The sequence below is a fragment of the Primulina tabacum genome, chromosome 9 (assembly GCF_025594145.1).
Source record: "Primulina tabacum isolate GXHZ01 chromosome 9, ASM2559414v2, whole genome shotgun sequence".
Lineage (NCBI taxonomy): Eukaryota > Viridiplantae > Streptophyta > Magnoliopsida > Lamiales > Gesneriaceae > Primulina > Primulina tabacum.
The window spans coordinates 1,012,720-1,084,808 of NC_134558.1; the positions used below are offsets into that span (position 1 = coordinate 1,012,720).

The following is a 72,089-nucleotide window of genomic DNA, read 5'->3' on the forward strand; positions in this document are numbered from 1 at the left end:
AAAGACTCATCACACCTGTAACGTCATAACAAATACATATACATAGCACGCAGCAATAAAAAGTACCGGAATAAAAATATGTTTCATGATCTTAAAAAGATGTAAGAGTAACCATGCACTGTCAAAGAAAAAACATTTTCATAACATATCTCATCATATCAACATATACGTATTCTTTTTCTTAATTTGCATTCCGTTCATTAGTTGTGACTTTCGTATCATCATATTAGGCGATGGATCTATCTACGTATAACCGCGGTACTCGGCGATGGGGACATCAGCAACGGTATTACCCATCCACTGAACCTTGGCCTTACATGTCATCGTATTATCCTATCATCCTATTAGTCACAATCAACTCTCATCCTCTAAAATATGTCATCATATTCATCACTTAATGAAATCATGCATATACGTAAATTTTTCTTAAAATCAAGCATGCAACGTAGTTTTCATATTTACATAAAAATCCATGTGTGTGATAGCATAAGCATTTAAAACATGTCAAATCGTGTTTAGGGGGCTGGCAGGACTAAAAACTCGACCCGGATGCAAAATGACTATTTTGCCCCTGGAAACCCTAATTGACCATTTTACCCCTGGACCTCTAAATTTCGACCCGAAGTCAACCAAACACCTCAAAACATATTTATAAGCAATTCTTAGACATAAATTCGAGCCCGTTTCAAAACTTATACGATTCATTTTAAAACTTGGACCGGGGTCCCGGTTTTAACCCGAATCGACCCGAAACTTAACCAAATTTTTTCCAACTCAAACCGTGACTTGAACCTAAACTACCAGCCCCTAAAACACTCATTTCAGAACCCTTAGGACCTACAAACCAAGCCCAAAAGTTGCTGGAAATTTCTAGCGCGTTACAACCTACAAACCGTTATGCATTAAACCTTCAAACTTTCAACTCTAGGCCCTACCAACCCGAACCAGCCTTGAACCAACCTTTCCTAGCCTACCTTTGGACCCTACTGGACATACCTAACCCCAGCTCACAGCCCCATGCACACTGCAAGACGCAAACACTCGCTAGCCACCAATTTCGCTCCAACCGAGACCAACCTCTACATCCCACGCTCGATCGGCCTCCTCACTATGTCCAGCCATGTTCGAGCCATCCTAGGCCACGGTTCAGACCCACCAGGGTCAGTACAAGGCTAGGAACGACCCTTGCACAGCCAACGCACCACAAACCTTCGATCTATTCATGTAGCCGCTAGGTTTCTTTACCCAAACCGTTCAGCCCTCACCTAGACCGAATAAGCCTCGACTCCAGCACTTAATCCTCATCATTCACGACGTTAATCAGCTCCCTAGCAACCCAAGTCGGCAGCCCCTTTACACAAGGACAACAAGGACTTCCTGAGCTTCACAATGTACTTCATGTTAGGAACTTAATTCAAAATTAATAAGCATCAGTCAATTGTGTGATGATGTCTTGTTTTTTAAGTTTGATAAAAATATTATGAAGCTTTTGATAAGGCTAACATGTTTGTCATGACAGGTATAAGATCTACAGATAATTGTTATCAATTAGGAGAAGAACTTACATGCGAACATACAAAAATGAGTGAACTTGATCTATAACATCAAAAGTTGGGACATGCAAACTTCAAGACATTGAAGAACATTAGTAATTATGATGTTGTACGAGGTATGTCCAATTTATCCTCAGGTGTACCATATGTTTGCATAGCTTGTCAAAAGCGTAAGCAAACTCGGGTGTGTGAAAATCGAATGAATTACATGGTCATTATATTAATTTCAAAATTTCAAAAAGTGAGAAAGGATAATCAGTTAAATGGCATGGTAAATGCACCATTAAGGAAGAATTACAGTCATTTGACACCAATAATAGCCACTAATTTCCCTTAAAAACGAGAATAACACCCATTAAATCTAAAGAATTGTAACAGCTCAATGGGAGAAAAAGATGAGTAAACGACCTTGACCGTTCAGCTGAACCAAACTCCATATAAACACACACTAAGTTGATGAGGAAATCACACCACAAACTGATCGCAAGAGCTCATAATTGTCAAGTTTAGGTGCTGCCCAAAAATCTCGAAAATTCATCCTAATCCCTGCACTGTTTTGAACTTCATTTCTGTCCATATTCGAATCCCTACACTAACCAATCTTCTCTCCAAAAATTGAGCCATTGCAACGTCCTTTCGAGGTGGATTTCTATCTGATTTTTGAAGCTCCAATAGTGGTATTTCAAAGTTTGAATTCTGATAATTTCCTTCTGTTTCGAACTCGATTACGGTCTTAAGTCTCGAGAGTTCAAGCAGCATTTTGAAGCCTTGCAGCAACTATTTTTGAGAGCATTACAACAGCATTTCGAAACCATTCTTAGGTGAACCCAAGAATGAGAATGATGTTGAAAATATACCCGATTTTCTGTAACCATGTGTTTCCTCCACCACCTCGTGTCCGCCGTTCAAAGCGACAAGGATATAATCCTGATTTCACTCCACCCAAGAAATTTATTCACAAGGGCAAATCATCTAGGAGACTATCATTGGCTGACCTAGAATAAACGCCTGGTGATTATTCAAACGATGTTGATTATGAGTTGGTGGCCTGCAAGAAGTTCACACAAACTACTGAAAGAAGTTCTTCGGGTGATGAACACCATGTTCCTAAAACTACTATTGCACAGTCTGGTTCCAAGGAACCAACTTTTCTAATAAGGACGAGGTCTTTCTTGCACAATTTCTAAAAATTTGAAGAAAGACAAGGGCACTGCCTCTGTATCTGCTCTTGAAGACTCCGAAGATGAACCTGATGCAGAGATGCAACAGGAATTTGTAGAAAATAGGCCTGAGCCGTCCAGCAGTTCATCTTCCACATCTACGGATGAAGATTTTGATGATAGTGTTGATAATGAAGCTGACAATGACGATGTTGCAGCTGATTTTGATGACATTCTGGACAAAGACTATTTGAGCAAAGCCTTCTCAACTAAGTCCTACACTAAAAAATCTCTGGCTCAAGGGTCTGTGTATGCCAACAAAGAGTTCCTAGATGAGAAGAACGTGGATAAAGATGCCTATTCTAAGCAGAATTTGGTGGCTTTTCTCAAACTCTGCAGATTATTCTTGGCCGTTTTTACAATGGTGTCATACTGGTGTAAGCGTGTTCTTGAGTTCTACACCAATATTTCACCCGGTGTAGGTCATGAAAGGTCAGGTGTAAATTTTGTAACATTTTTATTCGAGATAGAGTACGATTTCAGTCCCGGATCATTAACAAACTCGACCATATTCCTGCTGATACAGAAGAAGTTCTCCAACTGACATTCATGAGGTTACTTCAGTATTAACCTGGGTTTGATCAATCGATTTTGATCACATCCAAACCGTCTGTCTGCTGTGAATTTGACATCGTTTTACTATGTTCTTCACAAAATTGCAATATGCAATTGGACTCTTTTAACAAACTCTACAGTGGTGACAAGACCACAAGTCTTGGTTCAATTTTCCACTGGTACTCAAGGTACCTTTAATTTTGAGAAATTGTTCTTCAAAGCAATGCTTCAATTTGCTAAGAGAGGATTCAAATATTCAAAACTACATTCTCCCTCGTTGATTTATAGGATTCTTGAGTCTCAAGGATTTATTAGAGACATTGATAAACAATTGTCCGGTCAATAAAAGTTCTAGAGAGGTGAGACGAGCGAGATACGATAGATTTTTTTGAAGAACTCGCAAAGACTAAGTATCTTTGTTTTACTGTGTTATCATGACATGTTGGAGACATTTGAAGACAACATCCGTACATAGTGTTTATTGGATAATTGGTTTGTTGCTCTGAATTTTGACTACACAGATTTGCATTCTTTTGTTTTTGTTATTTTTGTTATTGATATTTTAGGACACAATTTACTTCATTGACTTGTTAAGGAAGACAATTTTTCGTTTCTTCACTAGTAAGTTTTGTAAACTTAATTTCTTTTCTATTGATTATTTTTACCTGAGACATTGAACAAGTGTGTTAACTTGTTTATAAAATCTCTGTATTACTTTAATTATTTGTGTGTTATATTATTCCGCTACTTGTTTTCACAAGGTGCTACAATATTCGAGACAATATTTATCTGATATGCACAATCCTTACTATTATATTAAACAAAACACTTTCAATATTATCAATCGAACAAGATATTTTTTTCGTCATATGGTTGAAATGTGAAATTTTGTAATTTTAGTCATGTAAGTGGCTTTGGCTATTATAATCTTCCCAACCATGATTTTGACATGTTTTAATTTTTAGTCTTGTAATTTGTTCAAATTTGGTTTTTATCCACTAACATGAATTTTTTTGGTCCTTTTTTGCCGAATATTATTTATTTGAGATCGATCATCTTCTATATGGTTTATGTAGCAATAATAAACATATGTAATGTAGATTAAAATTAATCTAAGTATTAAAATAAAAGAAAAATAAAGCAAAATGTCACTCATTATTTCAAAATGTGAGGAAAAAATTTGTCATTATTTTTGCTTAGCTAGATTTTAATGAGTATACTATAGAATTAATTCTTACCAAATAAACTAAGTAGCAGATCGTCAGTGTCAAATAAATAATATTCAATGGATTTAATTGTTTCGGGCGACAAAGGGTCGAAACTAACAAAATCCAAGTTAGTTGATGAAATCAAACTTGGACAAATTATAAAACTAAAATCCATAACTAAATCACAAATTTTCTTTAAAATGCGTATTAAATTATGGATGAAGAAAAACATTTGACGTAATTTAATTTATTTTACTGTAGCGCAAACGCATGAACTCTTTTGACAAAGAGCATCTCGAAGTTAAGAATGTTAATTATCTTAGAGATAGTGATATTGATGACAGATATACATACAGAATTTGCATTTTCAGACAATCTTTTAACTTTGTTATCTATCATTTCCATATAACAAGAACCAAATGCATTACATAAATTAATTTAAAAATAAGTTTCATAATAGATTATCAAATAAATCTATAATCAAAATATTTATTACTTTTTTTTTAAGTGATGACTTGGTGGAGTATATGCAAAGTGTTCTTCATTTGATCCACATGTGAATGGAAAGTTTCAAATTTTTGTGCCTGCAGACATCACATGCTATATCGTGCGAACCACAAACATGCACCAATTCCTGTCATCCTTAAATTCATAATCATATAAGTTAACATAATGGACGCCAAAGTCAACAATAAAGACAATTGACCGATAGTGGAGAGACTATGGTTAAATGGAAAGAAAAATCATCCCAATCCCAGTTTTAAAACTCACTACAAACAACACGTGCTTAAATTAAATAATTATGCTCCGACAACAACCATATGTATGCTTCACATTAATATTTTATGGGATCTGCACATGTGAATTTACGTGATTTTCTTGCTAAAATTATAGGGGAAATATGAGCTATTAGTTCGCAAGTGTGACCTTATTTTTTCTCATTCGCTATTAAGCAGATAAGTTAAAGTGGTAGCGTGTGCTTATTTGCAGTGTTTTAAAAAGCCCGCTTAAGCTTGAAGCTCGATAAAAACACACCGCAGAGAAAAGCAGAAAAAAAAGTGGTTAAATTGTAGTTTGACCGAATTAAGCGTAATTAATGCGTTTAATTAAATGTGCTTAAGTACAAATAATCACATCTATTTATTTTTAAATTTTTTATTTTGAAGGTATGTCTTTTTATTTTAAAATAATAAATTAGTTTATAATTTAGATGTTTATTTTTTTAATTTAATTATGATTAAGCATGTCTGATAATGATTTGACAAATATTTAGCATTTTTTAAAGTGGTCTAGTTGCAAAAACAAATAAAGATTATAATTTTGAGATTTTTATGCTTTTATAAATATGAGAACTAATGCACCAGACTTAAATTTATCATATTTATGCATTATTTTATCTATTTATTGGTTTGAGATAATTACAATTATACTAAAAAAACGTTATTTCACGCTTAATCCACGCTTCGGGACGCTTCACGCTTTTTAGAACCTTGTTTATTTGTGAGGAGTGTTGAAAAGATTTTGTGATTCCACAATAACATGCAAACACTTGCTATTAATTATTATCATGTTAAAAAGCTTTTTAGACCGATAGTATATAAATCATGCTGAGAAAAAAATTATATATCTCGTTTTGTATCAATAGCCTTAATGCTATGTTTTGTCATTGTATTGAAAACGAGACGTGGTTTCTGGAGAATGAAAGCAAAACATTAGTAGTAGTAGTCATCGTCGTCGGACTGGGATCTTGATAAATTTGGTCGAGTCCCAAGCTACGAGACGTTTTGCTCCAGTCAAATTATTTGTAGCACAGCAGCGGGACCGATCAAATTTTCACTTCATATCACAAACGCAAACCAGAAGCATACATAGTTTTATCCACTACAAAAACATAAAATGAATGATTCTTCTCGCCTTGTCATCATCATATCTTTATCGGTCTCGAAACAACAATTATAAGACATCCTACAGATAATGATCTTATTTTATGTATTGAGATACCCATTTAAAGCCGTCACCATACCCCATTTTGCGCACGATACTGCACATGAAAACTTCCAATGGCCTCACATTAGAATCCGCAAGATTTACCTTCCCTTTTCCTGTGGTTATGCCAGTGAGGCCAAGGTGATATCGCAGCTCATCTTCCGAGGCAGCGTATGGTATGTCGATCTTGTTCCCCAAAATGAGAAAAGGGACACTGGCAAGGGACTCATCAGAGAGAAGAGCGTCTAATTCCTTTTTGGATTCTGCAAAACGTTCCTTGTCATAAGCATCCACCAGATACACTACAGCATCAACCTGTTATAGTAATCAAGGAAAGAATTTCAATATTTCAAAATGCTCCCGGTGACAAAGACATGGGGAAATTTGCTAGAAACTTCAATGGTAGCATATGTTTGAAGCCAAACAAATTTTTCGCATTCAACAATATTAGTGGACCTCAGGTTTCTATCTCATACCATGAGTCACCTCATTGACATTCATACACCAGAGACACATTTATTGAAAAGCACTCGTACATATATACAGGAAAGTGTTGGATCATAACTCAGGGAAAAAGAATTGATGGTTGCAAGAGTTGGCTAATCCAAAACTATGTGGTCGTACAAGTTAATAAGCATTTGGATGTGACGCTTGCTGTCACCAAAAACAAGTCACGGTGCATAGATAAAATGAAAAATATCACACATATGCAGCCAAACAAGAAAATCACAATTGCAGAACAGTTCAAGCATACAATAATATTTGCTGGAATACAAACAGATGAGAGAATAAATGCGACCAATTCCAGGAGCTATATCACCTTACATCTTTCAGCCAAAAATGCTAACACTACAACTACAGGTCTAAAAAAAAAAGAATACCCAACACTCAAACCTATGAAGTAAAAATAGTAAAATACCACTCCACAAACGATTACCAACCAATTGTGCACCACGGAATCACATAGATCACTGGAAACATTAGCTAAAGCTGGAGATAGCCAAACGCAAGGCAGGGACAAACACAAATGCAGGAGTATGAGAGTCACCAAAAATACACAGTCGCTACACCTCATCTTCCCTCGCCTCCCTTCCAAGTTAAATTTCTAGTTCTTCCCCTGCCTAGATCAATTCATCTATATATACACTTAAATTCAAGGCTTCCCCTAAAAGTCACAATTTCATTAAACTTCACAAGCGCAAAAAATGAAATCACCACAAAACTACAGCATACAACAAATTTGACCTACCTTGGCATAGTAATCCTTCCAAACTCTGCGGGCGATCTGATGCCCTCCCAAATCAAAAGCCTTGAACTTTATCTTCCCAATACTCAGCTCTTCCGATGTCGGATATTGGGTCGGCTGATGCTGAACTAATCTCTGCATCGACCAATCACCGAATCCAATTACTAAGCATAAAGAAACAAGATAAAGTAAATAATAATTGTAATCTTAACAGAGATACCTCGTCCTTGAGCATGTGGAGAAGGGTGGTTTTGCCGGCATTATCGAGGCCAAGAAACAAGATCTTGGCCTCCTTTTGCAATAATCCTAGGGATGCCAACACGCCGTAAAACCAGTCCAACAGGAACATTTCGCCAGATCGCGATTCCTACAGATCTGGACTGGATTTTCCCCTTCTGTGGAGAGCTTGAATTCGAGAAGCGACTTTTTCAAGATTTGATACGCTATCATTCTTCAGCGCTTTTCGAACGGGTTTTTATATTATATTATATTATTTAATTACTGTAAATTTACCAAAACCAATATTATATATATAAATACTTTTTCGGTAATAAGATGGATCGTGTCTCGGGATGGCATAAGGTGAAGTAGTCTCGTCCCTGAATCTATAAAACCCGTCCTATCTCCTCCCCCGTCGTAATTGAGGATTCCTCGTCCCCGTTTTTTAAATATTTAAAGATTTAAATATCTTTTTAATTACCATTTTTCCCTATTTACTATATTTTTCAAATCTTAATACGTGGCGTTGTTACAGCTATCGAGTCTGCCCAAAAGCATAGAACTATGCAAGGTTTTCCGCTTATATACCATTGATCTAATTTTTTTTTACTTGCTCATCATATTTTCATAAAATAAATTAAACCTTTTATCTCTTAGACCGGAATGTCATCGGCTGCATACATCAGATTTTACAGACAGCTCCTTACAGTCTAACCACATAGTCACAACATATGGTTTCTGACGTAGATCTCTTCAACGGTACTTAGCACAACCATGTATTGTTCGTAACTCAGTGTGTATAGTACATGGATTCAATTTGAAAATAATACATGAGAGATGCTAAATGTCTTGATAATTTTATTCAAATATACAAAATATTATTACATAATAATTAACATCATAAAGGGAAGAGAAACTTGTTTAGCTACTGAAATCGAAGCATACATAAATTGAAACTATTGCAAGTTTTATTTTGAAAGAAAATGAAGAGGGTACTGTCATCTTTCTTTTGCTTTAATACATATAGAGACATCGGTGGATCAATTCCGAACTTCAGACTTGAATTATTTCTTCACATTATTGCAATTTGTGGCTGACGGCATCTTGTGGTAGGTGTATCGTCAAACACTAATCTAGTGGTTCGTCTTTTTGTGCTGGCTGAGTGATCCATGTTCCATCATTAGAGTTGTTGAATCACATGTCTTCTTTATTTTTGTCAGAAAATCTTTTCTTTTGTATGCTCCCCAAAGAAAACATGACTTGTGTGGACATGTATCATTTGTACTTATCTCTGTTGTATGTTTTCGTTCAGATATTGGCCGGAAACCTTTCCCGAATTCTAGCTCTTTCTGGTTCAAGCATTATGAGCAGATTCTTTTTGACCATCTTCCCATATGATTCATATTATCGAATTTTTGGCGAGTTTTTTTACTCATCGCCAGCTTACTATTCACTGAAGATTTTTTTCTTTTCAATTATTTTTTCTACAAAACTAGTAGTTTTTCATGTCACGGTATTTAAAAAAGATTCATTTATAGAATTTTTGATAAAAAATTTAATAGAAACTTGAATTTGTCTATCTCTGTAAGACAATACCATAATTCTCATGCTCGTCTAGTGGAAATGTCGTCTTCAGTGAGTGATGAAACAAAGGTGTTTCATTTTCTGGTGAATATTTGATGAACTTTTGAATGTTCATGTTTGGTCTCCTTAGCTTGATGAAATGAAATACTTCGTGTGATCCCTTTCCATTGGTTCTAGCGTTACACTAAAAAAATAAAGCTCCAAAATATCTCTCATGTATAAATAATCATTGTTTGCCCATATTTCATTAACAGCTTCCTGAATCAACTTAGATAGTGTGAAATTTTCTGGGAAGCTATTTGATGTAGTATAAACCGGGGCAATCACCCCAAATTCATATCATGTCTTGACCTCCTTAGGATAAGAATTTGTTTCATCCATATCCTTAGAAACTTTCTTGCTATATCAACCCAGATTATGGTTGGTTTGATACATACTCATGTTTTAAATGTCTCCCAGATATGTTGATATTCTTGAAATTGAGAAAATAAAGGTTCGTTAGTACCAACTTTAGATTTTTCATTCTCGTTCTGAAGTCTAAGGTTTTTGAAGCTTCAATTTTTACTTGGGCCGACTCAATTAAAGATGATCCCGACTTAGCACTTGTACAATAGCAATTAAATCCCCTGCTCTATGTGTAGAGCCTTGTTCTCGAAAGCTCTTCTTTTGGGAAGCCACTGATTTCTCAATATCCTGGAAGATAGGCTTTTGAAATAAAGCTATAACTGAGTATAAGCATATAAACAACCTGTAATTCGATTAGAGACAATGCTCTAATCAACTTATTGTAGCTTGCCCGCAACGTTTTCATTTAGGGAACTTGTTGTACTTGTTTTGAAACATTTCAAGGTGTTTTCCTCAAATACCTCTGTATTTTAATGATGGCATCCACATCAGCGTTGTCTATCTCATGTTAAAAAATCTGCAAAAATATTTTCATGTGATTTAATAATAGCAATATAAAAAATATAATTTTGACATAAGTCTGGCATCTTAATAATCTAGCATTCTCGGGTTTAGATTAAATTCTATTTTTTGAGAAAGTTTTTACAAGAATATTATCAATTTTTAAGATAAATTTCTTTGCAAGTAAAAATAATGATCATTTTTTAAAAGTTTTTTTACTACATAAAATTCATGTTTGTTGATATGCAATCGTATGGCTTCTGCCTCTGAGAATATACTTCTTCGATACATGCATGGTTATTCTCCATCCGATGTGAGCTTTATAAAAACCGCATACCCACCAATGATCACTGACATCTATATATAATATTAGATCATCTTTATCTTGAGCAATAGTTATTTTTGGAAGATTTTTACAAATTTATTTTAGTTGACTAAGTCCCTTAATGTGTTCTTCTTTTATATGTATCTTGCATCTTTCTTTAATAATAGACTAAATATTTTCCTATATTTTTTTAGGTTCTTAACGAACATTCCAGCAAAGTTAACAACTCCTAAAAATTTTGAAATTGTTTATTTTCTTTTAGTTCATGTGAAAAATTCTGCATATTTTTTCACTATATGTTCTTGCAGTTTATTCACGAATCATCGAATTCTACTCCAAGGAATTCAATCTTCCTTGTATATATGATTGTAATCTTTTCAGATAGGATTAGTCATTCTTTTTTACAAACTTCAGATAAAAAATAGCTCGAATAGCTATTTAAGGTAATTTTTTCTCCAATTCATTTGGAAAAATTCTTTTTTTCATTGTATATATTTCAGATTCTGAATCAATAAAAGTAGCAAAATATTTCACCTTATATCGCTCATATAACATTATTACTGGATGTGTATCAAGAATAGACTCGTGGTCATTGAATTTTTCACAACCTATCTTCTGCCATGAATTTCATTCCATTTTCTAGATGTTTCCAAATTTTTGTTACTCGAGAAACTTTAGTCCAAGAACCAATTGATCCAATTATTTTCCTGGAATTCTTTTTATATGAACATCCAGATCTTCAATGTTTATCATTCCATTGTATGTTCCTATCAAAATTTTTTCCAAATAGTGTATGGTATTACAAAAAAATTTATTTCTTTATCTTGTAATATCAATATTATTTTGACTTTTGTCCATCCTTCTAAACATCTAAGTTTTCCTAATGTTGAAAATCTTTTTGGTACCAGTTGGGTTTCTTGGACATGTATTTTTCTCCACATATGGGTTGTGATCTTATCTCCTTGAAAAGATATTTTATTTGATTTCAGTCTAAGATTTTGATTCCTTTGCAGTATCAATTTGTCATATATCTTGATATGTGTTTCTTGTATTAAAGGAAACACAATTCTTTTTGGATAAATTACTTGAGCAACTTTTTGAATATTTCTGAAATTTCTATAAATTCATTTTTGATATTAAAAAAAATCAAAATAATCTGTATTAGAAATAGTATATGAAATATGATAGGTAATAGAATATGTCTATTACCTTCTTTCGCCAAAATTTTTTCCTTGAATTTTGATGCAACATCAAGACTCGGCCAAAATATCGATATGTCGGGTTGTAGGAAATTCTTAGGTAGATTATTCATACTATCTTACCTACATAAAGATTCCCTGAGATAGTTCTCAGTATTGAATCTTGAAGATTATCCATCTATTTATAGCATATTGCAATATCAGTAGGTGAATATATTTCATCTTTAAAAGTAGCTTTTATCATTATCTAAACCGCTCTAATATGAATCCAAGACATAGTTCTTGCTACTTCTGATTTGAGCTTCTGTAATTCCTCTTTTAGTTCTTCACAATGAATTAACTGCATCTCCATCTGGTTTCCTTTAAGTTCAACTGGTATTGTCATTTCTCTTCTGAAAACTTTATGGATTAGATAATGCTTTATATTTCTTAGGCTAAGACTTCCTAAGAGATTTTGTACCTATCTTATCGAAAATTCTTGATGTCTCTATAGGCTACGTTTTTTTCATTATCATTTGAACTATGTTATGATATATAGTTGTCTGCTAAAAAATCCAAACAAATCTTTATATGTTTCATGTCGAAACACTTTGTCTTCATTTGGATTCTGATTCTGACTCTTTATCAGAACATTATTGACTCAAGACTTCTTCTTCTTCATATATACTCTCGTATGATGGAATATCCTCAAACTTGTATACTTGAACTAGATCTTGATAATAGAAATTTTCCTCAATCTAGAGTTGAATCAAAGCATCATTATTCTTTTTCTATCATTTTCTGAATAGTTGGTCGAAATATGAACTCTTGCTCCACACCTCCAGCAATTAGAATATTTAAAAATGTCATTAGCTTTAGTGTGAGCTCTTAAAAAAAAATTCTTTGTTGGTGTCCGTCTTGTGCTTCGAGATGAGTTTGATTCTTGGGATGACATAATACTCTTTTATGGTCCACTTATTTGTTTAGATTTATAAGACATGTGTTTCTGTCTAGACCATAGTGTTCTTGTTTTCCAAGAACTTCTACCAATTCTTTCACTTCTGTCAAAAGGAAGAGATATAAAGTTCTTCTCTCTTTTTCTTTTTTGCTTTTTTGCCTTTTTGGCTTATTTCTAATGATTGTTAGAAGATTATTATTTTTCAACATGACAGCGCTTATTAATAAATCTTAATCATTTGTAATTATTTTGTAATGTTTCATATAGAACCATTCTGAAATTTCTTTTATGAAAAGAGGCTCGTATGGCCTGAGTATTTGGATTTCTAAGGATATATCCCCTTATTAACATTTGTCTCCAAAGACTTGGCATTTTGATGAAGAAAAGTTGAGTTGCTATTCTTTGACTCCTCAATTTCATCTATATTTAGTTAATAACATAATATGTTCATCCACTAAACAGATGTCATGTAATTCAAGGCTAAATAGAGCTTGAGTGTGTTTCATTTTCTTTCATGTGTCTTGACTGTTAAAATAGTTTACCTCTATAAACTGTGTTTTAAATAGGGTAGTCATTCTTTCGGCTATCTCTCATTAAGAAATTCTTCGTCTAACACTGAAATTTTTTGGTTTTCACCGAAATCATGTCCTAGGAGATTTTGATTCATCCCATCAGACTCATTTCTAAAAGCTTAACGAATCTTTCCTTAATGAGATCAAGTGTTCCTACTGCGATTCTCATAGCCGATTTCCAATCATCTATGAAATTTTCTCTGGTTTTGAATTCCCGTACATCAAGGTTGTAAAATCCAAGATTTTTATTTAATCGTGATAGTATTTTGTAACTAGGATTTTTCGCAATCGTCAGGTATCTATCTCATTATAAGATGTAATATTTGCAAGATTATCTAAGTTGAGTGGATAATTTTATCGTATACAATATTTTGAGCTCAAGATTTAAAATATTATTGTGTGTACATTTTCGAACTTACGAACAGATAAAGATCCAAGATTTGAGATGATTTTGAGTTAAGAAGATAAAGATCTAAGATTTGAGATGATATTGAGATAATAAGATAAAGATTTAATATTTGAGTTGATACTTGAGATACCGGGATAAAGATCAAGCAAAGGATAATGTGATCCACTAGATTTTGAATTCATGGGTATTTTTAGTGTATAGTTTCGAAATAATCAAGATCTTGGATAAAAGATTTATAATTATCCTAGATTTAACTTTGATTCCAAATTCAAGCGCGAGGATGATACACGATCAGGATAGCAGTCAACCGCTATAAATAGGAGGGCCCTGTAACTCGAAATTCACGCCTCAACTTCACTCAATATTATCGAGTTTCTCTCTAGTCTCCTTAGGAAATTTTCGAGATTTTGCTCTCGTGGTTCTGCCGAGTATCGAAGCGCTGCTGCAGTCCAAGCCAAGGAAGGAAATTCGAAATTTCCAGTGCAAAAAACCCCCACTCTTTTTCACCTTTTCATCAAGAATCAAGGTAAGTGGGCTTGTTTTAAAGATTAACATTTGTTATGCATGTTTCTTTGTTTTTATGAAAATAAGGTCGAGTACACCTTCTTCTTCTACTCCGTTCTTGTGTTGGTTGTCATGTGGTTTTGGGCACTGTGAGAATTCGACTATATATAGGTGGGAATCTCAACCATGATATGATCCTTACACGGTGGGGATATAACCGATATATGGCCTCGTCCCCTTAGAGGAGTAAAAATTAGGGACTAATATCAGTAAACCATAGAAAGTTGAGGAATCTCAGTATCTGGTCAATGTTATGCATGTGATATGAATGATGGTATGCAAGTGAAATTTTATGCATGTTGTTATATTGTGCTCGAGCGGCCCCCAGCCGCTGAGTATTTCCCAAAATACTCACCCCTTACTCTCCCCTCCCCAGATTTATCTGAAGAACAGGTTGAGGATGAGGAGTCCGAACAATTTTGGGGCTGGTGATTCACGGGATTTATTAATAGCTGTGTTATTTTTGTTATTTTCGAATTTCGTATTTCTAATTCCATTTAAGACGTTTCCGCATTAGTTATTTGAGTTATAAACACATTGGTATTTTTTTTAATAATTTATGAAATAAGCTGGTTTCGGTTTATACTGTACTACGAGGCTAGGTTGTTTTTCGATTGTGTGATTGATGAACAACGCCGATATCGACTAACCCCGGTCGCAGTGCGTGACAAAGGTTAAGAATAACTCCGTAAGGATGTATTGTTTCTAAAACAGTATTCATATATGGTGTTTGGTGCAAAGGGATTTGATTCCTCCTTGATCATGTTCCCACTGGCTGCGATTCTCCACCAGTTTGGAAATCTGTTCGTGATCCTCCCATATTTGTGTCGTAGAATCCTAAACTTTCTCTTGGGGGTTCTTGTAGAGGTATGCTATTTAATAAAAGAATTTTCACCCCCGTCATGTTCATCTTTAGATCTACTACCTCTAGGTTTGCAAAAAACTCTGCAAGATCTTGTAGATCATCAAGACCAATCATCTCTATCATCGTCTTCGGATTATTTTCTTTTCTGAGATATTTTTTATTAGAATGCTCATTTTCTCGTCGTTTGTTAAAGGTTTTTCCATTACTCTAGTCTTCTCTTTTTTATGTACGGTTCGATGCCAAAGGATGACGATAACCTTCCTTCTAATATCCTTTTATTAAAACTTGGCTGTTGTTCTAGAGTTTGAATTTTTGTTTGATTATCCTTTCAAGTTTCAAGAATTATTTCTTGTTTCTCAAAGATTTCTTCAATTTAGGTAGTACATAGTATAGCTTACTGTCATTGTTTTGTATTGTCTTTTCGATTTCTCTAAGATCTCCAGATAATTTAGAGACATATGGAAATATTTCTAGGACACTAGTATTTTGAATAATACATGAGTTCTTTGATTCGTTCCTAGTTCCTCTTGATATCTAACCCCAGTTAGATCTTCTTGTTTTAAATATTCCAAAATAGTTTAATAAAACATGAAAATAATAAATCTCGAACATATGTTCAGATCCATAATTTGATAAAATCTCATCCTCGAACATTTAATGACACAATAATAATATTCTATGTTTGAACTATTTTACGTCAGATCTGATACTATTTTCATGACGATGTATAAATTGAGAATTTTTAAGAATTATGAAGGTTTTTTATTTCCATTTTAATGGCGTAGTATAAATTTGAAATTTTTAATAATTATGGAGGTTATTTAGTAATTTTAAAAAAGCTAGGGGTTTAAACAAAAAATTTATGTCTATCATATATTTAGAACAAAAAAGTTTTGACTAAGTACTGATATTTAACTTGTATTTGGATTTATGGATTTTAGGGTAATTTAATCTTACTATAAAAATTTTTTTTTTCGATTTTAAAAAAAATGTTGATTATTTAATTTGCATCCTGATTGGGATGTAAGCTCCAATTTCCACTGCTCTCGTGATTTTTCATAATGGGAACATGTCACGCCCCGGGATGGGGGTTGATCGACACCGGCGTTGCTCTCAAATTTACATTCGAAAACAACAAGCCTCAGAAGTAAATTCAGAAACCAGTCTTTTTATTCATAAATACTGAATATCTCAAAGTCTGATACAAACTCAAATGTATTAGCAGCAGAAATTTAAAACAGAACATAATATTGTCTTAACAGATGCAGTGGAATCTAATTACATAAATCAGAACTGAGAAAAATAACAGTCTTCTTCACCAGCCCCAGAACTGATGATGTTCTTCTTCTTCTAACAATTCTTCCTCGCTCTTACCTGAGATGGATTTGGTGGGTGAGTGATATGGTTGTCACTCAGTAAGCGGGGGCGGAAATAACTCCCAGTTTTCGAAATCATTTTCATACAGAAATAGTAATATGAATAATATACAGAGATTCTTATTTTCATAACAGAAATAAGTATTCAGTATTCCGAAATAAGTAATCAGTATTCAGTAATTAGTAACCAGAAATTTAACAAGTAAGCACTGAGCACGTTCGTGAATTTCATGGCTAAACTGATATCAATCTCCTATATGTTCTCTCCTCTAAGGGGTGAGGCCGGTAATCAGTAATCAGTAATGTTCAGAATATATATTCCTACCATTAGTTCACTAAGTTCCAGTGCTTCAAAAATCAGAGATCAGAAATACTTAAACATGAATTATCAAATCGATTTCAAGATATTTATACATAGCCCACTTACCGTAATTTGCTAGAGTTTCGGTTGAAGTCTACTGGAAATCTGGTTGCTCTCGTTACTGGATTTTACAGCTCGAACAAGGCACTCTCTTAGCTCGAAAATTTAAGTAATAATCTCAAGATTTGTGTAACATCAATTCAGAGACTTGAGGGTGTTATTTATAGGTCCAAAATCTGACTGTTAGACTCCCTATTAATGGCCATAATCTGCATTTAACAGCCTTTATTCCATTTTAAATGCTTCAGTTACAAGTCATGAGTTGAATTAATAACTTGTCTGCTGGAATCTCGTTCTTCTGCTGCTGGATTCTATCTGCTGGAAAATATCAACTTCTGAAATATTAGCTGATGCTGGAATTGTTAGCTTCTGCTGAAATTTTCCTTTGCTACTGAATATTGCTAGCTGCTGGAAATATTAACTTCTTCTGGAGTTTTGCATTGCAGCTGAAATGCTGGAAATTTGGGTTCTCACATCCCTCCCTCCTTACGAGAAGTTTCGTCCTAGAAACTTGGCTATACATGATCCTTAAAGAGATAAGAGTATTGTGCTCGCATCTTTTCTTCCAACTCCCAAGTAGCTTCTCTTTCGGCGTGATTGGACCATTGTACTTTGATAATGGAATAGTTCGTCGCCTCAGTACTTGGTCTTTGTTATCCACAATCCGAATCGGAATTTCTTCATACTTCAGTTCTTCATTTAAATTGCCCTCAACCAACAGTGGTTCAACGTCAAGAATATGAATTGGATCAGAAATATATCTTTTTAATTGTGACACGTGGAAAACATTATGGATCTTTGACATATCAGGGGGAAGTGCTAATCTGTAAGCAAGTGTTTCCACTTTCTCAAGAATTTCAAATGGTCCGACGTATCTGGGATTCAGTTTCCCAGCCTTATTGAATCGGATTACACCCTTCATGGGTGACACTTTCACATATGCCTTTTCTCCAACTTGAAATTCCACGGGTCGTCTTTTCTGATCAGCCCAAGCTTTTCTGTCGATCTTGTGCAGCTTTTAATCTCTCCTTGATCAAAGCGACTTTATCCACTGTTTCTTGGATCATTTCGGGTCCAACAATTGCTTTTTCCCCTACCTCATTCCAATACAGTGGTGATCGACACTTTCGTCCATACAGAGCTTCGTATGGTGCCATTTCAATACTGCTGTGGTAACTATTATTGTAAGCGAACTCGATTAAGGGCAGATGTTCGCTCCAATTACCACTGAAGTCTAGAGCACATGCTCTCAGCATATCTTCTAGAGTTTATATTGTCCTCTCTGTTTGGCCATCGGTCTGAGGGTGATATGCCGTACTAAGAGTAACTTTTGTCCCCATAGCTTGTTGAAAGCTCTTCCAAAATCGAGATGTAAATCTAGGATCTCGGTCAGATAGTATGCTAGCTGGAACTCCATGTAATCGTACGATCTCATTCATGTACAATGTGGCTAGCTTGTCCAAATTATAGTTCATGCGGACAGGTAAGAAGTGTGCAGATTTTGTGAGTCTATCTACGATTACCCAGATGCCGTCATGACTTTGTCTAGACTTTGGTAACCCGACAACAAAGTCCATGGAGAAATGTTCCCATTTTCATTCTGGAATTTCTAGAGGTTGCAGAAGTCCTCCAGGTCTCTGGTGTTCTGCTTTGACTTGTTGGCACACGTGACATTTAGAAACAAACATTGCCACGTCCTTCTTCATTCCATTCCACCAGAAATTTTTCTTCAAATCTCTGTACATCTTGGTACTGCCAGGATGGACTGAAAATTTCGACTTATGTGCCTCAGACATTACTTTTTGTCGAAGGTTATCGATGTCTGGTACGCACAATCGTCCTCTCATCCACAAGATTCCTTTGTTATCCGTCTCGAAATCTGGTGATTTCCCTTCTTTTGCTTGCTCTTTTAGTTTCACCAAAGTGGAATCTCTATCTTGAATTATCTTGATTGTCTCTCGAAGACATGGTTGTGCTGAAAGTGATGTCAGGATCACCTTACTCATATTTTTTCGACTTAAAGCATCTGCTACCTTGTTGGCTTTGCCTGGATGGTAGCTTATCGTCAAGTCGTAATCCTTCATGAGTTCAAACCACCGTCTTTGTCTCATATTTAGTTCTTTTTGAGTGAACAAATACTTGAGGCTTTGATGATCGGTGAATATCTCACATCTAGAACCATATAAATAGTGTCTTCAAATCTTCAGTGCAAATATCATTGCTGCAAGCTCGAGGTCATGTGTTGGGTAATTCTGTTCATACGGCTTCAACTGCCTTGACGCGTATGCAATCACCCTTCCCTCTTGCATGAGTACACATCCTAAACCTCCTTGAGACGCATCACTGTAGATGGTGAAGTCTTTGCCTTCCATAGGTAATACCAACACTGGCGTGGAGGTGAGCTTTTTCTTCAAAGTCTCGAAGCTTTTGTCACAATCTTCACTCCATTGAAATTTAGAGTTCTTCTGTGTGAGCTTGGTGAAGGGTATGGCTATTGAAGAGAATCCTTCAACAAATTTTCGATAATATCCTGCTAGTCCCAAGAAGCTTCGAATTTCTGTCACATTCTTTGGTCTAGGCCAATCTGATATTGCCTCTACTTTCTTAGGGTCCACAGATTCCTGCTGCTGATATTATATGTCCTAAGAATGTGACGCTCTCTAGCCAAAATTCGCATTTCTTGAACTTGGCGTACAGTTCTTTTTTTCTCAGAGTCTGGAGGGTGAGGCGAAGATGTTCTTTGTGGTCTTCTTCACTTGACGAATACACTAGAATGTCGTCGATGAATATCACAACAAACTTGTCAAGAAACGGTGTAAACACTCTATTCATGAGATCCATGAATACTGCCGGAGCATTTGTTAATCCGAACGGTATCACCATGAACTCATAATGTCTATACCTTGTTCGGAAGGCTGTCTTCGGAATATCGTCCGTCTTGACCTTGAGTTGGTGGTAGCCTGAGCTTAAGTCGAGCTTGGAAAAGACTGAAGCTCCTTTGAGTTGGTCAAACAGGTCATCTATCCTTGGAAGCGGATACTTGTTTTTGATTGTGATCTTATTCAGCTCTCTGTAATCAATACACATCCTCATGCTTCCGTCTTTCTTCTTTACAAATAGGACAGGAGCTCCCCACGGAGATGCGCTTGGTCGGATTTGCTTCTTATCCAACAATTCTTGAAGTTGTTCTTTGAGTTCTTTCAACTCTGCCAGAGCCATTCGGTATGGTGCTTTTGAGATTGGTGTAGAATTTGGTACTAAATTAATCTCAAATTCCACTTCGCGGTCGGGAAGTTCGCCAGGGAGTTCTTCAGGAAATACATCCGAAAACTATTGTACTACTGGAATCTCTTTTAGCGTAAGTGTGGTTTCTTTCTTTACCTCGTTTAACATAGCTAGGTAAACTTCTTCTCCACTTTTCATGGCTTTCCAAGTTTGAGAAACAAAAAGAAGAGTATTTCGTTCTTTTGTCTTACCATGAAATAAAAGTTTCTCTTGGTGTGGAGCTTGGATGGTAACCGTCTTTCCATGACAATCTACTAAAGCATGATTCTTGGCTAACCAATCCATTACAAGAATTACATCGAATTTCATCATGTTTAGTTGAATTAGGTTTGCCTTGAAATTCTGATCTTCTATGAGAACACTAATATCCCGATATAGAGTGCGAGTTTCTAAAATTCAATTTGCAGGAGTTGCTACTCTATATGGTTCTTCTAAGTTATCAGGCTTAGCTCCTAAATTCTTGGCAAATATCTTAGACATGAATGAATGCGTAGCACCACAATCAAATAACACATAAGCAAGTATATTATTGATTAGAATGGTACCAGCTACGACATCATTTGAGTTGTCGGCCTCTTCTTGAGTGATAGCATAAACTCGAGCATTTGACTTGTTCTCCTTAGGCTTGTTTGGAGTTGTTCCGCGTGCTGGACCATCCCTTGGATCTGGAAAAGAGCATTGAGCAATGCGGTGGCCCATCTTTCCACAACGGAAACAAGCTCCAGAATTCTTACGGCATTCACCCGTGTGATTGAATCCACAATTTTGGCACTTGACTCCCTCCTTGCTTGATTGAAAAGACGTGGTTCCTTTAGCTGGAACACCTGTGAATTGATTTCTTGAAAACATAGGCCTCTTGAATTGCTGACCCGATTGGTATTGGCTTGACTGAGGACGTTTGAGTTTGTTCTCACCTTCACGCCTCTTGATGTCATTTTCAGCCCTGATGGCGGCTCCCATCAATTCATCAAAACTGTTGGGCTCGATAACTGCAAGGGCGAATTGAATGCGACTGTTCAATCTCTTCTTGAAGCGATGCATCTTCAAGGCCTCGTCTCCCATAATGGTTGGGGAGTAAGTTCCCAATTAATGGAACTTGGATGAATACTCCACCACTGTAATGTTTGGTTCTTGAACCAAGCTTTCAAATTTTGACAACTTCTGCACTCGAACTGCTGTCGGGAAGTACTACTTCAGAAAAGCCTCTCGGAACCTTTGCCAAGTGATAGGTCCCGCCCTTATCATAGCTGGTGAGACTCCTTACCATCATTTGGCTGCTTTATCCACAAGAAAAGGTGTAATCACATCTACCTTGATCCCTTGTGGAACCTCAAGTAGTCGAAGATGATTCTCCACCTCTTTCATCCAATTTTGTCCGACCTCAAGATCGGAGCTTCCATCGAAGTTTGGGAATCTTGCTCTTCGGAGAGCCTCATAGTGCTGTTTAGTCTCATTCTGAGCTGGAGGTGGTGGTGGTGGCTGATTAGCATTAGAGTTCACAAACCCTTGCAGAGTGGTTGCCACATTCGTGGCTATAGCCATCAAATCGGCCTGACTGAGGCCCACTGCTGGTGGTGGTTGTTGTTGTGCGTCTTCATCGTTGCGGTTGTTGTTGCGGTTATTGTAACGAGGGTTGCGGTTGTTTCTAACTGGTCGTCCATCCATTTCTTACAATTATGAAAGTTCTAAGGTTGATGGCAGAATAGAGACTCAACAAAGGAATCACAATGATCGAGTAATTGCTCCAAAAATTAAATATGAAACCAACTGATAGAAATAAATTTTATTGATTTCCCATGAAAATGCAATTACAACGAAACATCAAAATTGAAAACAGAAATGCAATTGGAACAAGTGATATTACAAAGAACTACTACTGCTAGTCTAATCTATCACTTCTCCTAATCCCAAATCCATAGGATCCTCTTCGATTTCTTCTTCTTCTTCTGGATTCTCTTCAGGTTCATCTTGGTTGGCTATTACTGCTTGTAGGTGTTCAATATGACCATGCAGAACTGCATTCTGGTCGCTAAAAACTTCAACAGTGTCCTGCAGCTCTTGACTCTGAGCATCAGTCTGTTCACTATACTGATTATGCTGGTGCACGAGTTAGTGATTTTGATCCTTAAGTATTTGGATATTCTCCACTAATGTATCACGTAACTCGATGAACTCTGCAACAGTCTCTTGGGAGGTTTCGAACTCTTCTTGAGCCTTCCTACTCCTCTCTTCTGCTTCATGCAGATAGTGAGCATAACGTTGAACATCACTTCTTAGGTGTTCTGTTCTACGTTGTAGCTCATCTTTGTCTAATTCCAAGCAGTAGTTATGTTCATTGAGTTTCTCTAGCTTCCTCTCTAAGCTCTTAATGTAGCTACTCTGGTCAGCCATATCCTATATCCAAAACATGAGAGTGAAGGTTCAGAAATGATCTCAAGAGTACAAGTCGAACTATAGACAATTACTGGAATGAACAGAATCAGTAAGCCTATAACATTTAGTAGAAGAAAATAGCTCAAAAATTTTTCGATCTCTGAATGGTGTGAAAAATTTACTAAAAATCCTTCACATCAAGAACATGAATGGTACCAAGTTTGGTGTACAAATACTGAGCCGTTTGGAAATGAAAATTCCTCAAAGTTTCGAAAAATTGGAAAATTTCACTGAAATGATGATATCCCTATCTAAACGAAGGATTTTGGGGTTCGTCGACGGTGCTAGAACGGAAGTTTTGGTTCTAGATTAGGTTCTTCTCGTCGAGAGCTTTCTAATGCATACTTTTAATAGTAAAAATTCCTCCTAGATCAAAAGTTATGGCCGTTTGAAGTTTGCGCGAAAAACACCTTAACTTCCATGCCATTTGCAAGGTCTACTGCATGCGCTTGCTGGAATTCGCGGTCTACTGCAATTCTGATGCTTCTGCAATCAGTCCGCTGCTTTTCCAGCACTGTTAGAACCAGTCTGCTGCATTCCGAGTCTACTGACCCAGTCTTCTGCATTCAGATCTACTGGTTTCCATCTACTGGTTCTGGTTTTGGGCTACTGGTTTTGGGTCTACTGAATTTTTTTTTTTCCTACTCATTTCAGACATGCTGCTTATTTTTGACATGCTGCTGAAACACTCAGAGCTCTACTGTATTCTGATTTGTTTCCATTACTGATTTTTCCCAACTGTACGTAGTTAGTCTATATTTTTAGTAGTCTATTACAGTAGTTAATTTTCAGAAGTCTATTACAGTAGCTTATTTTCAATAGTCTATTACAGTAGTTTATCTCAGTAACTTTCAGGATTTATTTTCAAAAGTCTATCAGAACTTGTTATTTCTAGTTCCTCCTCCCCAGATTATGAAACCTGGTTTGCTCTGATACCACTTCAATGTCACGCCCCGGGACGGGGGTTGGTCGACACTGACGTTGCTCTCAAATTTACATTCGAAAACAACAAGCCTCAGAAGTAAAAATTTAGAAACCAGTCTTTTTATTCATAAATACTGAATATCTCAAAGTCTGATACAAACTCAAATGTTTTACAGCAAAAATTTAAAACCGAACATAATATTGTCTTAACAGATGCAGCGGAATCTAATTACATAAATCAGAACTGAGAAAAATAACAGTCTTCTTCACCAGACCCAGAACTGATGTTGTTGTTCTTCTTCTAACAATTCTTCCTCGCTCTTATCTGAGATGGATTTGGTGGGTGAGTGATATGGTTGTCACTCAGTAAGCGGGGGCGGGAATAACTCCCAGTTTTCGAAATCATTTTCATACAGAAACAGTAATATGAATAATATACAGAGATTCTTATTTTCATAACAGAAATCAGTATTCAGTATTCCGAAATCAGTAATCAGTATTCAGTAATCAGTAATCAGAAATTTAACAAGTAAGCACTGAGCACGTTCGTGAATTTCATGGCTAAACTGATATCAGTCCCCTATATGTTCTCTCCTCTAAGGGGTGAGGCCGGTAATCAGTAATCAGTAATCAGTAATGTTCAGAATATATATTCCTACCATTAGTTCACTAAGTTTCAGTGCTTCAAAAATCAGAGATCAGAAATATTTAAAACAGGAATTATCAAACCGATTTCAAGATATTTATACATAGCCCACTTACCGTAATTTGCTAGAGTTTCGGTTGAAGTCTACTGGAAATCTGGTTGCTCTCGCTACTGGATTTTACAGCTCGAACAAGGCACTCTCTTAGCTCGAAAATATAAGTAATAATCTCAAGATTTGTGTAACATCAATTCAGAGACTTGAGGGTGTTATTTATAGGCCAAAATCTGACTGTTAGACTCCCTATTAATGGCCATAATCTGCATTTAACAGTCTTTATTCCATTTTAAATGCTTCAGTTACAAGTCATGAGTTGAATTAGTAATTGTCTGCTGGAATCTCGTTCTGTTGCTGGATTCTATCTGCTGGAAAATATCAACTTCTGAAATATTAGCTAATGATGGAATTGTTAGCTTCTGCTGGAATTTTTCTTTGCTACTGAATATTGCAAGCTGCTGGAAATATTAACTTCTGCTGGAGTTTTGCATTGCTGCTGAAATGCTAGGAAATTCGGGTTCTCACAGAACACTTAAGAGATGTTTTGGGATTAACTCCATAAAACACAAATATCAAGCCAATTTCCCTGCTCTCGTGATCTTCGGACGATTGTTTCCTGATTTCTTTGCACAAGCTTCATCATGGTGTCGTGGCCAGTTACAAGCCCATTACCCTGTCAATCCTCTGCCAATAATTTTATTTTGTCCTGCTGGAAATATTCTAAGGGCTTTCATTGAGCCAATAATTTTAATTTCAGGGGCACCAACACAAACATTAAATAGTATTATACTATATTTTAGTAGAATTAATGTGCTAATTTATTTGATCTCGGATGCAATTCTGTTTTTATGACTTTTTCTATCACATGTTTTCTTATACAAGGATTTGATGAAGTTTCTGTTTTATTATGCCGATTAGACCCCGTCTGAATTGGGCCCATTTTGGTATTTCGACAAATTTGGACTGGCCTCTTGTCGACATACGGCTAACTGCTCGAGTCAAATCGCTTGAGGTGTGCGATGCGAAGGTGGATATACACAAATGTCAGCGCGTTATATATATATAAAAAATGTAACAGTTTATGGTTTATCTAAATCTTTTTTTCTCTAATCAAACACGTGGAAAATGCTCCTTCTTCAAATTGTTTTTTGTTTTTGTTTTTTGACAAATCCTAATCTGGTCATTTGCTTTCTAATTATTTAAGCTCCCCAAGAACTCCACAAAGGTGAGCTACCCCAGAAGGCAGAAACATTCTCCAAGAACAAATTTTTGAAATCACAAATCCCCTGGTTCAGGGAAAAAGTTACAATTCAGCAGAAAGAAAATCATGGGTGTTGATGTTTTAGTGAATATAGATGATTTAAGATCATGATTCTGCAAAATCTATATGCAGAATATGCCATGAAGAAGAGTCCGAAAGCTGTAAAAGCTTGGAGACTCCTTGCGCTTGCACCGGAACTGTCAAGGTTTGTGTTTCGTGATTATTATTATTATTATTGGGAAATTTATGTCCTTCATGGAATTGAATATGATTGTTTCTTGTTTTGCTCTGTTTTCAGTTTGCTCACAGAGATTGCATACAGAGATGGTGCAATGAAAAGCGAAACACTATTTGTGAAATTTGCTTGCAGGTGCAAATTTTGTTCTGTCAAATCAAGAATATGATCAGTGGGATTTTCCATATTAATTCTGTCGATCATATTAACAATATTAATTATTTACTTGTTGTTTTTAATATAAAAATCTTGGATCTGTTTCCCCTTAGTTGTTGTTTCTGTGTGTTTCTTGCCCCTGTTTGAGAAAGCTGGAGCCTCTTCCTGAAGGATTTTCGTCTAGTGTGTGTGTATATATATATATATTAAATAAAATATTATGTTTATTTATGTATTCACCTTCTTTTAAAACTCCTTTCTCCTGATTTATTTAATTTCAATTCCACGGATTAGTTTTTTTTTTTTTTGGAAGGAAGGCAACTCGGGAGCATTTCTTTGGCTATTCTCTTTTTTCATTTAGCTGTGAGTGGGACATTAGAATCTATCTTCTTTCTAGTCTACCTGTGTTGTTTCTGTTGTCTGTGAGGTTCAATATATTTTGAATATATAGTAATTAAAAATTAGTGAAAAGGGTTTAGGTGTCGAGCATCAAATATTTTATTTTGTCCTAATTTGATATTTGGTTGCAGAAGTTTGAACCGGGGTACACATCACAGCCGAAGAAGGCACACTTAATCGACACGACGATAGTAACCATAAGGTACGTAGTGTTCTATGCTCCGGGATTCTTGTTTAAAATGGAATTTGCCAGAGCTGATTATTTATGAAAAATAAGTAAAGTCGGTGTTTTAAATACTGTTAGGGGAAGTTTGGAAATCCCAAGAATTAATCGAGAACAAGAGAATGTGGGAGAGATTCTTGAAACTGAATACTCGGAGTGTGCATCAGCAGCTGACAGAAGTGCTGCTTGCTGCAGATCAGTGGCTCTCATTGTGAGTCTTTTTACTTTAATATTAACTCCCCAAGTGTTTTTTACTCTAAATTTGTGTGTACGTTTGTTATATTTTGTTTGCTGAATTTGCAGTTAACCGCATTGCTTCTGATCCGACATTTAATTGCTGTGTTTGCCTCGGGAACAGGGTCAAGGGGTTACCCATCGTCACTTCCTATAGTAATTCCCTACCATTTCTTGGTATAATTCATTCGTATGCATCATCAAAAAACCCAAATTAAAATTCTTGAAATAACTGTGCAGCTTCTTACTGTTAAAGCTAGTGGCATACTCCTTCCCATGTACGTGCTACTTCGGGTTATTGCAGCAATTCACAACAGTATCAGGCATCATCATCGACAGGTATACTTATTCGAGTTCGTTCTTATGGGGGAAGAGGGAAATTGGTTGTATTATGGATGCCGGAAATTTTCATGTATATTCTCTAAAATTTAGAGAATTTTTTTCATTCGATTAAGATTTCCAATATTTACGCTGTAGAGAGATGTCTGTGACACAAATGAATCGCTTTTTTTGAACCTCTAATCTCAGAGATCTGTCACCAACATACCGAGTTCTGACGAGAGATGAAGAAGGGCAGCATAATAATGTGATTCATTCCTCGTGTACATGCCGTGCGCAATTATGTTCTTTTTTCTCCCTCTGTAGGTTAAAGGTATGGCAGTTTCTTCTACAGGTAGAGATGTAGAATAATAAACTGAAGCAAATGTATCTTCTTCCAATGAAGAGTAAAAGCAGTGGATTTTTTTGCAATTTTTGCATAGTTAAGTATAAGTTTACAAGGAAGATTGAGATGATATGCAGTCATTACAGGATGTCTCACTTCACTTGCCAACCAACAATAAGGCTGGTAATGCCTGACCTAGCCGTTTAGTTCAAATAGCAAGCTGTTTTGCTCCATCATGCGGCTAGGGTGGAATGCTTGATGGCAGGCATAACTTGCTTAAACATCAATAAAACGGATGTCAAATGTGTTTGGATGGATCTGCCACACATTTAAGGCTGCATATTCTTCTAAACATTCTTTAAGCTGGGCTTCACTGTATCCCTGTTGAAACCAAGAGCAAGTTTCATGACTAGTGATAAAAACGAATATATAGTCATCACAAAAGCAAAACAATTTGACCAACATAGGTCTTATAACCAGCGTGCGTTTCGCACTTCAGTTACTTAGCATTCCCCACTCAGAGGGGTTAATCAACAATTAAGTAACAGTGTATAAAATAGATCTGGTACTGCTTTGACATGGGTACTCCCCAAATTGTGAGAGACTATGTATTTTCAGAATCTAACCTTTCTTGAAATCCAGTTAAGCGCATGGGCGTAGCTTATATTCATCTCGTTAATCCGAGTAGCTTCGTCCCGTAAGATTGAATATATATCAGAAATCGCATCCAACCCTGATCTTTGGCGTTCATCCGAATACAAAGAGAACTTTGACATTTGCATTAACCTAAGTGCCTCATCCACATCACTCTGAGCAACGTAATCCGAGAATCTTAGCCTTGCTAAAGCCTGAAAAGGTCAATATAAGTTTCCATCCCACTTAAAGTTCTGTAGTATAGTCATGCAACCTTAATCTAAAAAGGCCAAATTTAAGAGAATTTTTATCTTCTGAGATTTGCAATTCCATCCAGAAAAAAGATCAGCCACGGTATATTGCCTTCTACTGCTGTTGAATGAGGGTCCAAAAAATATAAATAATTCTTTACAAATGAAATATTGACTGATCAATAAGACACTTGAAAAAAATCATATTATCATGAGAATGCTGTTGACCAATGTACAGCACGATTAAAGAGTTTCCATTGATCAACACTGAATGATCGATAAAGTACTCACCCCCGATATCCTGAGAATGCTTAGTAGAGTTCTAACAGTTGTATAAGAGTGGGGAATACTTGATTTTGCTTCCTCCTGCCTGATGCTTGAATATGCGCTGGCTAGATATTCTTCCAGCTCCTTTGGTACTGCGGGGGACAATTTTCTTGCAGCTGATATATATGCCCTAGTAATCATGATAACTTTTTCAGTTCAAACAAGTGCAGTTTACACTTAAAGGTTTTCTATCAAATGGAATTTGTGCGGCAAGGACCATGTCATGCATTTAATGTTACTAAATGGTTCTCTTACAAAGCCTTAGCAACAGATCAATGCAAAAACCAAAGAACTTTACTCCCCACATTCTTGGAATTCTGATAGAAATAATTGCATTAATTTTTCTAGATAAATATTTAATTTCTTATTTTTTTCGGGTGATAAAATCTATGAAAAATGAAAATATTTGTTGATGGATTTACCTGAGGACCGATGGTTCAAGGGGAGTGAACCCAAGGTCAGGAGATTCTTTCGCCTGGTGAACATGGAGAACATGCCTAGCCATTTCAAGATCCGTATCCATATCTGCTCGGTCTAGGATCAACCACAGGAGATCAAACCTTGACAGAAGAGCAGGGGGGAGATTGATATTCTCAGCTGGTGTTCTCCTAAGATCATATCTTCCCCTTAACATAAACATGGAAACTGAAAAATATCAGAGCGGGCAATGGAAGTTATTGATTAATAATTAGTTGTGACTTGGTCGAATTAAACCAGCCTTGCATCTGTATTATAGTCCAGATATTTAAGTATAAAAATGCAAATGAGATTGATTGTGTGACATACTAAAACACAAACCAAAAACAGTTACATTGAGTTTATGATAAGTATACCAGGCCGGATTAGCCGCAGCAAGGACAGCAGTCCGTGCATTCAGAGATGTAGTGATGCCAGCCTTAGCAATACTAACAGTTTGCTGCTCCATTACTTCGTGTATTGCTGTACGATCAGATTCATCCATCTTGTCGAATTCATCAATGGCACATATACCCATATCCGCAAGTACCTGATGCAAGCAACAGTTCTTATTAATACTCCATTTGCTTTCGGAAGATAGAAAAAGACACCTTCAATCAGTGCTCTCACCAGAGCACCACCTTCCAAAACCATTTCATTTGTCACCGGATCCTTCTGAACAGCAGCAGTCAAACCAACTCCACTACTTCCTTTACCAGTTGTATAAACACCCCTTGGGGCAACATTAATTATGTGTTTGAGAAGCTGACTTTTTGCAACTCCTGGATCACCCATCAAACATATGTGTAGGTCTCCTCTAATCTGCATTTAGATAATGTTATTATGCCAAAACCATAGGAAGCACAATAAGATTCCCAAATGAAAGATAGATGCTTTCCAAGGTGGAACTGATAGACAGGTACGTTTTATCATGTCCAAAGAACTGCATTTGACTCGGGCAGAAGGAAAAAAAGGCACTGATGTGTGCGTTATAGCAATAAAACAGAAACGAATAGAAAGAGAGGCATCAACTTTCATAATCAGATTGTTCAAGGGTAAAAAAGGTCATGCTAAAAAAAAAACATCAATAGTACCCTCATTCCATCCTTCAATTTTCGATGTGGAGCACCAACTAGGAGAAGAAGAAGGGCCTTTTTAATATCTGCATGCCCAAATATCTCGGGAGCCAATGACTGAGCCAATTTGTTATAGATGTCACCATCCTCAGCTAAGCGAGCAATTTGCTCTTCCTCATCTCCTCTGAGTTCATACCTGCAAACAGCAACAATCGTTTAGTTTCACTAATAAACTTTTTGTCACGAATCAATTGGACAGGTAACCATAAAGAATACCCTAAGAATGAATTGTCACCCTGCAGGTGAAAAGGATAATTTGGGGTTGGGTATTACCAGCAGAGTACATTTGCCGTACTGTTCTCTTCTGTCTCTACTCTATCCAAATATAAAAATAAATTACAACAGTTTCACTAGGAAAGGTATCTGAGACGAAGGGCATAATAAAACCCAATACGTTTCACTTTACTCCCGGTGAAGGTAAGATGGCAGAACAAGGCATCCTCGTTCTATATCTATGTTTCTTTAGCTTTATCACAAAATTTTGTGATCCAGAAACCAAAATAAGACGTCATTTATAATGAATCAGTAAGTACGCTGTGGCACTCTCCAGAACTGCAGAATTAACTAGCTAAACCTTGACGAGAATCTCATTGACATTTTATTCCCATGTAGCAAAAAAAAAAAAAAACAGCATATATAAGAAATAGTGAAATGTCTTACTCTTCATATTTTTTTTTGAAATGGGTGACAGACATGGCTTCCAAGTATGTATCTGCAATTAATCCAGCTCGCATAGCCCTAAATCCAGTGTATGGCATTGGAAGAAATATCCCCGACAACTCAACAATATCACCTGGAGCCACCTGCAATAACGAGAATGATCATAGGTTGAAAGGCTAGAACCGAAAATATAAATTTCTAATATCTGCGAAAAAAGTTAGCTGGGTATTATACACAAAAAGGAAAAAACTTAACATTATTCATTTAAATTGAGCACCTTAGCATGCTTTGAGCCTTTTATTAACTAGTAATATCTAATCTTCAATAATTCTAAAAAAAAACTTATCTTCTATATTTATTGTCAGGTTTCAAACTGAAACACAAATCAGAGAGGTCTAATTATATCTAAACTATTTCAAGTGGGCAAATCATTATAATTTCTGATTTTTTTTTTAAAAAAAATTCCAAGCTTGCATAATAATTTGAGTTTGCGACATCAAGATTCCACAACCCGAGGTCCTAGACTCCACGCCTCAGCTTGTAGACATGCATCAATTTTATGCAGTTTAAGAAAAACACTTAGAAGATGACAGATATCACCAACCTTTCGTGTAAGCTCTCCCCTAAAATGAACAGTCATGGACCGAGGAATGTGCCCTTTCGGAACATGTTCAGCTAACTCTTGAAGTTTGGCCTGCAATCAATTTAATTCTATGAAAAAGGAACTCGGGATTGTTTTGATTGAATTGCCACTCTTAAATGTAAGTGTTAACCTCCTGAAACTTCAAAAATTTTGATGCCCTGAGCTGGGGAATAAGATTTCCTTTTGCCCTATTTGTTTTGCATTGAGCAGATGGACAATCAAATAGAGGCATGAATACTCGAGCAGTGACCTCCTGAGTCAAATAAAACCGCAGATTATTATTATTATTAATTTTTTTTTGAAGAGAAAAACCGCAGATTATTGAGCATACAAAGTCAAGAATGAAGTCTAGCACATAGCAAATACAAAACCTGGTAGATTTCGAATCCACACTCTTCGCAAGTATAGACAGCCACCTGCATTAATGGTTTGACATCCGAACAGCGTGTCACAATACCAGATATCCTCACAAGCTGACCGATATATGCAGCTTTGACCTCCCTAATGGTGAAATTCCGACCTTTTGAAGATGCTTTAATGTAAACTTCACTGGTTTTCAGAAGATAATTCGTTAGCTTCCCATTCCTTTCTTAAGAAGTTTAGCAGATAATCGTGATCACAATTCTTATACTGCCTCTAGTTCATGGAATGAATCAAACTTGAGACAGTGACATTAGCATAGTTGTTAAATTCCAAAAAGGAGTGAGCCTAGGCTCAAGGCCCGTTGAGGCTCTCCCTTAGAGCCTCGACACAAGGTAAGGCGAAATGCTTTGATGAAGCATGTGCCTTAAACCATAAAAAAGTATTGGTTTGCTTGTGTAGTGCCCCCTTCCACTTCTAATAACTACGGATATTAGCCCCTGAAAAACAATCTAATGAAGCAACCTAATCAACCTATGTTTTTTAATACTCGGCTTCAAGGTTAAACCATCACCGCTCTAGTCTAATAATCATTTCCATGTATTCCTCTCCTATGCAATCAACTCAATAAATACTAGTTAATTGGTTTAGCAATTTTCAGATGTCGGATTTCATTCGGCAGAAAATATAAATAAACTTTTACTTCTCTGGTATTACAAATATAAAAAATAAGGGCGATGTAAGTACATAGTTGTGCAAGCATATTTTTGTTTGTTGTACTATACCCGTTTAACTTATATTGACCGTGCTTCTAATCTCCTTTTATCTCACCATATGAAAGGCCAGTTAAAAAAATGCTTCAATAATAGATATAGGTTTTACTGGAAAGGAGGAGATACACGAAATATAATGTTGCCTTTCCTTTCTACTTTAGATAGTGGATCTGTCGAACAATCAAAACAACGAGCAATTTATGACAATCAAATAAGAATTAAAAAATCCAAATTTCTTGGATAAATCTTACAATATTCGCTTGATTTCCATAGGCATCTTTTGCTGTGGATCAGATCGATCAGAATTTTCAGTTCCTTCCTCAGATCTCTGAGTCGTCAATATATCTTGGTCGTCATCCATAAAGACCTCCGTTGGCTCCGGCATAAGCTGGTCAATTGCAGTCGCAAATACTCCAACATATCTCCGTGTGTTTTCGGTGACCCGCCTCAGAAATTCCTCATCCAAGTCCTTGTACTAATTTTAAAAAAATACAATGAAATACTTAAATCAAAAAGATTTACTTCAGAACTGTTGGCATTTGATAAAACTGAAAGGGAAGAAACGTCACATTAGCTAGGTCTTCTAGCTCGATCTGGACGGCCTTAACTCTGCGATTCGCTACATCTTGCTGAAAATCAACAAATCAGCAAAATAATTTTTTTTTCAAAAAATACACAATATATGAAGATCTAAAGCACCAAATAACCACCATTAAGCTCATATTATAGTCTGGTATCCCGAATCCATAATGAGAGAGAAAAAGGAAGCAAAAGTATGGAAACTCACAAGGATGTTGATGTATTTGGCTTCACCATTCAGATCTGCAAAGTTGGAAAGAAAATCCTTCGCGGTTTCTGGAACACACAACACAAAATCCAGTGAACTCTATATGTGCAGATTAGAACACACAAAAAGGCGTAATGAACATTGACGAGGTAGATTACCTATGTCTTGCTTGAAGTTGAGATCATCCATGGCGCCGCCTTCTGCGTCTCGCTGTGTTGGTTGCTATTGGTGGCTAAAAAGGAAGTGGAACAGAAGAGGTGATTGGATTTTTGGCGGGAAACAGGGGCCTCCGTGCAAGAGATAGAGCGGGTATTCGTTTTCGCAATTTGACCCTCGAGGTTCTCAAAAATGATTCCCCCCTACTCCAAACATCCGACAATCTGGCTGTGGGTTTCTTTTTGTTAATATCTTGGTCTTATTTATGGTGGGTGAGATTTTTTATAGAGTGTTTGCAAGTATCATGGTAAATTAAAAAACATAAACACTCGTATAAAATTTCTCAGACGTTGATCTTTTTCATAGGGTTATTTTATAATTTATTTCAGAAATAAGTTAATTTTTTTTAAATGTACTGCAATCCGCGTTTACGAAGCACGGATCATGCTCCACGTGAGCATTGTTGCTCCACGTTGGAGCACATCCCCTCCACCCCCACCTTATCTCTTTCCCTCTTCTCTCCTTCTTTCTCCTTTCATTACTCTTTCACACATTATTTCTCACATCTTTCGAAAATTTTCCCTTCCTCACCAAAGAACTGTCGAGCTCGTTTCTTACCGGTTTAGAAGATCGACAACTTATTTCAGAATGACAGATAATCGAGGTCAAGAAGATCTCAGTGTCCTCTATTTACAAGCGACACATATGTCATCTACAGTTTCTTCCGAAACCGTTGATGATATTGTCAAAGTGAAGAGGTCAGACAATTTGATTTGGAAGTTATACACTGATAATTACATACACGATCGCGTACTTGCATACTTGAATGATATGAGTTTTTATGGAGTTTTAGAATGTGGCTCACAAGTTTTTTGATAATCATTTGATTACTGCTCTTGTTGAAAGTTGACGACGCGAGACACACACGTTTCATTTTACATGTGGTGAAGCAACTATCACGTTAAAAGATGTTTCAGTCATTTGGGGTCTAACAATTGATTGTCAAGCAGTCACTGGAATAGATGTGTCGCATACAGTTGAGGAATGACAACACACTTGTTTGGATTTGTACAATCATCAAAACATTTAAAAGGTGGTCATTTGTCTATAATTGCACTACACGACCATTGCATGTCTAACCTTATTAATGATGATAGTTCAGAAGTAGATGTTGTGAAATATACTCGTTGTTTTGCGTTAATGATTATTGGAGGAATATTATTCCCTGACTATCAAGGAGGGTCTGCTAGACTCATTTTTTTGCAACTGTTACGGGATATTGATAACGTAAACTCTTACAATTGGGGTAATGCAGTTTTAACATTTCTATACTGTGAGTTGTGTAACGCAACACGTATAGAGAAGACTACAACGGCTGGACCTTTATATATCCTGCAGGTATAAAAAATTTAATGTGATTATTAAACACAATTTTCTTGTTATTTATGTTTAACTATTTTTATTATTATAAGCATATATGGGCATGGAGCATGATTAAATGTGTTAACCCCGATCAAGATGGGTTAACATTAGTTGTACCTCACGTTGATCCAGATGCTATTATTCTAGTTTCTTCATATGGTGTATAGTAATATTTAAAATTTATTGTGGTAATATCATGTATATCTCTTATATTTTTTTATATGTAATTGTATTTGTTAAATTGTATGTGGAAAATTGGATTTAGTTACACACATTCTCCCATACATGTTGTAAGAATTATAAGGGATTCTCTAGATCGTATGAATAATAATGAGGTACTATAATTGAATGTTTAACAATTTATTCTGATTAAATGAATATTAAAGTTTTTTTGATTAAATGAATGTTAAATTTTAACATTTATATTTTTTACAGTATAATTGGATCGTTTACCAGAAGAATGATATAGATGTAAAGACGATTATTGATTCATACGACAACAAAATATGGTGATGTGTTTGTCCCCTTATTTGCTTTGACATCGTGGAAATGCATCGTCCTAATCGTGTTATGCGACAATTCAGAAGACCACAATCAATTCCAAGGGCCGTCGTCGACAACGAAGATCTGCATAATATCACGAGAACAGGTCATCGAAACACAAATTGAGGAGATTATCATAAAAATTCAATTGAGTTGTGGAATAATAGGTTGAAATATGTTGCTAAAGGGGTACGACACGGTCGATCGATGCAAACTAACGAAGACTACTTTCAATGGTATAATCGAATAACTGTACACACCATATCACCTACAATTAATGTCGTTGGTTTTTAACCATATCCGTACTATACTTTTGCCGGGCAATTTAATGTCCAACAAAATTTCATTATGCTTTCTCATTTTCGCATCAGTCATCATTCGGGTGGGGAAGTGACATGATTAGGCAAACAAGTGGGTTTGTCACTAATATTCCGTCAACTCAGTTGAATACTGCAGGACCCTTTACTACTCAATCTGGTTTTTTCAGTGATTCAGGGATTGGTGACTTACGTTCGTTTGGTCAGCAGGATTATCAAACTCCATCTTGGTCGAACATACAAAGTTTCAAAAATCTGTTTAATGTTAGTCATCAGCATCTTGTGCATGATATGCGACCACAGATGGATGTTATTTCACCTATCACTTTTCCATGTTACTCAAACGAGGAAAATCCTGAAAATGTTGGATTTCGTAGAGGGACGAGAAGGCGCAATCCACCCGATTGTGGAACAGGTAGTCATTTGTATCATTGTAATTTTGATGATGATTCTTCTACATGATTGTAACTATATCATTTGTATTGTTGTACAATTTTCATTGTTGGATCGTTTAAATTGTATTAGTTGTTACAAGTTGTTTTAATAGATTGAGATAAAGTACAATGAATTTTTTTTGACATCAGAAGAGGTATTTGATTTTGCACTGTAGTTATCATTCGTCGAATTAAAAAAAGAACACAATTCGTTCATAACGAAATTTAAACGAAGACAAAACATGTTCGAACAAAACACATCGCAACACAAGAAATTACAAAACCGAAAGATAAGATGATAATCAGAAGTGGCGTCTCTGTCTACAGATTCGTCGTTCTTTGTTTCAGCGAGCATCAGGAATCGCTGCCCTTGCCTAACAGCTCAACCTCATCATCCTCATCAGACTCAACACCGTCCTCAATGGGTCTTTGATAAAATGCTGGCGGGGGTGGAAATGACTCGTCGGAGGCGCTAGTCGCAGGGAATCGCTGCGCAAGCACACGATTAAAATCATGCACATAATCCATGTGCTCGTGTGTCATCTGTCACTGTCTCATCATCATGCGCTCTAAGACATCGAGACATTGGTGTGCAGTCTGTCCCCTCTCTGCACGTGCCTGTCGGGCGGGCTGTGGATGTGCTCCACTCCCTGAAGCCTCGCCCGGACCATTCTCAATCTGCCTCCGTCTTTTATCCCTCGGGAGCTTCTGAATAAGTAAGATATCGCCTGGCTCACTGTCATCCCATGTAACCCCAGCTAGGCGGAAGAGCTATGTTATGGTCGAAGAATGGGGCATGCTAACTGTGGATGTGCCCCGTGCAGCCTGCAAAATCGAATTCATGATCACCTGGCCTGCATCCACTATCTTGTCGGTGATTATGCAATAGACCAATGCTGCTTTGGTTTTTGTGACATCAGAAACATGCCCGGATGGCATCATTCGCGAGGCTACAAAATGATAACAGTTATATACTTCCCTAATCATAGATGTCGCAAGAAATGTGACCGGAGCTCGATGATTATTGAGCTTCCAAACTGTGCCCTGCTCACAAAGTGTGTTGATTCTCGTCTCATAGGGATAGGCATGTCTCATAAATCTCGTGTACTCGTCGGTGTCATAGTCAGACATCGAGTACAACGAGTTAATAGTCCTACTGTCGAAAGGAACTATCTGCCCCCTTATTCTCACGTGGTAATCCTCATGCCTAACTTTTAAGTTAGCGTAGAATTCCTGCACAAGTGACATCACAGCATCTGCCTGTGGCTACACAAACTCAGTCCAATGCAAATACTGAGCATGATTTAATGTCTCACAACCTGGGACGCTTTGATCCATCCTTTTTTCTCGCTGCATGTTTTTCTCTTGTAATTTTGTATAATTTTCTGCGGCAAATGCATCCCAAAAACATCGTCTATCAAAACTAGATTGAGACGACTCACCATCCCCAGACTGAACTTGCTTACTTCTCTTCCTCGAAGGCATGTTTCAACTCAAATAATAATCCTCGCTCGCTAGTAATTGTCCCCAATAAGAACGAATCAAACAATGACAATTCCAACAATATAGCGCCTACAATATGAACACAATCAATCAAACAGTAGTTCCCCTATTACATACAAGGCCACAAGCCATCAAATATCAACAACAACCTCATTGAAACAATATATCGAACACGTTATGTGCACAAACTCTATAACATTATTAATTCAAAATTGAACATTGAATTGAAGATTCATAACATGAAGAACGTTAACCTTCTGATAGGATCGAAATTCACTTCGTCCGAGGTCGACTTGTGGAGTTGGAATGATTTTTTATGGTGGAGAAGAAGGAAGGCACTGGTTATAATGGATGTAGGGTGAATGAGTGTTGGTGGTGGAATGAGAGAGTTTTTTTTATATAGAAGATTCCTAGCGCCACGGCGCTACATTTTAAGCGCCGCAGTGTTTTTTTGCGCAAGCGTTGCGCTGCGGTGCTTACAACGTAGCGTCGCAGCGCCAGTTTTGCTCAAAACTGTTGCCACGGCGCTACTTTGTACAAGCGTTGCGCTGCGGCGCTTACAACGTAGCGCCGCTTTTGCGCAAAGTTTTGCGCAAAACTGTTGCCACGGCGCTACTTTGTAAGCACTGCGGTGCTTAAAATGTAGCGCTGCAGTGCCATTTTTGCGCAAAATCAGCGCCACGGCGCTATGTTGCATGGCGCCTAGGCGCTGACTCTAAGTGTTTTATAATTTTTCATCTTATTTTTTTTTAAAATGTAAATGGTATACATATAACGACATAACAATTTTAAATGTTACAATTAAACAAAATAATTCATTTGCATAAAACTTAAAAATATTATGAAATAGAAATTTTGTACATCGTAATAGTCGACATTCAATCTTTCATATTGCTCAAGGTGATTTATGTGCAACTTCATCGTTGTTGTCTCTCTCTAACTACCGGTGTGTCCATCCCATTTCTCAATCGAGTTGTTCTGTCTCTACCAACTCTTCTTCTTTCACATCTAACCGGGTTGTGGTGCAACTCGAACGTTGGAGGATCCCAGTATCTCTCATCTGCAAGAGGTTTAAATTTTCCCTCGTACGTTTCTAATTACTCAGATATGTTATATCATGGCTGCACAAGTGCCGTGGGATCTAAGGAGTGCCACTTATTGGTGCAAATAGCATGGAAACATGGGATGCTAAAAATCGTCCATTTACTACATGATCAATCACTCGTTGATAACTTGACCACCTGCATATGTTGGCCACGACTTGGTCTTCCAACAGTTGCAACCAAAGTAGTTTGCTCACGTACATCATATTTGACAACACGATAATCACTAGACTTTCTCGCCCATTTCTCATACTTCCGACATGCATAATCTGACCACAACTGATTTTCCTAAACCATACCACCAACTCTTGTCACACGTTCAATGAAATATTGTACGCACCTCAGAAGTTTCAATTGTATTATCGCAGATATAGGAAGTCTACGAGCACCGTTCATGCTATTTAAACACTCTGACATATTGGTTTTCGCCACCCCACGACGCCAACCACCGTCATGAGCCAAACTCCATTTTTCTTTCGTAATTCCAGACAAATATATGTGCGCCAAAATGTTCTTTTGCTTGATTGCCTTATTGTTGCTTCAAACTTACAAATTTGATTTTGTGTGCCTGCCACCCAGCATAAATCTTTCAAATGCACGTATTTGAGTTTAGCATTAAAGTTTGAACACACATGTCTCAAACAAAAACGATGCACACCATAAGGATGTTGGAAATATGGTAGATCTTCAGGTTGCTCGCACGATTCTCTTATGCCTATCAGAAATAAGACACACAACATTTTCACCACGAACAACATGTCTTCCTAGATTCTCCAAAAACCATTTCCAAGAATCTGATGTTTCTTCATCCACAATAGCAAATGCTAGCGGTAGCATCTGATTGTTCGCATCCAGAGTGACAGCGATCAACATTTTGTGTTTGTATTTGGTATACAAGTGTGTACCATCGACACTAATTATTTTTCGACAATGTCGAAACCCATCAACACACGGCCTGAATGCCCAGAAAACATAGTTTATTGTCTTAATCATTTCAGTGTTGGCTCTGAGTTGCTTCCACTCCACAGCTGTTCCCGGATTATATTTGGACAAAGCACACATATATTTTGGAAGTAATTGAACGGAGCTCTCCCATGTACCATAAAAAATTTCCATAGCACGTTTCAAAATTCGCCATGCCTTCATATATGAGATTTGATATCCATATTTATCTTTCATATTTTCAATTATATACTTAATCTCGTACGAAAGATCACAACGAACAACTCCCAATAGCGTATGTGCCATCATATCAGTGTTCAAATTCTTATGGTCTATACCAACAGAGGTAGATATACATGTGTGAGGCCCGCCATATTTTGTTATTTTTCAATAACCAGTTTTGGCCTTCAAAGAAGCGCGAAGTCCCCATTGACAAATGACTGTAGAAGAATGATTTCTGCAATGTAATTTTCACATACTTGTGCACTCAAGTGATATGTTATTATTGAGGTAACCTGGGTAAAGAACCATCACCCGAGAACTCGTATGGAAGCCCGACTTCTGGCAACCCGGGGAGCTGATGTCTCGGGCAGTCATTTACCTGACTATTATAAAACCGGCTCAAAGCTTATCAGATTTTAACTTATGACCCAAGATCATCCAATACCCAGGACGCAGACCTCCCCGAGAGTAACGCGTTTCCATTACACCTCACACAACATAAAAATGCACACTTACTTAATAATAATAATGATGGGCCCACTCACCGACGTGCAAAGTCAAGTGATTTTTAAACTAAATCAAATATTAATATTAAATTTCTAAACCACCCCCTCCCTGTTACCTATAAATACCCCCCTCTCAACTCCCTTTTAACCTTCTTTTCGCTCACTTTTGGAGTTGCTTCTTAAAGGTAGTTTAATTTGTTTTGTTCATTTCCTAGTTATTTGTCGTGTTTTTGTTCGGTTAGATTTCGATTTATTGCGTGATTTTCATTCGTTATTGTTGTTTTTTGTTCATCAGCAGGTTGATCGACTCTGGCTCGTTAAATCGCAGGTCCAGTGTTTCATAATTTTCACTGTTAATATAGAGCTCTGCTTCTATGAATTTGTGTTTCTTCTTCTCGGAAAATATATGACACACGCTGTTCTTGTTCCTAGAATTAGAATTCTTCACTCATTCTCCGTAGTGTTTCTCTACTGGTTCTACGTGTTTTCATGAATTAGCCCCTCCGAAACCACCCTAAATTTGTTGAGTTAGATATATTCTCTTGACCAATTAACCTCCCAAAATTCATTGATCCAACCTAGACACACTCATTATTTATATATATTAACCTCAAGACCCAATCATTTCCGAATTTTATTGGGTTAAAGACCTAAGTTTGGCTTCAAAACAGCTCCCAACTAATTCTAGTTAAGATTCCATTGAAAGAAAAAGGATGCAGAAGATTTCAAGCTGGGAATCTGCTCGTAGATCCCAAATGAGGAAGCAGAAACACTTGGATGAGCTGATTGCTCAAGAGAAGCAAGTGCATCAGGAGAACAAAAAGCTTACGCAGATGATCGAAAGTGCCTCTCAGATGTACTTCAAATTTTCATCTGAGAATAATGTTATGAGGGCTCAGGGTTCGGATCTGATTGGTCGTCTCCAATCACTCAACTCTGTTCTGTATATTGCATCTGATGTATATACCAGAGGCTTTGCTCGAATCGTGGCAACTATCTTGCCCTGTTCAGCCTAGTCCAGCTTCTGCTAATAACTGCAGGTACTAATAATGGCAGAAGGTGGGAGCGCTATCGATTATACAATGGTTGTTTGTGTCTATTGGTCAAAATTTGATTGGTTGTTATGTTATTGTAATGTTTTCACTATGATCCTATTAGGACCCTTGGGTTTTGTAATATTGAAAAGCTTTTAGTTCCTTTCTTAGAATTTGATATATGTTGATGTGCTTGTTTTATGTAATTTTCTTTGGTGCCGATGTTATCTGTTTTCTTTAGAATCATCAGTGATCAATTTTCATTCCTCTTTTCTCTGCGCTCATACTCATTGCTAGTGCCAAGCGATTATCATCTTTTAGCGAAAAACTAATATTTGTCGATGTCTGATCTATGTTTACTTTTTATTTTCTATCATTTTTTAATATGCTTTAGCACATACGAATGCATTTTCATTGATCTATCAATGGCACCAGTATGGACATGGGACTATTTCTGAAATTCTTTCAGTACCTCATTTGATTGTATTAGCTTATGCTTGTGCTGCTACGGTGCTGGCAAGCAATATGATCCTAAGAGAGTGGCTCATCATGGGCATGATTGTTAGCCATTGAGAATACAAAGTATTTCACTCAAAACACTCTGATTTTAACACTCACTTTCTCTGCACTAATCATGTCCTTCCAAGGATACACATTCCTTAAGAAATCTCACACTAAACTATTTATCTCACTTCTACACTTATGATTGTAGATGAGAGGAATTTTGTGTTTTTGTGTGATTTGAAAATGAAGAATTGATGGATGTTTATAGCTGAATTTTAGGGGAAAAATAAAACATTATTACTTACATAATTAAACAAACCATTTTTTACCAACCCAAAACACGTGTTAATTATTTGTAAAAAACAATGTGTCTTGTAGTTAAATTTGTTGGCTTGATTTGTTTTGCAATTCTCTTCCTCAAGCACATGTTGTGAATTCAATCAGATCTGCAACAGGTCTGCAACAGGTCTGTAGCATTCCAACTTTCATTTCGACAATGTCTTGGTCATCATATTAGTTCCATTTCGTCTACATGAATCTTATCAATTATAACTTCTTCTCCAATACATCTCTATCTAATAATAGCGAACATCAATATGATTAATCTAAAATGTATTGAAGGATTCTTTCCAAGATGAATTACATTCTGACTGTCACAGAGCAACTAGTATTCATCTTCTACAAAACTTAATTCCTCCAAAAACCTTTTCATCCATAATGGCTCTTTGCATGCCTCAGTTGCTGCAATGAACCCCGATTCAATGGTTGACAAAGCTACACATTTTTGCAACTTTGATTGCCATGACACAGCTCTCCTTGCAAATATAATCAGGTACCTAGATGTGGAATTTCGGGAGTCAATATCTCATGCCATATCTGCATCTGTATAGCCTACAAGCTCAAATATGAATCCTCCAAAAATCAAAATGTTAAGAGGTGCCTTGTAGATAGCTTAATATCCATTTTACTCAATTTTGAAAGGAATCTACTCACTAACCTACAAAATAAGCTAAATCCGGTCGAGTACATATCATGGCATACATCAGACTTCCTACAGCTGAAGCATATGGAACACTTCATTTTTTCTTACTCATCCTTTATAATAGGACCCTGTTTTGAGTTCAACTTGAAGTTGTTGGTAAGAGGATATCTAACCGCTTTGGCTTGATCCATGTTGAACCTCTGAAGTACCTTCTCAATATATTTCTCTTGCGACAACCAAGTCTTCTTGGCAACCAGTTTCGATGGATTTCCGTGCCAATAATTCTTCTTGGTGGCCCCAAGTCTTTCATAGAAATGGTTTTGCTTAGTTTCTTCTTTAGACTTTTTATTTCAAAAACATCTTTGTCAACAATCAACATGTCATTTACATAGAGTAGAAGCACTATCAAATTATCATCAGAGGTATTTTTGACAAACACATAATGGTTTGCAGTGATTTTCTTGAATTTTTGTTGAGTTATCATAGATTCAACTACTTGTATCACTGTCTTGGTACTTGTTTGAGACTGTACAAACTCTTCTTTAATCTGCACACGAGGTTCTCTTTCCCTTTCTCTGCAAACCCCTCTTGTTGCTCCATGTAGATTTCTTCATCCAAATCCCCATGAAGGAATGCAGTCCTGACATCCATTTGTTCCAACTCCAGATCAAGGTCAGTCGCTAACATGCTCAAATGCCCACAAATGATAATAGGGAACTTCTTTACCTTTCCAAACCTGTTTAGGGACATCTTAATTGATAGGAACATAAGGTGAGCGATTCAATATATATACAGCAGAAAACACGACCTCACCCCAAAATTCCTTAGTCAACTTTGCATGTGAGAGCATGCTTCTGACTCTTTCTGCCAAAGTTCTATTCATCCTCTCAGCTAATCTGTTGAATTGCGGTGTCTTTGGTGGTGTCGTTTGATGTCTGATTCTGTTCCTTTTGCATATCTCATCAAAGGTTCCAACGTATTCTCTTCCATAATCTGTTCGAATACATTTGAGTTTTATATATGTTTGTCGTTCAACCAAGTTTAGAAAATTGAATGTTTGTGCTACTTGGTCTTTGGTTTTGAGTGACCACACCCAAATTTACCGAGAATGATCATCAATAAAAGTTACTCAGTACCTCCCTTCTCCGAGTGACAATGGCATCAGATCACATAGATCTGAGTGCATCAGATCTATAATTTTATCAGCTCTAGTAGGAGGTGAACTTTGGAATGATATCCTATTTTGTTTTCCGGCTAAGCATTTTGTACATTGCTTCATATGAACCCGCCTGAACTACATACAACTTCGACATCTTTAATTCATTTTCCACCAGAAGTCATCCTCTTGAAATTTTACATAACCATTTTCGGAAGGTTGTTTAGAAACCTTCTTCATCGAGTTTTGATTGATATCAGACTAAGACGCATATCTGGCACATGCCCGATGTTATTCAGGACCAGTGTAGAGCCATCTACAGTAGTCCAGCTCACATCTCCTTTTCCCATGACTCTGGATAAGTCGCTAATCTCCATCCTGACCACATCAAAGTCTCTTTAAAGCATTTTCTTCGAGATGTGACGTGGACTGTTGATCCATTATTGATAACCCAACTAGTTACTTGATTTGCCAAGTTTACAGACTCCTGATTTAGCTCGTGAACAACATTGAATTCGTCAATGGTGTTTGTTTACTCATCGTCGGTTTCATGTTTGTTTTTCGATTGCTGGCAATATTTTTCAATATGTCTGTTTTATCCAGAGTTATAACACTTTATGATTTTCCAAATTTACAAACTCCTGCTTTAGCTCGTGAACAACATTTAATTAGTCAATGATGTTTCTTTGCTCATCGTCGATATCATGTTTGTTTTTCGATTGCCGGCAATATTTTTCAATGTGTCTGTTTTATCCATAATGATAACACTTTATGTTGGCATATCTCCCCAAAGATTTGCTTCTTCTTGGCTCTGATTTGCGTTATTCTTGATCTTGCTTCTTCCCCTTGACGCAGCAACCAAAATATTTGACCGTGAGGCAGAGGTAACATCGAGATCTTTGCATCATCTTTTCATTCAAGATGTCACTCTTGATGAAGTCTATACTTACAACTCATCTTGGAGTTGTGTTCGTGAGTGATACCTTCAAAGTCTCCAGACTCTGGTAATGAAGCTAACACAATCAGATCTATCACCTCGTCATCGAGTTTTTTTCCCATACTTGATAACTCTTCCATGAATCCTTGAATCTCGTTCACATGATCTGCAACCAGAGTTTCTTCTTTTTATCGAACTTGAAGTGGTTTGCTCAAATAAAATAGTTTGTTGTTGCCACTTTTGGAGGCATATAGTGTCTCCAACTTCATCCAAAGCATACGATCATGTGTCTCGTTACAAATATGATTGTACACGTTGTCATCGAAAAATTTTCGGATGTACCCGTAGACTTGCTCGTGCTCAAAGTTCCATCCGGCATTTAATTTATCATCTAGTTTAGACTCGCTGAATACCGATAGGTGCATTTTTGTGACGAAAAAAGATCTTGCATCCTAACTTTTCCAAAGTTGATAATTAGAGTCATTAAGGCTAATCATTTTGCTTGTGCGTACCTCAATCTTTTTGTGACTGCTACCAACAAATTAATTGTCAAAGCCTGAACACGAACGAACAAATTTTCTAATATTGTCTAGAAAACCTTTTCTGATAAGGAAGTTCAGACTAAACTGCAACCACAGAGCATATGATAACTTTCTATAGTATTTGAGAACCTCACTCTGATATCAGTTGTTGGGATATAGAGGAAAGAAACGATGATGAACACCAATATTTATAGTGGTTCCCCCCAAAATTAGACTACATCCACTCCAAACATCTCAAGGAGATCACTTCTTTATTAATAACAAAGAAGACAAGAGAATTGAGAATACAAAGTATTTCACGCAGAACATTCTGATCTAATACTCACATTGTAAGGCCCGAGATTTTGATTATGTTAATCTGAGATTATTGATTATGAATTGATATGATTATAGACGGGCTATTCTGAGACCAGATTGGCCAAAGCATATGAAGGGTGCATATTTTGTACAGAACTGTTGGCGCCCGAGCGGTAGAAAAGGGCCGCCCGAGCGCCAATGCATCTCAAGAATGGATTTTGGACAGAGAGTCTGGCGCCCGAGCGGTAGTTTTTGACCGCCCGAGCGCCAGTGCATAACAAGTTCTACCGCCCGAGCGCCAATGCGCAATCCGGAAATATTTGGGCAGAACATCCCGCGCCCGTGCGGTAATTCTGGACCGCCCGAGCGCCGCCTGAAATATGTGAAAAGAAGACACGTAGCTTAGACATGCATTAGGATATATATATATATACATATATCCTTCAGAATTTGGCAGAAACAAAGAAAGAGGAAGCTCGAGAAAATCCTACGAAAATCCTTACGCCTTTATATTGCGATCCGTCCGTCTGATTTTGAATCCGACTTCAGTACTGTGTTCCTATCGACGCAGTCTTCTACAGGACGTAAGTTTTGTTATGTTTAGACATACTTTGAAATTATGATATTGTCAAAATTGAATATGAATCATATATGGTGATTCTGATACAGTAGACATTGTTTAATTGAAGTCAGATTAAAGAACAGACTATTTCTGTAATTGTTATGATTTTCGAAATCGATTTGACTGAGATTCGATATCAGATTTGTATTGTTATTGAAATTATGAGTTGCACTGATATTGATTATGAGTTCTGGTATTATATCTGTGGTGTTGGAATTGACGGGGTTATCGAGACTGTATTGTTATGTCGTCGAAACCTCAGTAGATTGATATTGATCAGATTTACGATTGACTGAGATTGTATTGTTGTACTGTATGTCGATTGACATTGGTCAGATAGTATGTTGATTTGAGTATTGATCAGAACATGTTCTGAATTGAGTTATATATTGATATTGTGTCTGTTCGGTATTGTTATTACCAGATTGAGAATGGACAGAGTTGAATTCAGGACTTCGTCTTCGTCAGAGCGAGAAGATAAAGGTATAAATTAATGTTGAGTTGGGATTGCACAACTCGAGTGAGGTTTGGCTCGAGTTTCCCTAAATCACATACTTTACCTTATTGTATTGATTTGATTGATGTACTTGTTCTCTTGATTTATGGACATCAGGTATTAGACGAGTAATATTGTGACAGAAGTGCCTGATAGTGGTGGGATCACCACGGGCACATTGCACGATGTCACAAGATAGTGTATTGGCGATAGGACCACAGTCCATGACGGTTAGGTCAGGACACTAGATGTTTGGTTATATCGACTTGGATAGAACTGGAGTCTTTTCTATTACTGTTGGTCGATATAGGAATACCGACATCGTTACATCCGGAAGTTTGGCTATCGATGTGGATAGAAAGGTGGCTTCTTCTATTACTGGTGATCGGTACCGGATCGATGTGGATAGAATCGTAACTCTTCTATTGCCGATGATCGATATCATATCGATGTGGATAGAATCGAAGTTTCTTCTATTACTGGTGATCGATACTATACCGATGTGGATAGAATCCGAGCTTCTTCTATTACTGGTGATCGATACCCTATCGACGTGGATAGAACTGGAGTCTTTTCTATTACTGTTGGTCGATATGGGAATGCCAACTTCTGGAAATCGGGATCCCTAGACTAGGATTGAGTCTAGTCTTAAATGTGAAGTCATGAGTCTAATTGACAGTTTATATCGAGTTATGTTGATTATGTTCCTGAATATGGTACATGATAAATTATGTTCCTGATGATGGTACATGTTTAGAATATGATTTATTCTTGATATGGATTTATATTCTGATTTGAATATATGTTAGACATATCTGTTATATGCTTTTATATTGTTTTTATGATTGCATGTATACATGATTTATACTGAGAATGTAATTCTCACCGGAGTTATCCGGCTGTTGTCTTGTTTGTATGTGTGCATGGCAACAGGTGGGATAGGATCAGGGTCAAGGAAAGAACGAGGCTGGACTAGATAGCGTGGAGATCCGGGCTTCGAAGCAACTTAGGATTCAGCACTGATATATAGTTGAACCTAGTTGAATTCTTGTAGATAATACAAGATTTATATGTTTATGTTTAGTATGTAATCTGAATTGAATTACATTACGTTTCCGCTTTCTATTTTGAAAAAAAAAAAAAAAAAGTTAGACCCTGTTTATTATAATTGTTTGAATTATTCCTAAAGACGATTAAGGAATGAATTAGCGTCCGGGTCCTCACAACAGGTGGTATCAGAGCATTAGGTTCCAGAACAGTAGGTTCTAGAACTGTAGGTTCTTGAGACTGAGATAGAAGCTAGTGAGCGGTGTAGATTGAGTTTTCTTTCCTGCTTTTGATTGCTAAGATGTGATTTATTATAATGTTGAATTACACTGTGTATGCTAGCATGCTAAGTATGATTTATTGCTTTTAATTACATGATTACCTGAATATCTGAATTGATTTGGTAATATGTCTGATTTGAAAATGAATCAGAACCAATTCTTGATCAGAGGTAAGCTGATCAGGAAGGGACTGAGATGGATTTATCTCCTGTGATTGCTAACCTTTGTGGTGATCAGATATGCCTCCTCGAAGAATTCCGGAAAGGGGTAGTACTTCGACTGATCATATAGATGTATCAGAAACTCCGATGGAAACACAGTTGAAACAGTTTCAGTCATTTCAGCCGCCGATTCTGAGGGGTTTTGAGACGTCTGAAGATTGTGAGAATTGGTTAGATGACATAGAAATACTGTTTGATTTACTGGATATCCAGATGAACAGAGAATAAAACTGGTGCCCAATCAGTTACACGAGGTCGCTAGAAGTTGGTGGATTACAACCAAAAGAGTATTAGAACAGCGGGGTACGGTGATTACGTGGGAAGTCTTTAAAGCTGAATTTTATCGAAGATTCTTCTCAGGATCGTACCGAGAGGACAAGAGAGCAGAGTTTGAGAATTTGAGACAGGGCCAACTGAATATTGAAGAATATGTTACTAAATTCTCTACTTTACTGCGTTTTGTTCCTCAGATAGCTGGGAACGATGAAGCTGTAACTGATCAGTTCATCAAAGATTTGAATTCAGAGATAATTGCATTGATAAATATGCAGCAACCCTACCATTTTGCTGATGCTTTGAGTAGGGCAAAGAGAGCTGAGGTGAGTCTGATTCGACAACGAGAAAGGTGGGATGTGATCCGACCCCAGACACAACAATCCCCTCTCCGATTGGATAGTGGCAGTACGAGTAAGAAGCAAGATTTACTGAAAGCTCGAAAGAAACAGTTCAAGAAGTTAGGGAGCGGTTCAACTAGCTCCAGCGGTTCTAGCCCGAGTTACACCGGAGTTTATTGTAGAACCTGTGGAGGAAGGCATCCCACAGAACAATGCCGAGGTATACTTGGTAGTTGTCATGTTTGTCGACAACCAAGACACTTTGGTAAAGTTTGTCCACAGAAAGGTTCCCGTAGATTTCAGGGAGCAGAATCATCTGGTGGTAGTGATCGAGGAACAGACCTAGGACACACGTGATGATATAGTGGCAGGTAATAATCTTTTATGATTATGTTGCATATGTATTGATATATACTAATGCATTCCCTACGATTAGCTTTGACTGAGTTGTATTGATATATGTTGTACCTGCTGGGTCTGTATTACTGTAGTATTGATCTTTGTACCTTTTGGGGAGAGGAATTGATATCAGTGAATTCTGTTATATATTGTATACTACAGTAAAAAGGGAATGTGATTGAATTAGATTGTGTTGTACTTGTGTTGTCTGATTCTGACTACATTACTGATATTGATATGCTAACAAGTACAGAACTACTATAGATTCTTGCCAGGAGATGGTAAGATTCGGACCTGAAATGGCCGATGAACGAATGATATACGGTAAGGATTCTCGATTTTGAATTCCTTGATATCCGTATTATGTATGATTCGATGATTATCGAAAAAAATGTAGTAATTCCTTATGTATTCAGTTGATTACTGGAGTTGAACCTATCAGGGAATGATTTGCCAGTAGCAGGAGAGTTGCTATAGTCGTTCCAGATGAAATTCCGGATTTGTCCTATATATGGAAAGCGATTTCAGCCTTGATTCGATATCAGGGTATGATTGATTGAATCGAACAGTTGAAATTTTATTGAATATTCTGGGAACTGAGATTGTTGTATACAGAATTGTTCAGATATGAATCTTTATTGTAACAGAGGGTATTCAGAGTCTATGATATCTGAAGACAGTATATTGACTGACTATAGCACAGTTGAGACCGTGATCTGTGGATGAGAACGACATTGAAAATGGCAGAACTTCATAAATGTCAGAAATTTCAGAAATTGCGTTTTATGTGTTTACTAGATTAGTATAAATGATTGGTATTTTGAATCCGATCCGATATTGATGTTATTCTGAATCCGTATTTGATGCCGATTGTTATGAACCGTTGAGATTATATACAGTTCAAGCCGACTCAGAGTTGATTTTGAGAATTACAGCAGTTCAGAAGTTTGATCAGACTGTTCAGAACTTGATTTCGATAGTCAGAACAGTGCGTCGATTAGAATACAAGGTAGGTAATATTTTAGTTTATATAACTAGCTGATTTGTTTGTCCCAGATATTTCGAATTTGAAATGACAGGTATTGTCAGATGCACACAGTAATAGATTCAGTATTATTCTGGTAACAAGAAATGTGTGATAATTCGAACGGACAGTTTTGATGTAAACAAATGAAATCAGTTATGTTAGAATTTGTATTGAAATGTCTAAATCGCTGACAGATGAAGACAGAAAAATAGAAACCAGGAGATTGGTTATACAGATTATCGATTCTTGAATAGAAATGGGGGTATATTTCTATGAATTTCGTGACGAAACTATCGAAAATCTTGCTATGACGGTGATATGATGTGATTATTATTGAACGATTGTTCAAATCTGCGGATGTTATATTGTACAGGATGACGTATAGATATGATCAGACGACTTAGATGTATGTCAGAAAAGGGGTCAGATTGTATTGAATGCCAGAGTGATTATATCATACCGTGATTTTTGATTGATTTCGTACCTTTAACAGAATGTATAGCATGATTTTTCAGCTATGGTTTATAGATAGACAGATAGTCGGAGCGAACTATCTAGATACTGGAGGATATCCAGGAACTGTGGTGCTGGATTTTAGCACTAGTTGACACGATTTATTATCACTTATGAATAATGGTACCATAATATCTATCAGATGAATATCGAAATAGCTTTAGTTGAGGTATTGTACAGTGAGAACTGCGAATTTTCTTTGTATGGGGATGATACTGCGGTGGTGCCTGAGATTGGGTTTGATAGGATCAGAGATCTGATAAAGAAAATGAAACTGATTCAGAAGCAAATGAAGATAGCTCGGAAATTGATATGAAATAAGCCAACGTCGGATGATGACTGTTGGTATGGAAGGCCAAAGATTGAATATATCCTTGAATAGGATTAACAGATGATGATATTGATTTGCTATCAAGTTGTTGATTGGTATATACGGATGTTGTATAGCCAATAGTTGTGATTGATTCTATCACAAGTTATTTTGAATAGAATTTTGATATTATACTTCTTAAATGACTCCTCTAGTCGGGGATCAGAATCAGTAAAAGAATGATAATTCATAATGAAGACTATTCTGTTGTTGAAAGTGTAATAGAGTAGTTAGAATATCGAAGAAGCTACCTGGGAGACTGAGTCTGATATGAGACAGAGATTCCCAGAGTTATTTCACTGATGTGAGTTTTCTGATTAGCTTCTATTATACATTTCTTTTGATATAAATTGATTGCTTGTGATTTCGGGGACGAAATCATATCTTAGAGGGGGAGAAATGTAAGGCCCGAGATTTTGATTCTGTTAATCTGAGATTATTGATTATGAATTGATATGATTATAGACGGGCTATTCTGAGACCAGATTGGCCAAAGCATATGAAGGGTGCATATTTTGTACAGAACTGTTGGCGCCCGAGCGGTAGAAAAGGGCCGCCCGAGTGCCAATGCATCACAAGAATGGATTTTGGACAGAGAGTCTGGCGCCCGAGCGGTAGTTTTTGACCGCCCGAGCGCCAGTGCATAACAAGCTAAGTGCTCGGGCAGAAGGAGCGGCGCCCGGGCGGTAGTTTGTGACCGCCCGAGCGCCAATGCGCAATCCGGAAATATTTGGGCAGAACATCCCACGCCCGTGCGGTAATTCTGGACCGCTCGAGCGCCGCCTGAAATATGTGAAAAGAAGACACGTAGCTTAGACATGCATTAGGATATATATATATACATATATCCTTCAGAATTTGGCAGAAACAAAGAAAGAGGAAGCTCGAGAAAATCCTACGAAAATCCTTACGCCTTTATATTGCGATCCGTCCGTCTGATTTTGAATTCGACTTCAGTACTGTGTTCCTATCGACGCAGGCTTCTACAGGACGTAAGTTTTGTTATGTTTAGACATGCTTTGAAATTATGATATTGTCAGAATTGAATAGGAATCATATATGGTGATTCTGATACAGTAGACATTGTTTAATTGAAGTCAGATTAAAGAACAGACTATTTCTGTAATTGTTATGATTTTCGAAATCGATTTGACTGAGATTCGATATCAGATTTGTATTGTTATTGAAATTATGAGTTGCACCGATATTGATTATGAGTTCTGGTATTATATCTGTGGTGTTGGAATTGACGGGGTTATCGAGACTGTATTGTTATGTCGTCGAAACCTCAGTAGATTGATATTGATCAGATTTACGATTGACTGAGATTGTATTGTTGTACTGTATGTCGATTGACATTGGTCAGATAGTATGTTGATTTGAGTATTGATCAGAACATGTTCTGAATTGAGTTATATATTGATATTGTGTCTGTTCGGTATTGTTATTACCAGATTGAGAATGGACAGAGTTGAATTCAGGACTTCGTCTTCGTCAGAGCGAGAAGATAAAGGTATAAATTAATGTTGAGTTGGGATTGCACAACTCGAGTGAGGTTTGGCTCGAGTTTCCCTAAATCACATACTTTACCTTATTGTATTGATTTGATTGATGTACTTGTTCTCTTGATTTATGGACAGCAGATATTAGACGAGTAATCTTGTGACAGAAGTGCCTGATAGTGGTGGGATCGCCACGGGCACATTGCACGATGTCACAAGATAGTGTATTGGCGATAGGACCACAGTCCATGACGGTTCGGTCAGGACACTAGATGTTTGGTTATATCGACTTGGATAGAACTGGAGTCTTTTCTATTACTGTTGGTTGATGTAGGAATACCGACATCGTTACATCCGGAAGTTTGGCTATCGATGTGGATAGAAAGGTGGCTTCTTCTATTACTGGTGATCGGTACCGGATCGATGTGGATAGAATCGTAACTCTTCTATTACCGATGATCGATATCATATCGATGTGGATAGAATCGAAGTTTCTTCTATTACTGGTGATCGATACTATACCGATGTGGATAGAATCCGAGCTTCTTCTATTACTGGTGATCGATACCCTATCGACGTGGATAGAACTGGAGTCTTTTCTATTACTGTTGGTCGATATGGGAATGCCAACTTCTGGAAATCGGGATCCCTAGACTAGGATTGGGTCTAGTCTTAAATGTGAAGTCATGAGTCTAATTGACAGTTTATATCGAGTTATGTTGATTATGTTCCTGAATATGGTACATGATAAATTATGTTTCTGATGATGGTACATGTATAGAATATGATTTATTCTTGATATGGATTTATATTCTGATTTGAATACATGTTAGACATATCTGTTATATGCTTTTATATTGTTTTTATGATTGCATGTATACATGATTTATACTGAGAATGTAATTCTCACTGGAGTTATCCGGCTGTTGTCTTGTTTGTATGTGTGCATGGCAACAGGTGGGATAGGATCAGGGTCAAGGAAAGAACGAGGCTGGACTAGATAGCGTGGAGATCCGGGCTTCGAAACAACTTAGGATTCAGCACTGATATATAGTTGAACCTAGTTGAATTCTTGTAGATAATACAAGATTTATATGTTTATGTTTATTATGTAATCTGAATTGAATTACATTACGTTTTCGCTTTGTATTTTGAAAAAAAAAAAAAGTTAGACCTATGTTTATTATAATTGTTTGAATTATTCCTAAAGACGATTAAGGAATGAATTAGCGTCCGGGTCCCCACACACATTCTCTCCACTAATCCTATTATTTCCAATAATAAATAGTAATTAAGAAATTTTACACTAAATCATTTATGATTTTGTATTTTGGTGTGATTTGAGAATGAAGAATGAATGAGTATTTATTGGTGAAGTTTATAGAAATAAAATAAAAAATATGAATTCATTGCTTACGTTATTAAACCAACCATTTTTTACTAACACAAAACATGTGTTATTTATTTGTCAAAAATGACGTGCCTTGAATTCAAATTTGTTGACTTGATTTGTTTAGCACTGTATATGTATGCTTATTGTTGGGATACAATTGTGTTAGCATACAAATGACCATTTGCAGGATATGGAATACGCATGTTGTGGAGCATAAATCTTTAGGCTTCTCAGCCGACTAGGAATATAATTTTATTGATATGGTCAAACCTTTTCGTCATTTGGAGTTGGCTTGCAATTCTCCCTTCTCCTACAATTACAAGCCAAGAACATCAACACCCCAATCAATCCCTTCACAATTCCAACCATTCCAATTGTCACCGTTGTGTAATACAGCCACCATCCCACGAAATCCGCCACCCCAATCCCCATCATCAGCTCCCTCTTCACCTCAGCCGCCAGCGCCAGAGCCTCCACCTCCTCTCTCACGCGCCACCACCAAAGGCACCCGAAGCCCACCCCCATCACCACCTTCACCAACCATCCTTCCTCCTCCCTGTAAAATCCGAACACCGTGTCATCGACCACGGGCTTCACCACGGTCCTCCACCAAAATAGCGTCGTTTCATGCAGACCGAAGAAGAACACCACTCTGCAGAGCAGACCCTTTTCTTGACCGAAACTCGAACCGTCTATACCAGAGGCTATGCTCCCTTCAATACCTAACCCGACACATAGTTGTAACATGCAGAGGAAAATCCACGCGGCGTACAGACGATGTCGTGTCAAGGAGCTGTGGCTCAGGAATGTGATTTTTCCTTTAAGTCCTTGGGCGAGAGTGGATGCACTGATCACAGAGACGAGCAGATGGAGAATCGTGTGTGTCTTGTTCAAGAAAAGGAAGCATGGTAAACAAGTGGAAATCTGAATGGCGTAGTTAGATACGGAGAGGAGATATTGGGCGGCGGCGACGCGGGCGAGGATGAGGAACGAGAGAGGGAGGAGAAGACTGAGGAGGGTGTTGGTGAGTATATGGAAAGTCTCCCGGATGACATCGTCGCCGCCATTTTTCTTGCCGTCACTGATCACATGATTGGTTTGTGATGGATTCATGGTCAACTCCATTAAACTCCGAAAACGAAGAGCTTTTTGAACAAGATCATGGTCTGGGCTTGCATATATATATATATATATATATACTATACACACACACATACATACAAGGATGAATAATGAGAATAGGAACACGGAGGTTAAAGTGGATGTCACGACCTGGTTTGGTCGTTGAGTGTGTTGACATAGGACATGGTCGCCATTCTAATACATATCTTAATATATTTATTTATATTTCATGCATCGATATTTATGTATATTTTAGTGGTTATTCTGATGGGTGAGATCTTTTTCTTCTCCTTCTTTTTCCGACAACCCAATGTATTTCAAGATTTAGTTCAGTTTGCTGGTAATTTTTAATTTCATTTTGAAAATATTGGGTTTTAGACTTGGTTCGATCTTGCAAATGGAAATTTTGAATCATCTCTTTTTCCGACATGTTGATTATAATGATTTTGTATAATTTTATTTTATTTCATGATTGATTAATTATCAGAAAATTTGTATTACTTGATTAACTTGTCACTATTTTTCCAAAAAAATTAGATTTTCTTTTTATTGTTTTTCAAGATTTTATTATTTTCTGAGAAAGTATATCAGTTACTAGAAAGTATATTGTTTAGTCAATTTTTTAGCTATTCGAGTTGGTCCGTAACCAAAAGAATCGATTAATCGAGAATGCTATAATTATAATGTATGTGAGAATTTAAACAAGATAATTGATTTATTCTTCCTAAGCTAAAAATGGTCCAATATTAAACTCATGATTAAACGTGTTTACGATTATCACATCCAAAAGAATTTGACTTGATCAATATGTAGTTTTATTAATTCATCCTAACACGCCTTGTGTGAGACGGTCTCATAGATCGTATTTTGTGAGACAGATCTCTTATTTGGGTCATCCATAAAAAGTATTAGTTTTTATGGTAAAAGTATTACTTTTTATTGTAAATATTGGTAAGATTGACTCGTCTCACAGATAAACATTCGTGAGACCGTCTCACAAGACATTTACTCATAATAATAATGATGATAATAATAAAAAGAATATATTTTTTGTTATCTCCATCCAATTTCATAAAAAAACAAAATGTTCTATATATATGAAACCACTTTCAATAAGAATTTTAAAATATACACACTTCTCATCCGTAAATAAAAAAACCCAAAAATTTTGTTGGTAGGTATTCTTTATTTGTCTTGGTAAAATCTTAGGAAAGAAATAGGTGAACCAAATGGCTATGAGAAAATAGTCGAGGCAATAGTTTGACTATTTTTTTTTTAAATGATATTGCCCCGCCTGATGCTCACGGTTGTTGGCGATTCGTTTTCTAATATACAACGAATATGGCTTCAAAATAGTAGCACTACAAATTTTAAAGTCACACGAACTTGAAAATGTTTAGAATGCTAATAAGATATATATTATACAAACTTTCTAATTTCGAATTTTAAATGCTAAACTTAAAAATCCAATTCCAAGAGTCTAAATCTTGCAAAATTTAGATTAAACTCAAATGCTTAAAAAAAAACTCAAAACTAGAACACACCTCTCGAATTTAATTCCAAAGTTGAAATTTAAGCGTATAAGCTTATAAAATCCAAACTCAATATTTTATATCTTGAAATTTGAACTTTAAGCGATGATACTTAAAAATTCGCATATAGAACTAAACTTAGAGAGAAGGGAGAAAAAGAGAAATTGGTATGTTGAATATAAATGAAAGTGTCATATTTACGGAAGATGAAAAACCTTGAATCAAGAGACATGTCATTTCATGAAATCATACAGCATTTCACTATTAAAAAGAGACATTGTTTCGGCCAAGTCAATTACCTATTCGGCCAATCTCCACAAAATCACACGCATGTAATTTCATTTTTCATCCTAATTGATAATCGAGAAATAATTATGTTCACTACGTAGCTCGTTTGAATTATTTTATCGATTCTAAATGAGTACATAACTCATTTTTTTAAACAAATTTCTGTGAGACAGTTTTACAGGTCAATATTGTAAGACAAATATTTTATTTGGGTTAACAATGAAAAAAATTACTTTTATCATAAATATGGATAAAGTTGACTCGTCTCATGAATAGAAATCTATGAAAACGTCTCACATAAGACTTATTCCATAAAATTTAACCATTTGATCATAATATTCTATACAATTAGGATCAAGTTATATTATAATCCTTTATCTCTAACACCCGACATGCTTTTATTTTATGTGTTTCCCGATTTTTATTTTTATTTTAACATAGAATTTTATATGTTTTCCAAAATATAAGTAGAGTACTTATATTATTTCTTCGCTTCTTCGAAAATATATATTTAATTTAATTATATTAATATATAATCTGTACCATTGTATGCATGCAATGCAACCATCCCAAGATGTCATGCGCACCACTTAACCAAAATGAACGAACTAATCGAATTAATTATGTTTGAATGCCGTCATTATGTATATAATTATTAGTTTTATTTTTAACAATGCAACCATCCCCAGATTGTTGGTCCCATGTGCGGAATTTGAGATAATAAAACCCGAAAATAAAGAATAAACAGTACACCGAGATTTACGTGGAAAATCCATAAAAATTGTTAGGGTGAAAATCACGGGCAAGATGAAAAGAATTTCACTATAATATTTTGTGGTGTACAACTCACTCACTTTGTTTCCAAAGAGAACACACACTCTCTTAATACAGGAGAACAAAACACCTCACAAATATTATAGAAACTAAGCACTCAAATGCTTATAAGATGAGAGAAAACTCGAAGAAGAGATGATTTCAGAATGAAGGGGGGAGCTCTATTTATAGATCCCCTTGTCCGTGTGAACACGCGTATAAAAACGCGTTCTTTGAATTTCTTACGTAATTTCCGTCACCAACCCTATTAAATGATTGCCGACCATCACGTTTAAAATTCAGCCAATACATTTTGACTTTTCTCTACCGACATTTCTCCCACTTGGAGATTTGATTGAGAATCAAACACATCTCCACACATCCTTTCAATCTTGCCGTTCCCTGCTACTTACGTTTCTGCTAGGCCACTTGAGGATCTACACCACTCAAACTTTTCAGTGTTCACTGGCTTGGTCAAAAAATCAGCTATATTATCATTTGTATGAATCTTCTGCATATCCACACTTCCTTCTTCTACTACTTCTCATACAAAGTGAAATTGGACTCCAATGTGTTTCGTCCTGGAATGAAAGGCTGGATTCCTTGCGATATGCAAGGCACTCTGACTATCACAAAACAAAGGAACATTCTCTTGTTTGTGCCCGATCTCATCCAATAACCTTTTAATCCATATTGCCTCCTTGCAAGCTTGAGTAGCTGCCATATATTCTGCTTCTGTTGTAGATAACGCCAGAACTGTCTGCAGTTTTGAAACCCAGCTTACTGCTCCCCCTGCAAGTGTAAACACATAACCAGTAGTAGATTTCCTCTTATCAGGATCACCTGCATAATCTGAATCGACATAGCCCCTGATTGTAAAATCTGATCCTTCATAACATAATGCAGCATTCGAGGTACCCTTAATGTATCTAAGGATCCTCTTGACAGTGCTCCAATGCTCTCTTCCAGGATTCGTCATATACCGACTAACTGCTCCCACTGCTTGAGCAATGTCGGTCTTGTACATATCATGGCGAACATCAAACTTCCCACTACTGATGCATATGGTACTCGAGACATCTCCATCCTCTCTACTTCACTGCTAGGACATATCTCGGATGATAACTTGAAGTTAACAGGAAGAGGGGTCGATATTGGCTTACTATCTTGCATGTTGAAGCGTTGCGAGATTTTCTTCAAATATGTTTTCTGGAAAAGCCAAATCTTTCTGTTACTTCTGTCTCGGTGAACTTGCATCCCTAGAATCTTGTTTGCTGGTCCCAAGTCCTTCATATCAAATTCCCTAGCCAACTGTGCCTTTAATCCTTGGACATGATCTTTGTTGTGGCCTGCTACCAACATGTCGTCCACATACAACAGTAAAATAATATAATCATCACCAGACCTCTTGAAATATGTTCAAGGGTCTGCACTCAGTCTGTTGTATCCAAGGCTCATGATATAGGAATCAAATCTCTTGTACCAACACCTCGGCGCCTGTTTGAGACTGTACAGAGATTTCTTCAACCTGCAAACCAAGTTCTCTTTGCCTTTTTCTGCAAAACCTTCTGGCTGGAGCATATATATTTCTTCTTCAAGATCTCCATGAAGAAATGTTGTTTTCACATCTAGCTGTTCTAGATGTAGGTCAAACACCGCACACAATGCCAACACCACTCTGACTGTTGTAAGCCGAACCACAGGAGAAAATATCTCATTGAAGTCAATGTCTTCTTTCTGAGCATACCCTTTTACCACCAATCTAGCACTGATACCGTTCCAATTGGTTATTGCCATCATGTTTGATCTTATAGACCCATCTGTTTCCAATGGTTTTCCTTTGTCGTGGTAGTGTAACAAGATCCCAAGTTTTATTTCTGTCTAATGCCTCCAACTCTTCTTGCATTGCTATCATCCACAAAGATACATCCGAGCATTGAGTAGCCTCATGGAAAGTCGATGGCTCACCATCCTCTGATAATAGACAATATGCAAGTTTCTTTCAATGACATAATCTGAAAACCAACCTGGTGGTCTTCTGTCTCGAGTTGACTGCCTCACATTGGAAACCTCAGACTCAACATGCTCTTGTTCTTCGTGCTATGGTACTGCTTCACAAGAAACCCGACCTTCGTCCGTCTTATTTTCCACCTGAAATATAGTAGCTTCTGAATTCAATGTGCCTTTGTCTCCCTTTACTTTATCTTTCTCGAAGATAACATCCCTGCTGATGACAAGCTTGTGAATAGTAGGATCCCACAAGCGAAACTCCTTTACTCCATCAGCATAACCCAAGAAGATACATTTTCTGGATTTCGAATCCAACTTCGATCTTTCTTGCTCATTGTACAGAACGTACACATGACTTCCAAATGTATGCAAATGAGAATAATCTGTCGGCTTCTCGGTCCACATCTCCATCGGAGTCTTCAGATCAATCGCCACTGAAGGAGAACGATTGATAATATAACAAGCGATTTTGACTGCCTTCGCCCAAAATGACTTGTCTAGACCCGCAGTCCTCAACATAGCTCTTGTTCTGTCCAACAAGGTTCTATTCATCCGCTCCGCCACTCCATTCTGTTGAGGTGTGTAAGCCATCGTGAATTGTCTCTTGATGCCCTCATGTTGACAATATGCATCAAATTCATCACTGGTATATTCTCCTCCATTGTCAGTCCTCAAACACTTGATTTTCTTTTCAGAATCAAGTTCAACCCGCGCTTTGAAATCTTTGAAGATCTGGAAAACATCTGATTTCTTCTTAATTGGATACACCCAACATCTCCTAGAGAAATCATCAATGAACGAGACAAAATATCTCGCTCCTCCTAGGGATACAACCGGTGCTTGCCAAACATCCGAATGAATCAGCTCCAATATGCTTTTGCTCCTGGCAGTTGAAGTGCCAAACTTTAATCTGTGTTGTTTACTGGTAACACAGTGCTCACAAAAGGGTAGTGAAACTTTTGTAAGTCCCGGCAGCAGCTTCCGTTCTGAGAGAATTTTCAACCCCCGTTCTGACATATGCCCGAGCTTTCTATGTCATAACACTGTTAATTCTTCTCCTGAACCAATTGATGCAACAGCTAGTTCTGCCTCTTTGTGTGTTTTTCCCAAAAGTACATACAGATTTGCAGCAACCTTTTCCGCTTTCATAACCACAAGCGCTCCCTTCACAATTTTCATGATCTCGTTCTCGATCCGGGTTTTGCACCCGATATCATCCAATTGCCCCAAGGACAAAGGATTTTTCGTCAGTCCCTTCACATGTCGTACCTCCTGTATGGTGCGAATGGTTCCATCAAACATTTTAATTTTGATAGTACCGACCCCAGCGATTTCCAAGGCATGATCATTTCCCATGAATACAGATCCTCCTGAGACTGGTTCATAATGATCAAACCATTCTCTCCGAGACGTCATATGCCACGTCGCTCCTGAATCCATAATCCATGTATCACAAAATTTGTGCCTGCCTTCTGCAACTGTTGCCGCTTCGCTGAATAATATTTCACCACTGCCTGAAGTACTAGCCACATTTCCTTGAGAACTTTTATCGATACTCGTACACTCTTTCTTGAAGTGCCCTTTACCGCCACATTTAAAGCAGTAAATATTTTTCTTCTTACTTCTTGACTTTGATCTACCTCGTCTTTGGCTCCCACTGGAGTCACGGTCCATGAATCTTCCTCTTATCATCGGTAAAGCCTCTGCTTGCTTCGATGTTACCAACCTATCTTCCTTATTCTTGCGTCGGCTTTTTTCTCCGAGAACCGCAGTTAAGACATCGTCGAATCTTAGAAAGCCCATAAGAATATTGTTGGTTATGTTGATGATAAGTTGCTCATATGAATCTGGTAGACTTTGAAGTAGAAGCTCCGCACGTTCATTTTCCCCTATTTATGCCCCATGGAAGTGAGTTGGGCAAATAGAGTATTGAGTGTGTTGATATGGACGGTCATCGATGAAGATTCCGCCATCCGAAGAGTATAAAGCCTTCTCTTTAAGAAAATCATGTTGTGTAGCGACTTGACCTCGTACATCTTTGTCAGAGTATCCCAGATAACTTTGGCTGTTTTTATCTCAGAGATACTTGACAAAACTTCGTCAGCTATAGCTAAGTGTAAATTAGCAACAGCATTATCATTCATCTCATTCCACTTTCCATCATCCGCAATCTCCACCGGTCTATCTCCAATAGCCACCAAGCAATTTTCTTTCTTAAAACTGCTTGTATCTTTATTTTCCATAGCATAAAATTGCTTCCATTGAATTTTGCTATCTCGTACCTTCCCGCCATTAGTCTACAACAATTTTAGTAGACCGGACAAAATAATCCCGACTTAAATAAAAAATCTCAAAAAATCTTTTCTGATGTGGAAGATCAGTCTAGGCTGCAACCACAGAGCATACTCAGAATTTTAAGAAATTTTAAACCAAGGCTCTGATACCACTTGTTGGTCCCACGTGTGGAATTTGAGATAATAAAACCCGAAAATAAAGAATAAACTGGACACCGAGATATACGTGGAAAACCCCTAAAAATTATTAGGGTGAAAACCACGGGCAAGATGAAAAGAATTTCACTCTAATATTTTGTGGTGTACAACTCACTCACTATGTTTCCAAAGAGAACACACACTCTCTTAATACAGGAGAACAAAACACCTTACAAATATTATAGAACTAAGCACTCAAATGCTTATAAGATGAGAGAAAACTCGAAGAAGGGATGATTTCAGAATGAAGGGGGAGAGCTCTATTTATAGAGCCTCTGTCAGTGTGAATACGCGTTAAAAACGCGTATGAACATTCCTCGGCAAATTTGATTCAAATTTGCCAACTTTCCCTTTCATCCATTTAATTATGTCTCTGACTATTCTTGCCGACAAAGATGTCATGCACACATAAATTCAATCTTGAATTTCTTAGAAAATTCTCAGGAAATTTTTATTCATCGAGTCAACTTCCAGCCTTTTAACCGCTTGCTTGAGTCTTTGGCATGTTCTTGTTTTGCATTGACCCGATTTGGATAACCATATATATACTCGAATCCACAGACATATAAAAAACAATTTAGAATATCATTCAACTAAAAAAATATAGTCCAGATTATATAAAAGAATTATATTATTAATTTTTAATTATCCAATATTTTTCTGTTACTGGTCTTTTTTCTTGATCTTCGGTGCACAACGAGTTGTATGAGTTGAGGAAAGGAAAATCTTTTTTCCGTAAGACGAATTTTTCCATGTAAGTGTTATACGGACTGACAATCGTCCCCAAGATACAAAAACTCAGATCCAGAATTGCAGCAGCTCAAGTTCTGGATGTCAGCGAAAAATGTATATGTTTGAACTTTCAGGTTTCGGAAATATATGCGAAGAATAAAAAGAAGTATCTAATGCTTGCACAGGGAGGGAATATATAAGTGAGTCACCGATACCACGAGTTCGGAAAGGACACAAAGTTTCCGAATGCAATCTTTGGTTTGAAAATAAAAATTATTTTCCAAACCTCACCGAACCGGGCCGAGCCAGTTGGACACATGCACGTGTGTTTCACCAAGACTCAGCATATCAGTACATTCCTCCTTCCAAAAACTTCTGGTGTCCTTGGGGCACAAACCTTTAGCTCAAACTTGGAACTAATAAAGAAGACTATACTTGACTCATTTTCTAATGTGGGACAATTCCCACTTTCTTTCATCCACTATTCACCATTTATCCAACAATTCTCCATATGAATGAAATTAATATACGTACGTAGATTCACTTGAAAGCTCTTGTGAATTATTATTGCATCAGGATATGTAGTTTTCGAATTTGAACCTTCCTTAGTAATATATTATCAGATTTACTAGTTGTGTAGTGACATGATGCCTTGAACTAGCCAACCGTTTATGTAAACCAAGTCAATAATACTTACAAAACAATGATTCAAACATATTCTTGTTCCCATGTTATGTTCATTTGGGCCTTGGAACATATCTTAAATTCATAAGTGTTTTGCATTGAACCGACTGTTACTTCTCTCTTATATATGTGATCTCCTATCTAAAGTATCTTACCATACCCTACATCTTAGGTATATGAATCATTAAAAAAAATTTAACCTCACCACATGTTGCAGGTCTTTTCTACTTGGTTTTTTTATATATAGGAATGATCCTTTACTGATTCCAAGTACTCAAACTAATATTTATAACTTAGTTTTCACATTGAACCAGGGTCTTAGGATCTCCAATTCATAAAGTTGGGTTATCACTATAAATATTTTATTTTGTGGGTCATAAGTCCATTCCTCTTAACAATTTGTACATTTGATCTCTGTTTATTCATTTAATAAATGGATCCTCTAGGTTTTCCTTTGATTTCACATATTCACCAGAAATAACCCTGTTTGAGATCAATTTTCTTATGGTATTATGTCTTTGTCGAATGTATCGAGACTTACCATTGTATATATTGCGTTGTGTTCTTCCTATTGCCGACTGATTATCACAATGAATAATAATAGAAGGTATTGGCTCATTCCAACAATGAATATCTTCTAGAAAATTTCTCTGTCATTTGGTTTCTTCCCCAACTTTATCTAAAGCAATGAACTCGGATATGTGAGATAGGTTCTCATTGGTTCTTTGCTAAATGAACGCCTAAATCTATAGGTGTTCTAGCAGGACGACTGTTTAAGGCACTAAATCTTTCAAGTACCTTTTCAATATAGTGAGTTTGTGATAAAATAATTTCAGCAGGTGTCCTAGATATTTCAATCTCTAATATAATATCACATAACCTCAAGTCTTTCATATCAAAAAATTTTTTTCAACATTTTCTTGGTATTCATAATCAACTCATGATTATTCTTCATAATCAACATGTCGTCTACAAAAAGGCAGACAATTACATAAGCAATTGCAGTACCTTTAATATAGACACATTTGTCACATTCGTTGATTATGAAACCATTTGACTTCATTGTAGTATAAAATTTTTCATGTCATTGCTTAAGTGCTTATTTGAGTCCGTATTGACAAGTTTACTCACTTTCTTTTCTTGTCCAAGTACGACAAACCCCTCGAGTTGGTCCATGTATATTTTCTCTTCCAGTTCTCCATTCAATAAATTTACATCAATTTGGTGAATGTCGAGGTTATGCACTGCAGCGATAGCTATGAGAACCCGAATGGATGTAATCCTAGTAACCGGAGAGTATGCGTCAAAGAAGTCACTATCCTTCCTTTTGTTTGAACCCTTTAGCTATCAATCGAGATTTGTATTTGTCTATAGATCCTTCTTCTTTGTATTTCATTTTAAGGATCCACTTGCATCCTAAAGGCTTACAACCTGGAGGGAGATCAGTAAACTCCCAAGTATGATTATGCACGATGGAATCAATTTCATCTTTTATTGCTTATTTCCAGAAATGAGCTTCTGGATTTGATATAGCTTCTTGAATAGTTCTTGGTTCAACATCTAACATGTAAGTTAGGAAATCAAGATCAAAAGACTTTTCAACTCTTGCTCTCTTACTACGTCTTGGTTCATCATTGATTTCAATATTGTAGATTTATAGAATCGTTTGTTGGAACCTTCTTTCCTTTCCCTATAAGAAATTTTTTTTCAAAGAATATTGCATTCCTTGATTCCATGATTGTTCCTTCATGAATATCAGAAATGGCTGACTTGTGCACTAAGAAACGATATGTACTGCTATTATGTGTTTATACAATAAAAATGCAGTCAACTGTTTTGGATCCAATTTTAACTTGTTTTGGCTTATATATTTCTACTTTAGCCAAACACCCCCACATTTTTAGGTATTTGTAAGATGGTTTCCGACCCTTCCATAATTCATATGAAGTTTCATCTTTCCTTTTTTGTGATATTTTATTAAGAAATTGGTTTGCAGATTTATTTTAAATGCAGGTAGTACATTTAGATTTGCAAGTCTTTGTAAGTTGTTGAAGTTAACATGTCCTAATATTTCATGCTATAAGTTAGAACTTTCAAACATGTAAACATAATCATTAACTTTATTCTTCATCTCGAGGCGGATAACACTCATTACATTCATATTAAAGATACCATTATCTTGGTACCATTTGCCTACAAATACACCATTTTTATTTAGGACAAACTAGTCCGATTCAAACACAAGTCTAAAGCTGGCCCTACTCAACAAGGATCCAGAAACTAATTTCTTTCGGATATCTGGCACAATTAAATTCCTCAATGATATCTATTTCCCGGAAGTCGTCTTTAGTACCATTTTGCCAAATCCCTACGACTTCAAAAGTCGTAGAGTTTCCCATAAACATTTTCCTATCACTTAAAATGTAGAATGATAACATTTATTTGTCAGTACAGATGTGGCTAGTGGAGTCAGTATTTACCCACCATTCCCTTGGATTATCCACCAAATTGGCTTCAAACACAACTGTGGATAGAAAAAGTTCCGATAGGTCTATTGGTACATGTCTTTTCTCGATGATGTTGGCTTGCTTTAGTTCCTGATTTTTGTTGTATTTCTTCAGAAGACGACAATCCTTCACTATATGATTAGTTTTGCCACAGTTGTAGCAAGTTCCTTTGAATTTTTTGGTCTGCCCTCTTTCCTCATCATTTTGAGGGCGCTTTCTCTTGTGACTGGTGCTTGATTATGTCATATTGGCCTTGTCCTCGGCCTCCTATTGCCTTTTTGTATGTTTTGATTTCAGAGTTTCAACTATCTTCCTCAATTCGAAACCTGACAATCAGAATTACTTGGAGTGGTCCATTAATAGCCGGTACTTGGAGTGGTCCATTAATTTTCATCCCCTCTGCCAATAACTAATGAATAATAATTTGAATTTTTTGTACATGGCTTATTACATATTTAGTGTCCACCATTTTGAAGTCCATAAATTTACCAACAATGAATTACTTGACCTCTACATATTCTGTCTTGTACTTTTTCTCCGATGAGTCCCACAACTCCTTGGTTGTCTTGATAGAGCAGTAGACACTGTAAAGCATGTCGTCAAGTCCGTTCAGGATATATTTGCGGCAGAGGAAGTCGCTATGGTTCCATGCATCAACAGTAGCCTTCGTTGCGAGTCTTTATCGCCTTCGGAGGGGACATGATGGGCCTATGTTAGGAACTGAGACAGGCTCAGCGTGGTCAGATAGAATAGCATTTTCTACTGCCAACCTTTGAAGTCCGCACCATAAAACTTAGGAGGATTTTCGTCGTGAGCGGGAGCAGTAGGGGCAATAAGCACGGGAGTGAATGATCCAGTCGACATATCAGCAGAATGAAGATCAGTAAGAAAAATTCGTCTTGCGATTGTTACTGGTCTTTCTTCTTGGTATTCGGTGCACAACTGAGTAGTATGAGTTGAGGCAATGAATTTTTTTTTCCGCGAGACGAATTTGCCCGTATGTATATGCTATGCGGAATGACAATCATCCTCAATATACAACAACTGCAATCCAGAATTGCACACCTCAAGTTCTGGATGTCAGCGAACAATGTATATGTCTGAACTTTCAAGTTTTGGAATGTATGCGAAGAATAAAAAAAATGTATCAAATGCTTGCATAGGGAAGGGAGATATAAGCGAGTCACGGGTACCACATGAAGGGCACACCCTTATGTGATAAGCCATGCGACGCGCACAAGCCAGGGGATGCACGGTTCTACGCCAAAGGACAGTCATATGAGACACATTGGTTCAGACTGCAAACTTTTGGAATTTTTGGACGCACAGGGCCGAGCCGGCCGCTTGAGTGTGTGATTCACCGAGACTCAGTCTAGTAGCGTCTTCCCCTTACAAAAACTGATGTCCTTTAGGGCCTAAACTCTTAGCTCAAACTTAAAGCTAATAAAAAAGACTCTACTTGCCTCATTTTTCAATCTGGGACAACTCCAACTTCCTCCATTCACTACTCATCACTTATCCAACATTTTCTTTACTATATAAGTTTTAATTTTGTAGCATTAATATTATCAGATTATATTAATGTCTAATTCGATCGAACTGAACTCTGATTCATGATTTGTACTTTGTATGGATGTTATATGTACTTGAATATAGTAAAACATTTACATTTAATATTAAATTATATTTCCTTGCAATTTAGTAATAGAGTGTGATTAATCATGACTTGTAACTGATGTATATTTCAAATTTTACCAATCAAATTGGGGTAAAATATCCCAAATCTAAAGTTGGAGCCGATTGCGCAATAAAAAAAAATTATGTGAAATCTTCCATCTAAAAAATTAGGTGTGACTAAGAATATTTCTAAATCTAAGGAAAGTAAGCGTAGATTAAATATAAAATGATTAATATACAACTATACAAAAAATAATAACAAATAATCAATGAGTTAAGGTTGTTAATTTAGTTGGCCACCACTAAGGATGTAAACAATCCAAATCAAACTGAACAGTATCAGGTTTGAGCTTGACTCGTTTAAGATTGTTTGAGCTCGAGCTCGAGCTCGATTCAGGCTTCTATTATCAGGCTCGAGCTTGGTTTGTATTGAAATTATTAAGCTTGAGCTCGGCTCATTAAAAGCTCGTTTATAACGTTTATCAAGCCGGACTCGAGCGTGCTTAATTAATAAGCTCGCTTATCACGGTTAACAAGCATGGCTTGAGCTCGGCTCGTTTTCGTGCTCGTAAAGCATATAATTGAGTTCAAGTTTGAGCTTGATAAGCTTGTTAAAAATTAAATCTATCTATGAAGAAATTTTAAATCAGACATAAAAATATAAATTCCTTCATAAATAACCAAACGACAAAAATAACAACTAGAAAACATGAACTCATTATATTATTGAACTTTCCAAAATAATGCATATAACATCCAGATAACAAATATTCGTCATATACTGATATCACCATATAAATAATATTGCAATAATTTCACACCTTTAATACTCCATTCGTTGTGTTCCAAATAAATTTTATTTTTTAATCAATATAAATTCATTATATTCAATTTAATATAATAATTTAGGATAATAATTGGTAAAATTATTCAACGTGTATGTAACTTGGTTATGTAAATTTTTGGGAAAAAAGAATAAGTTGGTGTATTTATGTTAATTTATTATGTTTTAAAGAACATTTTAGTATAATGATATGCAAGTAAAATTAAAAATTTAATTGTGACTATATGGTGTAAATTCATCTTTTTTCAACAATGTTTTGTGTTCGGTTCCTTCCATTGACATTAGTACTAAACAATTTAGAGCTTACGAGCCACCTAAACGAGTCGAGCTTGAGCTCAAGATTACGAGCCACCTAAACAAGCCGAGCTTGAGCTCGCGAGCCTATTATCGAACATGTTTGTGAGCCAACTATTGAACATATTTACGAGCTCACGAGCCGAATATCCTTAGGCTTGAACTTGGTTTGATTAAATTTTCGAGCTCGAAATCGAGTTCAAGCTTAGCTTGATATGATTAACAAACGAACTCAAACGAGTTTTTATCGAGCCGAACTTCGAATAACTCACAAACGGATTGATTCATTTACATCCTTAACCACCACACCATATTAAGAGAACAATTTTATTTATAAAGTGGGGCAGACTAATTCACTAGAGGAGTGGTTGGCAACTTGAAGGAGATGCGTACAAATTTTTATTTTTTTTTTGGCATTTCGTTGTTGGCAGAGAATTGTTTTTATTTTATATACACGACAAGTTGGCATACGTTCATATTCAAAACGTTTTTGTGGTCTCCAAATACAAAAATCCTCCATTACTTCTGCATTTTAAATAAAAAATGCATAAAAATATATCCATCTTTATGCAATATTTATAGATAGAAAAACCATGCACAAATATATGGTGGACAAAATTTGTACAATGACAAGACCTAGTACTATTAGCTATTTGGAGGGAAGGGAGAGCAAGTTGCGTCGTGGCTTTTTGTCATCTCCTTTAATAGCTTACCCACTCCTCTTTCGTAATCAATTCAACCTCTGATATTTCTTCCTTTTTATCCTCCCTCTATTTACTGCTTCTCCATTACTGGAGCTTTGATCCATATTATATTAATATTTCAAGAAAACAAAAGTTTCAATGTACAAGAGGAAATTACTAGAATGGATCAGCCTACCAGTTTGGATTCCAACTCCGCAACAACAGCGAGTAGTTATGCATCAAACAAGAGGTGACTTAGAGCTCTGCGTGTCTCTCAAACACAAACACACACAGATCTAGCTAGAGCAAGTTTTACGAGTTTGGTGTGTATTATTTTTTATTTTTTATTTTTTTGTTTTTCAGAAAGTACAATAATAATATGGGTGGCGAGAGGGTTGCGGTAGCTGTGAAAATAGAAGGAAATGGTAAAAAACAGAGAAGTGAAGGGTCTCTCTCTGACTGTTGGTCTTGGAGGAAATATGGCCAGAAACCCATTAAAGGATCTTCTTATCCGAGGTCCATCATTCATTTTCCAAAAAAGAAGCGATATCTTATCATAATTAACTTCATACCAAAATCTTTGATAGCATCTTTCTTGAACCTAGTCTTCGATTCCTTAATTAATCTCAAATGTTTGATTAAATATTGCTGCAGGGGTTACTACAGATGCAGCACATCCAAGAATTGTTCTGCAAAGAAACAAGTAGAAAGATGCAAAACAGATGCAACAACGCTCATAATCACCTACACTTGTGCTCACAATCATCCAGAGCCTGATAGTCGGAAACAAGAACCAGAGGGAACTCCAAAACAAGAACCAGAATCTAAGCATGAACAAGAAACTCCCGTTTATAAAGATCATAATAATACTTATAATAATATTGATCAAGGAGACCATCCCAAATTTACATTCAACTCACTTGAAGATCACCTCGTGGAAGAAAACCCATACAATGAAGATCTTCAGCTGTCTTCTCTTCCGCTGGATTTTTCGGAGTTCAAAACTGAGGAAAACGACTTCTATGATGAACTTGAAGAACTGCCCACTTCTTCATTTTTCACTGCCTTCATGAGAAGTGATTTCTGTGACAGAAGGATTCTTTTGAACCCTTTTTGATGAGGCATGCTTTCAAGGTCCGTATTATTAGCGACGTGTAATTTCCAGTTTGTTAATGTGGAAAAAGCTATTTCTTTTGCGAGACTTTGATCTGATCCCAAACTCATATTGTTAATTAATATTCTACGGTTGTGTTTACTCAAGATTGTGTGTAGTGAAAATTATGAATAAAAAATAATTGTTTAGTTTAATTGATTAAAGATTGCGACTAAACAAAAATCATAATTTTGTACTTCAATTATGATAGAAAGGTATATTCAGAGTTACATACCAATAAATAAATTAATTTTTACTAAAAATTTATTTTCCTTTTCCTGCATGTTGAGAATTTTCTTTAGTTTCTTTAAGAATAAAAGTCCACATGTGCACGATCATATGTGTTTTGAATTAGTCTTTGATTCGGTTATGTTGTCCTAGTCTTAAGGAATTAGTTAATTCATTTGTTATTTTCAGTTTTTTAAATATGTGATTGAATATAACATTTCTGATATGAGAAAATCTACATCAGACTTGATTTGCATGT

General features: G+C 36.6%; 6 protein-coding genes across 6 annotated transcripts; 2 read left to right on the forward strand and 4 right to left on the reverse strand.

The window, feature by feature from the left end:
* Window positions 1–6,354: 6,354 nt before the first annotated feature.
* On the reverse strand, window positions 6,355–8,242 carry LOC142556550 (small COPII coat GTPase SAR1A). Its single transcript, XM_075668011.1, has 3 exons — window positions 7,989–8,242; window positions 7,772–7,903; window positions 6,355–6,837 (listed from the first exon to the last, which is right to left on the reverse strand). The coding sequence occupies exons 1-3, from the start codon at window positions 8,115–8,117 to the stop codon at window positions 6,517–6,519; spliced, it is 582 nt and encodes a 193-aa protein (XP_075524126.1). The 5' UTR covers window positions 8,118–8,242; the 3' UTR covers window positions 6,355–6,516.
* A 17,153-nt stretch (window positions 8,243–25,395) lies between these two features.
* On the forward strand, window positions 25,396–27,746 carry LOC142556394 (uncharacterized). Its single transcript, XM_075667855.1, has 8 exons — window positions 25,396–25,531; window positions 25,854–25,954; window positions 26,048–26,119; window positions 26,671–26,741; window positions 26,844–26,973; window positions 27,121–27,152; window positions 27,237–27,335; window positions 27,525–27,746. Exons 1-8 carry the CDS (start codon window positions 25,396–25,398, stop codon window positions 27,679–27,681), a joined length of 798 nt encoding a protein of 265 aa, XP_075523970.1. The 3' UTR covers window positions 27,682–27,746.
* Window positions 27,702–33,979, reverse strand: LOC142556532 (DNA replication licensing factor MCM7-like). The gene is made up of 15 exons (XM_075667990.1): window positions 33,845–33,979; window positions 33,687–33,754; window positions 33,469–33,528; window positions 33,151–33,374; window positions 32,138–32,315; window positions 31,897–32,019; window positions 31,728–31,817; window positions 31,124–31,266; window positions 30,422–30,599; window positions 29,958–30,149; window positions 29,705–29,877; window positions 29,294–29,497; window positions 28,836–29,001; window positions 28,287–28,508; window positions 27,702–28,041 (listed from the first exon to the last, which is right to left on the reverse strand). The coding sequence occupies exons 1-15, from the start codon at window positions 33,873–33,875 to the stop codon at window positions 27,937–27,939; spliced, it is 2,157 nt and encodes a 718-aa protein (XP_075524105.1). The 5' UTR covers window positions 33,876–33,979; the 3' UTR covers window positions 27,702–27,936.
* Window positions 33,980–39,851: 5,872 nt separating this feature from the next.
* On the reverse strand, window positions 39,852–40,412 carry LOC142556395 (uncharacterized). Its single transcript, XM_075667857.1, has one exon. It carries the CDS (start codon window positions 40,410–40,412, stop codon window positions 39,852–39,854), a length of 561 nt encoding a protein of 186 aa, XP_075523972.1.
* Window positions 40,413–55,035: 14,623 nt separating this feature from the next.
* On the reverse strand, window positions 55,036–55,964 carry LOC142556396 (uncharacterized). Its single transcript, XM_075667858.1, has one exon. The coding sequence runs from the start codon at window positions 55,894–55,896 to the stop codon at window positions 55,036–55,038; it is 861 nt and encodes a 286-aa protein (XP_075523973.1). The 5' UTR covers window positions 55,897–55,964.
* A 14,449-nt stretch (window positions 55,965–70,413) lies between these two features.
* On the forward strand, window positions 70,414–71,709 carry LOC142504570 (uncharacterized). The gene is made up of 3 exons (XM_075617428.1): window positions 70,414–70,699; window positions 70,813–70,965; window positions 71,104–71,709. The coding sequence occupies exons 1-3, from the start codon at window positions 70,632–70,634 to the stop codon at window positions 71,564–71,566; spliced, it is 684 nt and encodes a 227-aa protein (XP_075473543.1). The 5' UTR covers window positions 70,414–70,631; the 3' UTR covers window positions 71,567–71,709.
* Window positions 71,710–72,089: the final 380 nt, after the last annotated feature.

Bases quoted from the DNA above. Each gene is read 5' to 3' on its own strand.
- LOC142556550 (XM_075668011.1), bottom strand. From the start codon at position 8,117: ATGTTCCTGTTGGACTGGTTTTACGGCGTGTTGGCATCCCTAGGATTA. The intron at 7,904-7,988 runs GTATCTCTGTTA...TGGTCGATGCAG, and splicing joins TCCACATGCTCAAGGACGAG to AGATTAGTTCAGCATCAGCC. The intron at 6,838-7,771 runs GTAGGTCAAATT...TTACTATAACAG, and splicing joins GGAAGGATTACTATGCCAAG to GTTGATGCTGTAGTGTATCT.
- LOC142556532 (XM_075667990.1), bottom strand. From the start codon at position 33,875: ATGGATGATCTCAACTTCAAGCAAGACATAG. The intron at 31,818-31,896 runs GTTAACACTTAC...AATTGATTGCAG, and splicing joins AATTTTTGAAGTTTCAGGAG to GCCAAACTTCAAGAGTTAGC. The intron at 29,878-29,957 runs GTGAGAGCACTG...TGCTTGCATCAG, and splicing joins TTTTGGAAGGTGGTGCTCTG to GTACTTGCGGATATGGGTAT.
- LOC142556394 (XM_075667855.1), top strand. From the start codon at position 25,396: ATGCCGATTAGACCCCGTCTGAATTGGGCCCATTTTGGTATTTCGACA. The intron at 25,955-26,047 runs GTTTGTGTTTCG...CTCTGTTTTCAG, and splicing joins CTTGCACCGGAACTGTCAAG to TTTGCTCACAGAGATTGCAT. The intron at 27,336-27,524 runs GTATACTTATTC...CTCTAATCTCAG, and splicing joins TCAGGCATCATCATCGACAG to AGATCTGTCACCAACATACC.
- LOC142556395 (XM_075667857.1), bottom strand. From the start codon at position 40,412: ATGGCACATACGCTATTGGGAGTTGTTCGTTGTGATCTTTCGTACGAG.
- LOC142504570 (XM_075617428.1), top strand. From the start codon at position 70,632: ATGGATCAGCCTACCAGTTTGGATTCCAACTCCGCAACAACAGCGAGT. The intron at 70,700-70,812 runs GTGACTTAGAGC...TTTGTTTTTCAG, and splicing joins AGTTATGCATCAAACAAGAG to AAAGTACAATAATAATATGG. The intron at 70,966-71,103 runs GTCCATCATTCA...ATATTGCTGCAG, and splicing joins AAAGGATCTTCTTATCCGAG to GGGTTACTACAGATGCAGCA.
- LOC142556396 (XM_075667858.1), bottom strand. From the start codon at position 55,896: ATGGAGTTGACCATGAATCCATCACAAACCAATCATGTGATCAGTGAC.